Below are 72,089 nucleotides of genomic sequence, written 5' to 3'. Positions count from 1 at the left end.
ATTTTCCCTGTCTTTCTCTCTCGCAAACTCTTTTTCGGTCATTTTCTTTGGTTTGGTGTGTGCTTGTGAGACCTGGTTACCCTGTCATATGGTGTGAGACATATGATATCATATCTTATTATTATCTTATGCATGTCCATTACTTTGGTAGTATGTGAGTTGCATGTTTAACTTATGATTCTCTTATGCTCACTTACTACTCCTTGCATCCTAGCTTATATTTCCCTTATTGTAGATGCAAGTGTTGTCAGTATATAAAATATAGGGGGAGTGTTGACCCTAATGTGTGTACTTTGCATTCCAAAGGCATTCTTAATTAAGTGCACACATCTAGGGGAAGCCCGTCTATATTTTGTAGACTCTGGGGTTTGCTTATTCTCTTATTATATCTCTATGCAAATCCCGTGTTGTCATGAGTCCACCAAAAAGGGGGAGATTGTTAGGGCATATCTGTCTCTAAGTGGTTTTGGTGTTTGATGACAATGCATTTGCGGAGTAATCGTGTGCATTGAGCATTTCAGATATTCATTCATTGGCACGAGATGATTTATTCCCCTCGGAGCTCAAAGTGAAGACGGTGTAGTTCTCCTTCATTTCGGGTTTTGTGGTCTTGAGTCGTAGGAGTTACCATACTATCAAGAGGGGGTCCGTATTGGAACGAGTGGGTGGAATCTACACATAAACATATCTTTTGCTCTCACCCCTCCTCCCCACATCCGTGGAGTATCCGTGTTATCGTGGAAGTTTGATGTCTGCTAGACTACGTCCATATTTCCCCAAAGATGAAGGGATGATGCAGCACATCGACGGTAGGTATTTCCTCAGTTATGAGACCAAGGTTATCGAACCAGTAGGAGAACTAAGCAACACTACGAAAACAAACCTGCACACAAATAAAAATACTTGCAACCCGACATGTTAAAGGGGTTGTCACTCCCTTTCGAGTAACGGCGCGAGAAATTGGCAAACGGATGTGATAAAAATATGATAGATGGGATAAATAGATCTCGAATAAAATAAATTGCAGCAAGGTATATTTTCTATATTTTGTTTAATAGGTCTGAAAATAAAAGCAAAGGAAAATAGATCACAAAGGCAAATATATTAAGGAAGGGACCCGGGGGCCATAATTTTCACTAGTGGCTTCTCTGGAGAAAACAATAGCAAACGGTGGGTGAACAAATTACTGTTGGGCAATTGATAGAACTTCAAATAATCATGACGATATCCAGGGAATGATCATTATATAGGCATGATACGTCTCCAACGTATTTATAATTTTTTATTGTTCCATGCTATTATATTATCTGTTTTGGATGTTTAATGGGCTTTAATATACCTTTTTATATTATTTTTGGGACTAACCTACTAACCAAAGGCCCAGTGCAAATTGCTGTTTTTTTTGCCTATTTCAGTGTTTCACAGAAAAGGAATATCAAACAGAATCCAAACAGAATGAAACCTTCGGGAGAGTTATTTTTGGAACAAACGTGATCCAGGAGACTTGAAGTGGACGTCAAGAAAGAAGCGACGAGGCCACGAGGCAGGAGGGCGCACCCAGGGGGATAGGCGCGCCCCCACCCTCGTGGGCCCCTTGCAGCTCACCCACCTACTTCTACCTCCTATATATATACCCATATACCCTGAAAACATCGAGGAGCCCCATGAAACCCTATTTCCATCACCGGAACCTTCTGTACCCGTGAGATCCCATCTTGGGGCCTTTTCCGGCGCTTCGCCGGAGGGGGAATCGATCACGAAGGGCTTCTACATCAACACCATAGCCTCTTCGATGATGTGTGAGTAGTTTACCGCAGACTTTCGGGTCCATAGTTATTAGATAGATGGCTTCTTCTCTCTCTTTGGATCTCAATACAAAGTTCTCCTCGATTCTCTTGGAGATCTATTCGATGTAATTCTTTTTCGTTGTGTTTGTCGAGATCCGATGAATTGTGGGTTTATGATCAAGATTATCTATGAACAATATTTGATTCTTCTCTGAATTCTTTTATGCATAATTTAATATCTTTGCAAGTCTCTTCGAATTATCAGTTTGGTTTGGCCAACTAGATTGATCTTTCTTGCAATGGGAGAAGTGCTTAGCTTTGGGTTCAATCTTGCTGTGTCCTTTCCCAATGACAGCAGGGGCAGCAAGGCACGTATTGTATTGTTGCCATCGAGGATAAAAAGATGGGGTTTATATCATATTACTGGAGTTTATCCCTCTACATCATGTCATCTTGCCTAATGTGTTACTCTGTTCTTATGAACTTAATACTCTAGATGCATGTTGGATAGCGATCGGTGTGTGGAGTAATGGTAGTAGATGCAGAATCGTTTCGGTCTACTTGTCGCGGACGTGATGCCTATATACATGATCATGCCTAGATATTCTCACTACTATGCGCTTTTCTATCAATTGCTCGACAGTAATTTGTTCACCCACCGTAGAATTTGCTATCTTGAGAGAAGCCACTAGTGAAACCTATTGCCCCCCGGTCTATTCTCCATTATATCATTTTCCTATCAATTTGCTATTTCTATCGTTGTTTATTTTGCAATCTTTATTTTCCAATCTATACAATAAAAATACCAAAAATATTTATCTTATTATCTCTATAAGATCTCACTTTCGTAAGTGACCATGAAGCGATTGACAACCCCTTTATCGCGTTTGCTACGAGGTTCTTGTTTGTTTGTGCAGGTACGAGGGACTTGCGTGTACTATCCTACTAGATTGATACCTTGCTTCTCAAAAACTAAGCGAAATACTTACACTGCTTTGTTGCATCACCCTTTCCATTTCAAGGGAAAACCAACGCATGCTCAAGAGGTACCAAGAATGATTTCTGGCACCGTTGCCAGGGAGATCTACGCACAAGTCAAGACATACCAAGTACCCATCACAAACTCTTATCCCTCCACTACTAGGAAAAGGGCTGTAGATAATATGGACATTAATGGCGCACCACACATGTGGTGCGCCACTACTATATACTAATGGCGCACCATGTGTTGGTGCGCCATTAAACTCTAAATACTAATGGCGCACCACACCCACGGTGCGCCACTACTAACAAATGTTTTTTTTTCAAAACTAGTAGTGGCGCACCAGGGGATAGTGCGCCATTACTAGTTAAACTAGTAATGGCGCACCACACCCTCGGTGCGCCATTACTAATCTTTTTCAAAAAAATCAACCTTTTTAATTTTTTTTTCAAAACTAGTAATGGCGCACCATGGGTGTGGTGCGCCATTACTAGCTAAACTTAAACTAGTAATGGCGCACCACACCCACGGTGCGCCATTACTAAGTTTTTTTAAAAAAAAATTCATTTTTTTTCTCAAAACTAGTAATGGCGCACCGTGGGAGTGGTGCGCCATTACTAGTTACTAGTAATGGCGCACCACTCCCATGGTACGCCACTACTAACTTTGACATAAAATTCCACCGAATGCACCCCCCCCCCCCCCCCGTGGACCGCCTTTTCAGCTTTAAAAAAATAAAAGAAAATGATGGAAATGTCAAAAAAATAAAAAAATAAGTTTCCCATGTGATATGTGGTCTACTTGTTGGGAAAATTTACAAATATGAATTTTGACTTTATTTGCAAAATCTCTCTGGAATTTGTAAAATGGGCATAACTTTTGCATACAAACTCGGATTAAAAAGTTTTTTATATGAAAAATCATCTACTCGAAAAGTTACATCTGATCCCCGTTCAATATCTTCAAAATCCCCAAAAACCAAACAGAATGAAAGATACGGGGCTTTTAAGATCTAGAGGGGGGAAAATGAAAAAAATTCAAACTTACTATTGGCGCACCATTTGCTAGGTGCGCCACTAGTAAGAGAAAAAAATTGGTTTCAAAAAAAATTGGAATTTTTTTAAAATATGATACGTAATATGACCGGGAAGTTTGAAATATTTTTTTCAAAATTTCATCATACTCATGAACATGAACAAAGTCCTAGACATCAACAAGGTTTAATAGGGTTGAGATGATAGATATATCAACAAGTGCCTGTGAAGTGAGCTGGTGCTGGGGTTGGATAGAACTGCGAAGTTAAGCATGCTCGGGCTGGAGTAGTGTGAGGATGGGTGACCTTCCGGGAAGTTTGACCACAGAGTGCGATTTGACATGAGATTAAGCATATTGACCCGAGATTAAGAAAAAACGAAAAAAATTTGAAAAAAAATTACTAAAAAAATATTAAAAAAATTGTTACTAATGGCGCACTACTATGTGGTGCGCCATTAGTAAAAAAATTCTAATGGCGTGGTGCTAGTGGTGCACCTGTAGTGCGCCATTAGTAGCGAAAACAGGTGCGCCACTAGCAGGCCTTTTCCTAGTAGTGCTCGCATTACATTATTTGTCATTTGCCTCTCGTTTTCCTCTCCCCCACTTCTAATTTTTTTTCGAAAACCTTTGCCTTTTGTTCGCCTTCTTCCCGTATATATCTTTGTTTGTGTTTCCATGTGCCTTATATTTTCTTGCATCTTTTCTTGCTAAAAATCTATTGATATGGATTGATGTCTACTACACAACCTTCTTCTTGTAGACATTGTTGGGCCTCCAAGTGCAGAGGTTTTGAAAGTGCAACTATCCCTGGGTGGTTTTGGTAATTCCTAACAACATATAGCTCATTGAGCTAACATTATTCCAAGATTAATATTTCAGGAAAAGCTCAATGAATGGCATGGCATGGATGAGGAAAGTGGATCCCTCAGAATTCAAAGGACAAAAAGTTTGGCTCAAGCTTCAAGATCAAGACTCTACATTTTATATTTCAGTGATCCAACATCACATTGAGTCTATAGGAAAAGCCAATACTATCAAGGAGGTATGAGGTGTTGCTTAATGGCTTGCTTGCTCAAAGTGCTTAGTGATATGCTCCAAAACCCTCAACTACCTCCCCACATCCACATATGACCTAAACCAAAAGTCAAACTCGGCCCCACCGATTCTTTCTATCCGGCGCCACCGAGTTTCAAATGTCATAGCCACAGCCACAAACCCTAGCAATTCGGTTTCATCGATAGGGATCTCGGTCTCACCGAGATGGGATTGAAATCTCTCTGTTTCCCTTCGTAACGTTTTGGTCTTACCGAGATGAGCGATCGGTCCCACCGAGATTGCAATGTAAACTCTCTGTTTCCCTTTTGTAACATTTCGGTCTTACCGTGATGAGCAAATCGGTCCCACCGAGTTTACCTGACCAACTCTCTGGTTAGCTTATTACCAAAATTGGTCCCACCGAGTTTGTGTAATCGGTCACACCGAGATTACGTTATGCCCTAACCCTAACCATATCGGTCCTACCGAGTTGCATCTCAGTCCCACCAAAAATCCTAATGGTCACTAGGTTTGCTGAATCGGTCCGACCGAGTTTAACCATTCGGTCCCACCGAGTTTGGCAAATTGTGTGTAACGGTTAGATTCTGTGTGGAGGCTATATATACCCCTCCACCGACTCTTCATTCGTGGAGAAAGCCATCAGAACATACCTACACTTCCAATACACGTTTTCTGAGAGAGAACCACCTACACTTGTGTTGAGGTCAAGATATTCCATTCCAACCATATGAATCTTGATCTCTAGCCTTCCCCAAGTTGCTTTCCACTCAAATCTTCTTTCCACCAAATCCAAATCCTGTGAGAGAGAGTTGAGTGTTGGGGAGACTATCATTTGAAGCACAAGAGCAAGGAGTTCATCATCAACACACCATTTGTTACTTCTTGGAGAGTGGTGTCTCCTAGATTGGCTAGGTGTCACTTGGGAGCCTCTGACAAGATTGTGGAGTTGAACCAAGGAGTTTGTAAGGGCAAGGAGATCGCCTACTTCATGAAGATCTACCGCTAGTGAGGCAAGTCCTTCATGGGCGACGACCATGATGGAATAGACAAGGTTGCTTCTTCATGGACCCTTCGTGGGTGGAGCCCTCCGTGGAGTCGCGCAACCATTACCCTCCGTGGGTTGAAGTCTTCATCAACGTGGATGTACGATACCACCACCTATCGGAACCACGACAAAAACATCCGTGTCTCCAATTGTGTTTGAATCCTCCAAACCCTTCCCTTTACATTCTTGCAAGTTGCATGCTTTACTTTCCTCTGCTCATATACTCTTTTTGCATGCTTGCTTGAATTGTGTGGAGATTGCTTGACTTGTGCTAAGATAGCTAAAATCTGCCAAGAACTAAAATTGGAAAAGGCTAGATTTTTATTTGGTCAAGTAGTCTAATCACCACCCCTCTGTACATACTTTCGATCCTACAAGTGGTATCAGAGCTTTGGTCTCCATTTGCTTTGATTTCCATAGCTTTTGGTGGTCATAGCCTTGGTTTCACAACCTAGGAGAGTATGGCGTCTAGCGAGGGAAATTATCACCGTAGAGGTCCTTGCTTTGATGGTACTAATTTTGCTAGTTGGAAGCATAAGATGAAAATGCATATTCTTGGACATAACCCCGCCGTTTGGGCTATTGTGTGTGTTGGCTTGCAAGGTGAATTCTTTGATGGGAAAGAACCAAATCGTGAAGCTACCACGGATGAGTTGAAGATGCTACAATACAACGCTCAAGCTTGAGATATCCTCTTCAACCGATTGTGCCCCGAAGAATTCAACAAGATCATCCGTCTTGAGAATGCAAAGGAAATTTGGGATACTTTGATTGATATGCACGAAAGTACCGACTCCGTCAAGGAATCCAAGTTGGATGTGCTTCAAAGTCAACTTGAAAAGTTCAAAATGAAGGATGGTGAAGGTGTCGCTGAAATGTACTCTAGGCTTGCTCTTATCACAAATGAGATTGCCGGCTTAGGGAGTGAATAGATGACCGATAGATTCATCATCAAGAAGATCCTAAGAGCCTTGGATGGAAAATATGATACCGTGTGCACATTGATTCAAATGATGCCCAATTACAAAGATCTCAAGCCAACGGAAGTCATCGGAAGAATTGTTGCTCATGAGATGTCACTCAAGGATAAAGAGGAACTTCACAACAAATCAAGTGGTGCTTACAAAGCCTCATGTGAAGCCCCCACATCATCGAGTGAGAAACAAACCTTCAATTAAGAATTGAGATTAATGGTGAAGAACTTCAACAAGTTCTACAAGAGTAGAAGCAAAGAGAGAAGCTCCAAATCAAGGTCCTACAATGACAAAATATCTTCTAGTCGAGAGCGAAACTGCTACAATTGTGGAAGGCCCGGACACTATTCCAATGAGTGTACGGCCCCCTACAAGAGAAGAGAAGATTCTCCCAAGAGAAGAAGTAGAAGAGAAGAATCACCATCTAGAGAAAGAAGGAATAGAGATGATCGGTATGAACGAAGACCCTCACGGAGAAGCAAGGATTCGGAAAGAAATGACAAGTCATCAAGGAGCTACACAAAACGAAGACATCAAGCTCATGTTGGTGAATGGGTATCCGGCTCCGACTCCGACAACCACTCCGAGAGAAGCTATCACTCCGACTCCAAATATACTCAAGATGAAGGTGTTGCCGTTCTAGCACTTGTGACAACCAACTCCTACGACATATTTGACTCACCAAATGAAGGAGTTGGAACATGCATCATGGCTAAAGGCCCAAAGGTATCACACCCCGAGTATGTTGATTTCAATAGTGATGAAGATGACTTGTTAGGTGATGATGATTTACTTGTTGACAACTCTAGTGATGAATACTATGATGAAACATCAATTAATCATGCTAATCAAGATAAAACGAATGACAATGATAAGGAGAAGATTGAGTCTCTAACTAAAGAACTAAACACTCTTAAGTTAGCTCATGAAACTATCTTAGGAGATCATCGAGAACTTTTAAGGACTCATGAGAAATTGCGCTTTGAAAAGCTCAACCTTGAGCAAGAGCATGAGTTCTTAAAAGCAATCAATGATGATCTTTGAAAGAAAAGTTCTTCTTACTTTGCCAAGCGTTTACTCTTATCCACTTACATGCCTCAAGTCAAGTCTAGTAACAAGAACAAGAAAGATTCTTCCTCTAGTAGTAACAATAATCATGCTAAATCCAATATTGTTGCTTCTAGTAGTTCTCTTGATTCCACTAATGATTCTCTTAGCCAAGTTACACTTGAGCAAGAAAATAGCTTATTGAAGGGAATTATAGAGAAAGGTGTTTACAAGAGCCTTGCCGGAAGTAGAAATTATACGCAAGCAAGGAAGGCACCGGAAGAATCAAGGTGTTGGTTTTGAACGAAAGTTCAATGCTAATGGAGTTGAGTGGGAAGAAGATCAATACCCCAAGACGAAGTTTGTTCCTCAACAAGAGAAGTATGATCCTACTTGTCTCAAAGGGACACAAGCTCAAGATGATATTCCACCACAAGACCACAAGCAAAAAGTCAAGGACAAGCTTCAAGAGGAAATTGATGCATTTGAAGAAGCTCCTAAGGCCTTGGTCAAGTGGGTTCCCAAGACTACTTCAAGTTCCACTTCATCAAGTACAACTACAACACCAAGGATTCCCATCAAGATGGTGTGGATCCCAAAGAAGAAGAACTAGAGAGTTCTTGAGGGTGACTCCGCCAACATACTTCACTCTTATCATCTTGGCAAGAACAAGTGCAATCAACTTCCACATCTTGCACTAGTTCAAGGAGTCACAAACCCTCTTGTTGGTAAGACAAGGGACAAGGTAACCTAAAAGCTTTCATAGACATCATCTTTTGTGTGCATCACTCTATGTCTATGGATATCCTTGTTCGTTCCTTGTGGGACTAACCTGTGTAGGTATTGAAAGTGCAACTCACTCCAATGGATAGCTCCAAATGATCTACATCAACATTGAGCATCCACATCTTCAACATCTACATGAAGTCATCATCGACAAAACCCAAGGTTATTTCATCCCTCTTAGGGGGGATCTCACATCTAAGGGGAGCTTTACTCTAAGAATTGAGCTAAAGCAACTCTAATGGTGTGAACACAACAATGCTTTATGTAAAAGTGGTAACCCCACTTGTGCTTAAACGATGAGTATGACCTATGATCAAATGTTCTCATTTGACTCCTAAGTCAATATACTCATATATAGATGACCTAGTCATCGCAAATTGTTTGATAGATGCTAGAATTGGTTGTGCATGCTTTTCCACATATTTCAATTGCCATTTTATTGTGTGAGCATGTTGATTGCATATTTTACTCATTCGAGGACATCCGCTTGTTGTTTTGATTGATTGGTTTTCTTTTGCCAAGTGGATGGACAAGAATGCCTAAGAACCCTCTCTAGCTATCTATGCTTTTCTCGCCTCAAACTCTATTCATGGTGCATCACAAAATTTGATCAAGTCAGATTTGAACCACTCTGTGTGAGGAGCACTCGGAGTCCCTGATTCGTCATAGACTTAAACTTCCAAAACTTCTTTGTGTGTTTCGGTCTGACCGATTCCTCCATTTCGGTCATACAGAGATAACTAAGTCGATCTAGGTTTTCAATCTCGGTGCAACCGATTTGAACTTTTCGGTCACACCGAGTTGCTGTAACTATCAATAGTTATGCATCTCGGTGCCACCGAGTTGTTCCACTCGGTCACACCGACAGGGTCGGGCTATATATACTCACGGGCAAAATTTTGGAAATTTCTCCAAAACCCCTTCGCCCGCGCATAGCTCGCTCTGCCTCCTAGGTCTCCGGATCGTCCTCCTCGTCGCCAGCGCTTCCTGTCGCTGGTCTCCGCCGCCGTCAACGGAATTCTTCCCCGCCGTTGCTGCCGTAGCGAGTTCATCGCCGAACTAGGGTATGGACTCGATCACAGTGCTATCCCCATCCGATTCCTAGCACATTGTGTTCATTATGATTCTTACCACGATTGAAATGCTTCTATCCAGTCAAAACACTCCGTAGATTAGAGTTGAATCGAAAATTTAGGGTTAGGTTTCCGCCGAAACCATCTCGGACCCACCGGGTTGCCGAACTCGGTTCCACCGATTCGGCCAAGGCCATTGCACATGTGGTTCTTGGTCTGACCGAGAATTGCAAATCGGTGTGACCGAGTTCAGGACTTTGTGAAACCCTAGCAGTCTCGGTGCCACCGAACTGTGACTCGGTCTGACCGAGTCCACTAGTTTAGGTTCCAACAGCTGCTTCGGTATCACCGAGTTTGCAAATTGGTTGATCCGAAATGCTTTCTGTGGAAAACTAATGTTTTTGACTCATTCTTTTGCAAAAACCTCTGCATTTTGTGATGCTCATCCACTCTATCTCATCTATATCTATTCACAGGGTCTACAGTTAGTGTTTGCAACATGTCTGGCCAGAGTGACAACCAGAACAGGTCACAGGAGCAGGTTCGACTAAGTGAGGGCACTAGTCCCTCTAGCAGTTCAGATGATGGTAGCAGGAGCACCCCAAGAAAATTGCCAAAGGCTGCCACTAGAGCAAGCAAGAAGAAAACTTCAGAGTCTGAGGATGAAGACTATGTGGCCACTGAGGATGAGGCCACATCAAAGAAGAAAGTGGTTAAGAAGGAGTACAGATCAGCTCCAGTTAAGCCAGGGATGAAGATCAAAAGGCCAGCAGGAAGACAACCAATGTCTAAGGCCAGAGCATCCTCTCAAGCATCTTTGGAATCTCAACCCAAAGAGCCTACTACAAAAGGAAAGAAAAGGAAGGAAAGGGTCAAGAAGACCATGGCCAGAGTGATTGGAAAGGCTTCCATGATGGAAGAAGAAGAGGAATAAGAGGTTGCTGCACCAGCACCCAAGGCACAGAAGCTTATGGGTGATGCTATCAGGACAAGGGCTGCATCATCAAAGCCCAAAGAAGCACCCAAAGCTGCCTCCAAGCCCACGACTGCACCAAAGAGAAATACCAGAAACATACCAACTGCTGAGAAGAACAAGGCCCCAGTGCCTGAGACTGTTGCTGAAGAAGAAGATGAAGAGCATGTTCTGAGAAAATTGCAGCCAAAAATTCCAGACCACAATGATGCTCATCCTGTGGCTGAGAACATGAAGATCAGGAGAGACTCAGGACTGAGGAAATGGAGAGAGACAGATCCATATGCTACCAGGAGAAGGACTGCTGTTGATTACAGGTTCCACACAAAGGAACAGCGGGATTTCTATGAGACAGTGCTGCTAGACAAGAAGCCTATAGTGTGTGAAATGAGGTGGGTCGACTGGAAGTATATCAAGGAAAATGAGGAACACTGTCCTGGTGTGTTTGACAGCTTCAGTGCTTGTGGAGTTGCAGACTTTGTTGGGCAGAAGCTCACAAAGTGAAATGAGGAGCTCATAATGCAATTCTACTCCACAGCACACTTCTATCCAGATGGCAGGATAGTATGGATGTCTGAAGGTACAAGGTACCACTCAACTATTGAGGAATGGGAAAATCTGATCAATGCTCCTAAGGAAAAAGAAGATGACTTGGATGTCTATGCCAAGAAGAAGATGGATCACAACTCTATGGCAAATATGTACAAGGAGATTCCTGAAGATGATCTTGAGACTCACCAGTTTGGGTCAGTAAAACACTTGCTGTCAGGGTTGCCTACAATCAATTGGATCCTTAGGCACACTCTCTTGCCCAAGTCTGGTGATCACAGAATGATCAGAGGCCATGCAATTAACTTTCTACATATATTTGATGTGCCACAGAAGTTCAAGGTCATGAGCCTTATAGTTGAGACTATCAAGAGGACTGCAGCTGACCAGAAAAGAAGTTGTGGATATGCCCCACAGATCCAGGAGTTGATAAACTCAAAGATGGGCACAGGCACATACTTGTTGGATAAGGAACACTTGCCTATCTATCCTGACTTTGAGGACAACCAAGTTGTGATGAATGAAGATGAACCCTCCTCAGTGCAAGCACAAGCAAAGAAGGAGAAGGCAAAGATGGAGAAGGCTGCCAAGATGCCAACTCAAGAGGAGGCATCTGAGTACTTTTTGAAAAACAAGCAGGACCAGCTTGGTTACTTGATAGCATCATCTCTGAGGATTGAGAAGGGGTTGGCCACCCTAACTCAAAACCAGGAGAGCCTGGAAAGAATCGTGGAACAAAAATTCTATGATGTAGATGTCAAAGTAACTGAGATTCAGTCTGTTGTGGAGCAACTACAGGATGACATGCAGGAGAGGAAGGGCAAGACAACCACTGATGCATTTGCCAGAGTGCCTCGAGCTCAGAGATCTGCTGCAGTGCCTGTACCAGACACTAGAGTCACTTCATCTACACCAGCTACAGCTCCAGCGCAACCAGCTCCAGCACGTACCCCAGCAGCTCCATCTACTTCAACTAAAGCCTTCGTCCTTGGCGTTCTCCGGACACCACCACCTGAAGACCAAGCCTGAGAGACGTTTTAGTGCTATGCATTTTCTATGAACTTTTTGGTAACTTGTTGCCAAAGGGGGAGAAAAATGTATAGATCATAGGCTTCGATAGAGAGCGTTGCTTTTTATTCTCTCTTGCTTTGGTGGTTGAACTTTGTTTATCTTTTGATTGCTTGAGATACTATGCTATTATCTGTGAGACATTGATGATCATGTGGTTGATCATAAGCTACACTTATGCTTGTTAGATGATATTATCTTACTTATCCTTATATGATCATTCACTTTGCTTGGTGATGAGTGCATGTATTTAATTCTTATCATTTTGAGCGATCCACCAAGATGTATGTGACATGGAAGAGTAACCCAAGATCCTAACTCATTGTGCATTTGCAGTCCAAAGCAAATCTTAAGATATGCACAAATTTAGGGGGAGCTCTTGCTTTTCACATGCTTCTCAAAGCGACAATATCTTTCACTCTTAATATCATTTGTCGAAGCTTTGATCTATATGTTGTCATCAATTACCAAAAAGGGGGAGATTGAAAGTGCAACTATCCCTGGGTGGTTTTGGTAATTCCTAACAACTTATAGCTCATTGAGCTAACATTATTCCAAGATTAATATTTTAGGAAAAGCTCAATGAATGGCATGGCATGGATGAGGAAAGTGGATCCCTCAGAATTCTAAGGATAAAAAGTTTGGCTCAAGCTTCAAGATCAAGACTCTACATTTTATATTTTAGTGATCCAAGATCACATTGAGTCTATAGGAAAAGCCAATACTATCAAGGAGGGATGAGGTGTTGCTTAATGGCTTGCTTGCTCAAAGTGCTTAGTGATATGCTCCAAAACCCCCAACTACCTCCCCACATCCACATATGACCTAAACCAAAAGTCAAACTTGGCCCCACCGATTCTTTCTATCCGGCGCCACCGAGTTTCAAATGTCATAGCCACTGCCACAAACCTTGCAATTCGGTTTCACCGATAGGGATCTCGGTCTCACCGAGATGGGATTGAAATCTCTCTGTTTCCCTTCGTAACGTTTCGGTCTTACCGAGATGAGCAATCGGTCCCACCGAGATTGCAATGTAAACTCTCTGTTTCCCTTTTGTAACATTTTGGTCTTACCGAGATGAGCGAATCGGTCCCACCGAGTTTACCTGACCAACTCTCTGGTTAGCTTATTACCAAAATCGGTCCCATCGAGTTTGTGTAATCGGTCACACCGAGATTACGTTATGCCCTAACCCTAACCATATCGGTCCTACCGAGTTGCATCTCAGTCCCACCGAAAATCCTAACGGTCACTAGGTTTGCTGAATCGGTCCGACCGAGTTTAACCATTCGGTCCCACCGAGTTTGGCAAATTGTGTGTGACGGTTAGATTCTGTGTGGAGGCTATATATACCCCTCCACCCACTCTTCATTCGTGGAGAAAGCCATCAGAACATACCTACACTTCCAATACACATTGTCTGAGAGAGAACCACCTACACTTGTGTTGAGGTCAAGATATTCCATTCCAACCATATGAATCTTGATCTCTAGCCTTCCCCAAGTTGCTTTCCACTCAAATCTTCTTTCCACCAAATCCAAATCCTGTGAGAGAGAGTTGAGTGTTGGGGAGACTATCATTTGAAGCACAAGAGCTAGGAGTTCATCATCAACACACCATTTGTTACTTCTTGGAGAGTGGTGTCTCCTAGATTGGCTAGGTGTCACTTGGGAGCCTCCGACAAGATTGTGGAGTTGAACCAAGGAGTTTGTAAGGGCAAGGAGATCGCCTACTTCGTGAAGATCTACCGCTAGTGAGGCAAGTCCTTCGTGGGCGACGGCCATGATGGAATAGACAAGGTTGCTTCTTCGTGGACCCTTCATGGGTGGAGCCCTCCATGGACTCGCGCATCTGTTACCCTCCGTGGGTTGAAGTCTCCATCAACGTGGATGTACGATAGCACCACCTATCGGAACCACGACAAAAACATCCGTGTCTCCAATTGCGTTTGAATCCTCCAAACCCTTCCCTTTACATTTCTTGCAAGTTGCATGCTTTACTTTCCGCTGCTCATATACTCTTTTTGCATGCTTGCTTGAATTGTGTGGAGATTGCTTGACTTGTGCTAAGATAGCTAAAATCTGCCAAGAACTAAAATTGGAAAAGGCTAGATATTTATTTGGTCAAGTAGTCCAATCACCCCCCCCCCCCCCCGTCTAGACATACTTTCGATCCTACAGGTTTGTAGGACACTAACAAATTTCCCTCAAGTGGATGACCTAAGGTTTATCAATCCGTAGGAGGCGTAGGATGAAGATGGTCTCTCTCAAGCAACCCTGCAACCAAATAACAAAGAGTCTCTTGTGTCCCGAACACACCCAATACAATGGTAAATTGTATAGGTGCACTAGTTCGGCGAAGAGATGGTGATACAAGTGGTATATGGATAGTAGATAAAGGTATTTGTAATCTAAAATTATAAAAACAGCAAGGTAACTAATGATAAAAGTGAGCGTAAATGGTATTGCAATGCGTTGATACAAGGCCTAGGGTTCATACATTCGCTAGTGCAAGTTCCCTCAACAATAATAACATAATTGGATCACATAACTATCCCTCAACATGCAACAAAGAGTCACTCGAAAGTCACTAATAGTGGAGAACAAACGAAGAGATTATGGTAGGGTACGAAACCAACTCAAAGTTATTCTTTCCAATCAATCCATTGGGCTATTCCTATAAGTGTCACAAACAGCCCTAGAGTTCGTACTAGAATAACACCTTAAGACACAAATCAACCAAAACCCTAATGTCACCTAGATACTCCAATATCACCTCAAGTATCCATGGGTATGATTATACGATATGCATCACACAATCTCAGATTCATCTATTCAACCAACACAAAGGACCTCAAAGAGTTCCCCCAAAGTTCTACCGGAGAATCACAATAAAAACGTGTGCCAACCCCTATGCATAGGTTCATGGGCGGAACCCGCAAGTTGATCACCAAAACATACATCAAGTGAATCACGTGATATCCCATTGTCACCATAGATACACACGGCAAGACATACATCAAGTGTTAAATCTTTAAAGACTCAATCTGATAAGATTACTTCAAAGGGGAAACTCAATTCATTACAAGAGAGAAGAGGGGGAGGAGAAACATAAGATCCAACTATAATAGCAAAGCTCGCGATACATCAAGATCGTGCCAAATCAAGAACACGAGAGAGAGAGAGAGAGATCAAACACATAGCTACTGGTACATACCCTCAGCCCCGAGGGAGAACTACTCCCTCCTCGTCATGAAGAGCACCGGGATGATGAAGATGGCCACCGGAGAGGGATTGCCCCCTCCAGCAGGGTGCCGGAACGGATCTAGATTGGCTTTCTGTGGCTACGGAGGCTTCTGGCGACGGAACTCCTGATCTATCGTGCCCTCGGATGTTTTTAGGGTATATGGAGATATATAGGCGGAAGAAGTACATCAAGGGGGCCACGAGGGGCCCACGAGGGTGGAGGGCGCGCCCAGGGGGTGGGCGCACCCCCCTGCCTCGTGGCCTCCTCGTAGGTCCCCCGACGTGCACTCCAAGTCTTCTGGGCTTCTTTCCTACCAAAAATGGGTTCCGTGAAGTTTCACGTCAATTGGACTCCGTTTTATTTTCCTTTTCTTTGAAACCCTAAAACAGGGTAAAAACAGAAACTGGCACTGGGCTCTGGGTTAATAGGTTAGTCCCAAAAATGATATAAAAGTGTATAATAAAGCCCATAAACATTCAAAACAGTAGATAATATAGCATGGAGCAATCAAAAATTATAGATACGTTGGAGACGTATCAGCATCCCCAAGCTTAATTCCTGCTCGTCCTCGAGTAGGTAAATGATAAAAAGAGAATTTTTGATGCGGAGTGCTACTTGGCATAATTTCAACGCAAATCTTCTTAATTGTGGTATGAATATTCAGATTAGGAAGATTCAAGACAACAGTTCATATTGACATAGAGAATAATAATACTTCAAGCAAACCAACAAAGCAATTATGTTTTCTTAAAGTAACATGGCCAAAGAAATTTCATCCCTACAAAATCATATAGTTTAGTCATGCTCCATTTTCGTGACACAAGAATGCTCTCATCATGCACAACCCCGATGACAAGCCAAGCAATTGTTTCATACCTTAATAATTTCAAACTCATAAACTTTCACGCAATACATGAGCGTGAGCCATGGATATAGCACTATGGGTGGAATAGAATATAATGATGGAGGTTATGCGGAGAAGACAAAAAGGATAAAGTATCACATCAACGAGGCTAATCAATGGGCTATGGAGATGCCCATCGATTGATGTTAATGCAAGGAGTAGGGATTGCCATGCAACGGATGCACTAGAGCTATAAATGTATGAAAGCTCAACAAAAGAAACTAAGTGGGTGTGCATCCAACTTGCTTGCTCACGAAGACCTAGGGCACTTGAGGAGGCCCATTGTTGGAATATACAAGCCAAGTTCTATAATGAAAATTCCCACTAGTATATGAAAGTGATAACTCAAGAGACTCTCTATATGAAGAACATGGTGCTACTTTGAAGCACAAGTGTGGAAAAAAGGATAGTAGCATTGCCCTTTTTTATTTATTTTGTTTTTTTGGCCGTCTTTTCTTCTTTGGCCTTTCTCTTTTTTTGGGACAATGCTCTATTGAATGATGATCATCACACTTCTATTTATTTACAACTCAATGATTACAACTCGATACTAGAACAAAGTATGACTCTATATGGATGCCTCCGGCGGTGTACCGGGATATGCAATGAATCAAGAGTGTAAAGTAGGAAACATTATGAATGGTGGCTTTGCCACAAATACTATGTCAACTACATGATCATGCTAAGCAATATGACAATGATGAATGTGTCATGATAAACTGGATGGTGGAAAGTTGCATGGCAATATATCTCGGAATGGCTATGGAAATGCCATAATAGGTAGGTATGGTGGCTGTTTTGAGGAAGATATAAGGAGGTTTATGTGTGAAAGAGCGTATCATATCACGGGGTTTGGATGCACCGGCGAACTTTGCACCAACTCTCGATGTGAGAAAGGGCAATGCACGGTACCGAAGAGGCTAGCAAGGATGGAAGGGTGAGAGTGCGTATAATCCATGGACTCAACATTAGTCATAAAGAACTCACATACTTATTGCAAAAATCTACAAGTCATCAAAAACCTCGGCACTACACGCATGCTCCTAGGGGGATAGATTGGTAGGAAAAGACTATCTCTCATCCCCGACCGCCACTCACAAGGAAGACAATCAAATAACACCTCATGTTTCAAATTTTTTGCATAACGTTTACCATACGTGCATGCTACGGGACTTGCAAACTTTAACTCAAGAACTTCTCAAATTCACAATTACTCTACTAGCATGACTATGATATTACTATCTCCATATCTCAAAACAATTATCAAGCATCCAACTTTTCTTAGTATTCAACACACTCATAAGAGAATTTTATTAATCTTGTATACCTAGCATATTAGGATTTTAAGCAAATTATCATGCTATTTAAGACTCTAAAAATAATCTAAGTGAAGCATGAGAGTTCATCTATTTCTTCAAAATAAAACTACCACCATGCTCTAAAAGATATAGGTGAAGCACTAGAGCAAATGACAAACTATTCCGAAAGATATAAGTGAAGATGAATAAGTAGTTGAATAAGTATGCAACTATATGAAGACTCTCTAACATTTAAGAATTTCATATCTTGAAATTTTATTCAAGCAGAAAGAAAAACTAAATAAAATAAAATGACTCTCCAAGCAAAACACATATCATGTGGCGAATAAAAATATAGCTCCAAGTAAAGTTACCGATGAACGAAGACGAAAGAGGGGATGCCTTCCGGGGCATCCCCAAGCTTAGGCTCTTGGATATCCTTGAATATTACCTTGGCGTGCCTTGGGAATCCCCAAGCTTAGGCTCTTGCCACTCCTTATTCCATAGTCCATCGAATCCTTACCCAAAACTTGAAAACTTCAAAACACAAAACTTAAAGTAGAAAACTCGTGAGCTCCGTTAGTATAAGAAAATAAATCACCACTTCAAGGTACTGTAATTAACTCATTCCTTATTTATATTGGTGTTAAACCTACTGTATTCCAACTTATCTATGGTTCATACCCTCCGATACTACTCATAGATTCATCAAAATAAGCAAACAACACATAGAAAACAGAATCTGTCAAAAACAGAACAATCTGTAGTAATCTGGATCAAATGTATACTTCTGGAACCCCAAAAATTCTAAAATAAATTGCTGGACCTGAGGGATTTATCTATTAATCATATTCAAAAATAATTAACTAAATAGCACTCTACAAATAAAAATGGCAGCAATTCTCGTGAGCGCTAAAGTTTCTGTTTTTTACAGCATGATCAACAAGACTTCTCCCAAGTCTTCCCAAAGGTTCTACTTGGCACAAACACTAATTAAAAGCATAAAACCACATCTAAAAAGAGGCTAGATGAATTATTTATTACTAAACAGGAACAAAAAGCAAGGAACTAAAATAAAATTGGGTTGCCTCCCAACAAGCGCTATCGTTTAACGCCCCTAGCTAGGCACGATGATTTCAATGATGCTCACATAAAAGATAAGAATTGAAACATAAAGAGAGCATCATGAAGAATATGACTAGCACATTTAAGTCTAACATACTTCCTATGCATAGGGATTTTGTGAGCAAACAACTTGTGGGAACAAGAATCAACTTGCATAGGAAGGTAAAACAAGCATAACTTCAAAACTTTAAGCACATAGAGAGGAAACTTGATATTATTGCAATTCCTACAAGCATATATAACTCCCTCATAATAATTTTCAGTAGCATCATGAATGAATTCAACAATATAACTAGCACCTAAAGCATTCTTTTCATGATCTATAAGCATAGAAATTTTATTACTCTCCACACAAGCAAAATTCTTCTCATTAATAGTAGTGGGAGCAAACTCAACAGAGTAACTATCATGGGAATGAAAATTGAAATCAAGATGACAAGTTTCATTGTTATTATTATTCTTTAAAGCATACGTGTCATCACAATAATCGTCATAGATAGGAGGCATGCTTTCATCATAATAAATTTTCTCATCAAAACTCGGGGGACAAAAAATAGCATCTTCATTAAGCGTAGCATCCCCAAGCTTGTGGCTTTGCATATCATTAGCATCATGGATATTCAAGGAATTCATACTAACAACATTTCAATCATGCTCATCATTCAAATATTTAGTGCCAAATATTTTAATGCATTCTTCTTCTAGCACTTGAGCCCAATTTTCCTTTCCATCATACTCACGAAAGATATTAAAAAGATGAAGCGTATGAGATAAACTCAATTCCATTTTTTATAGTTTTCTTTTATAAACTAAACTAGTGATAAAACAAGAAACTAAAAGACTCGATTGCAAGATCTAAATATATACCTTCAAGCGCTAACCTCCCCGGCAACGACTCCAGAAAAGAGCTTGATGTCTACTACACAACCTTCTTCTTGTAGACGTTGTTGGGCCTCCAAGTGCAAAGGTTTGTAGGACAGTAGCAAATTTCCCTCAAGTGGAGGACCTAAGGTTTATCAATCCGTAGGAGGCGTAGGATGAAGATGGTCTCTCTCAAGCAACCTTGCAACCAAATAACAAAGAGTCTCTTGTGTCCCCAACACACCCAATACAATGGTAAATTGTATAGGTGCACTAGTTGGGCGAAGAGATGGTGATACAAGTAGTATATGGATAGTAGATAAAGTTATTTGCAATCTGAAATTATAAAAACAGCAAGGTAACTAATGATAAAAGTGAGCGTAAACGGTATTGCAATGCATTGAAACAAGGCCTAGGGTTCATACTTTCGCTAGTGCAAGTTCCCTCAACAATAATAACATAATTGGATCACATAACTATCCCTCAACTTGCAACAAAGAGTCACTCCAAAGTCAATGCGTTGAAACAAGGCCTAGGGTTCATACATTCGCTAGTGCAAGTTCCCTCAACAATAATAACATAATTGGATCACATAACTATCCCTCAACATGCAACAAAGAGTCACTCCAAAGTCACTAATAGCGGAGAACAAACGAAGAGATTATGGTAGGGTACGAAACCACCTCAAAGTTATTCTTTCCAATCAATCCGTTGGGCTATTGCTATAAGTGTCACAAACAGCCCTAGAGTTCGTACTAGAATAACACCTTAAGACACAAATCAATCAAAAACCTAATGTCACCTAGATACTCCAATGTCACCTCAAGTATCTGTGGGTATGATTATACGATATGCATCACACAATCTCAGATTCATCTATTCAACCAACACAAAGGACCTCAAAGAGTGCCCCAAAGTTCTACCGGAGAATCACGACGAAAACGTGTGCCAACCCCTATGCATAGGTTCATGGGCAGAACTCGCAAGTTGATCACCAAAACATACATCAAGCGAATCACGTGATATCCCATTGTCACCACAGATACGCACGGCAAGACATACATCAAGTGTTCGCAAATCTTTAAAGACTCAATCCGATAAGATTACTTCAAAGGGGAAACTCAATTCATTACAAGAGAGAAGAGGGGGAGGAGAAACATAAGATCCAACTATAATAGCAAAGCTCGCGATACATCAAGATCGTGCCAAATCAAGAACACGAGAGAGAGAGAGAGAGAGATCAAACACATAGCTACTGGTACATACCCTCAGCCCCGAGGGAGAACTACTCCCTCCTCGTCATGGAGAGCACCGGGATGATGAAGATGGCCACCGGAGAGGGATTGCCCCCTCCGGCAGGGTGCCGGAACGGGTCTAGATTGGTTTTCGGTGGCTACGGAGGCTTCTGGCGGCGGAACTCCTGATCTATCATGCTCTCGGATGTTTTTAGGGTATATGGAGATATATAGGCAGAAGAAGTACGTCAGGGGGGCCACGAGGGGCCCATGAGGGTGGAGGGCGCGCCCAAGGGTGGGCGCGCCCCCCTGCCTCGTGGCCTCCTCGCAGGTCCCCCGACGTGCACTCCAAGTCTCCTGGGCTTCTTTCCTTCCAAAAATGGGTTCCGTGAAGTTTTAGGTCAATTGGACTCCGTTTTATTTTCCTTTTCTTCGAAACCCTAAAACAGGGTGAAAACAGAAACTGGCACTGGGCTCTGGGTTAATAGGTTAGTCCCAAAAATGATATAAAAGTGTATAATAAAGCCCATAAACATTCAAAACAGTAGATAATATAGCATGGAGCAATCAAAAATTATAGATACGTTGGGGACGTATCATGGATCCACTTAAAGTGTTCTACTTGGATCACCTTCAATCCTTATGTGCTCGTGCTGAAACCCCAACTAGCCTAGTTGATGGGGAATCTTTAGGGGAGACTCTTATGGGGTCAAATAAATAGATTGCTGTGTTATGCTTGGAATGTTTGTGAAATTTATGATTTTACTTGTTGCTCTAAGAACCCTAAAACATCTCCCCTACCTATGTGAGTTTAACGATAATGAAATCTTATCTTCTTATGCAAAGGGTGTTTATAGTTACTATGATATCGAACAAATTGAAGAATTTGTTGCTTTTAAGGGTTCTTATGAAGTTGCTTCTTTGATTGACAAATATGATATTACTCTCTACGAATCTAATTTTTTTTGACATACTTAAATATTGCTATGAAAACTATGCACATAATGTCTATGTCAAAGAATTTATTGAAAGAATGACCGATATGCATGAATCTATAGATAATTATGATTCCGATGATTTGATTGAAATATCCCTTGATGAACATGATGCTTACTATTCTTGTGGCCATAATGCCAATATTTATGAAGATGAATTTTCTATAGTTCCTTATGTTAAACATGAGATCGTTGCTATTGCACCCATACTTGATAGTTCCTTCGATGAAAAGCATGATTGCAATGATGTTATTATAAATTTTCTTAATGTCAATTGTGTTAATGATATGCAAAACCTCAAGCTTGGGGATGCTAGTTTTGCTATGACTACTATTTGTTGCAATGATCATGATTGGGGTGATTCTTCTTATGATCTTGAAAATTTATTTAAGACCCATGATGAATATAAGATTGATAATAGTGTTTGCAATATTATCGAAAGTGGGTTTGGAAGAGTGTCAACTTTAGATCCCACATATTTGGAGAATGTTAAATCTTTTGAAATTTTTGATAAAAGTGGGTTTGGAGAGGTCATGACTTTAGTTAATGTTAATCCCACTATTTTGGAAGAGTGCCAACTTTGCATGCATGTGGATCGTGTTGAAAATATTTTATGTGATAGCTATTTTGTTGAGTTTTCTTATGATCCCACATGTAATTATTATGAGATAGGAAAATATGATTGTAGAAATTTTGATGTTACCAAATTACCTCTGGTTATGTTGAGATTGCTATTGTTTCTTTCCGCTTCCTTGCATATGCTAGTTTTTGCTTGCTATGATAATTTGTTTCCCTATAAGATGACTATGCATTGGAAGTATGTTAGACTTAGATGTGTTTGTCACGTGTTTTATTATGCTCTCTTTTGTGCTTCAATTCTTGTCTTTCATGTGAGCATCATTGAAATTATCAATGCCTAGCTAGGGGCGTTAAACGATAGCGCTTGTTGGGAGGCAACCCAATTTTATTTTTTTTCTTGCTTTTTGTTCCTGTTTAGTAATAAATAATTCATATAGATTCTGTTTAGATGTGGTTTTATGTTTTTAATTAGTGTTTGTGCCAAGTAGAACCTTTGGGAAGACTTGGGGGAAGTCTCTGCGATCTTGTTGTAAAAAACAGAAACTTTAGCGCTCACGAGATTAGCTGCTATTTTTTACTAGGAGTGCGATTAGGTTGATTCTTTTTGCAGATGATTAATAGAAAACTTCCTCACGTCCACCAATTTATTTAAGAATTTTCGGGGTTACATAAGTATTCTAAACCTACAGATTACTACAGACTGTTCTGTTTTTGACAGATTCTGTTTTTCGTGTGTTGTTTGCTTATTTTGATGAATCTATGCCTAGTATCAGGGAGGGGGGTATGAACCATAGAGAAGTTGAAATATAGTAGGTTTAACACCAATATAAATAAAGAATGAGTTCATTACAGTACCTTGAAGTGGTGGTTTGTTTTCTTATATTAACGGAGCTCATGAGATTTTCTATTGAGTTTTGTGTTGTGAAGTTTTCAAGTTTTGGGTAAAGATTTGATGGATTTTGGAATAAGGAGTGGTAATAGCCTAAGCTTGGGGATGCCCATGGCACCCAAAGGTAAAATTCAAGGACAACCAAAAGCCTAAGCTTGGGAATGCCCCGGAAGACATCCCCTCTTTCGTCTTCGTCCATCGGTAACTTTACTTGAGGCTATATTTTTATTCACCACATGATATGTGTGTTGATTGGAGCGTCTTGTATGATTTGAGTATTTGCTTTTTAGTTTACCACAATCATCCTTGCTATACACACATTTTGGAGAGACACACGTGAATCGGAATTTATTAGAATACTCAATGTGCTTCACTTATATCTTTTGAGCTAGATAATTTTGCTCTAGTGCTTCACTTATATATTTAACAGCATGGTGGTGGTTTTATTTTATAGAAATTATTGATCTCTCATGCTTCACTTATATTATTTTGAGAGTCTTTTAGGACAACATGGTAATTTGCTTTGGCTATAAAGTTAGTCCTAATATGATAGGCATCCAAGATGGGTATAACAAAAACTTTCATAAAAAGTGCATTGAATACTATGAGAAGTTTGATACTTGATTATTGTTTTGGGATATGAAGATGGTGATATTAGAGTCATGCTAGTTGAGTAGTTGTGAATTGGAGAAATACTTGTTCTAAAGTTTGTGATTCCCGTAGCATGCACATATGGTGAACCATTATGTCATGAAGTTGGACCATGCTTTATTTATTGATTGTCTTCCTTATGAGTGGCGGTCGGGGACGAGCGATGGTCTTTTCCTACCAATATATCCCCCTAGGAGCATGCGTGTAGTACTTTGTTTCGATAACTAATAGATTTTTGCAAGTATGTGAGTTCTTTATGACTAATGTTGAGTCCATGGATTATACGCACTCTCACCCTTCCACCATTGCTAGCCTCTCTAGTAACGCATAACTTTCGCTGGTACCATACACCCACCATATACCTTCCTCAAAATAGCCACCATACCTACCTATTATGGCATTTCCATAGCCATTCCGAGATATATTTCCATGCAACTTACCACCGTTCCGTTTGTTATGACACGTTTCATCATTGTCATACTGATTTGCATGATCATGTAGTTGACATTGTATTTGTGGCAAAGCCACCGTTATAATTCTTTCATACATGTCACTCTTGATTCATTGCATATGCTGGTACACCGCCGGAGGCATTCACATAGAGTTATATGTTACTCTAGTATCGAGTTGTAATTTTTGAGTTGTAAGTAAATAAAAGTGTGATGATCATCATTATTAGAGCATTGTCTCAAGTGAGGAAAGGATGATGGAGACTATGATCCCCCCACAAGTCGGGATGAGACTCCGGACGAAAAGAAAAAAAAAGAGAAAAAAAGAGGCCAAAAAAAGAGGAAAAGGCCCAAATAAAAAAATGAGAGAAAAAGAGAGAAGGGACAATGTTACTATCCTTTTACCACACTTGTGCTTCAAAGTAGCACCATGATCTTCATGATAGAGAGTCTCCTATGTAGTCACTTTCATATACTAGTGGGAATTTTACATTATAGAACTTGGCTTGTACTCACTCCGTCCCAAAATTCTTGTCTTAGATTTGTCTAGATACGAATGTATCTAATACTAAAACGTGACTTGATACATCCGTATCTAGAAAAATCCGAGACAAGAATTTTGGGACAGAGGGAGTATATTCCAATGATGGGCTTCCTCAAAATGCCCTAGGTCTTCGTGAGCAAGCAAGTTGGATGCACACCCACTTAGTTTCTTTTGTTGAGCTTTCATACATTTATATCTCTAGTGCATCCATTGCATGGCAATCCCTACTCACTCACATTGATATCTATTGATGGGCATCTCCATAGCCCGTTGATAGGCCTAGTTGATGTAAGACTATCTTCTTCCTTTTTGTCTTCTCCACAACCACCATTCTATTCCACCTATAGTGCTATATCCATGGCCCACGCTCATGTATCGTGTGAAGATTGAAAAAGTTTGAGAACATCAAAAGTATGAAACAATTGCTTGGCTTGTCATCGGGGTTGTGCATGATTAAATACTTTGTGTGATGAAGATAGAGCATAGCCAGACTATATGATTTTGCAGGGATAACTTTCTTTGGCCATGTTATTTTGAGAAGACATGATTGCTTTGTTAGTATGCTTGAAGTATTATTATTTTTATGTCAATATTAAACTTTTATCTTGAATCTTTCGGATCTGAACATTCATGCCACAAAAAAGAAAATTACATTCAAAATTATGCTAGGTAGCATTCCACATCAAAAATTCTGTTTTATCATTTACCTACTCGAGGACGAGCAGGAATTAAACTTGGGGATGCTTGATACGTCTCCAATGTATCTATATTTTTTTATTGTTCCATGCTATTATAGTATCTGTTTTGGATGTTTAATGGGCTTTCATATACCTTTTTATATTATTTTTTGGACTAACCTACTAACCAAAGGCCCATTGCAAATTGCTGTTTTTCCCCTATTTCAGTGTTTCACAGAAAAGTAATATCAAACGCAGTCCAAATGGAATGAAACCTTCGGGAGAGTTATTTTTGGAACAAACATGATCCAGGAGACTTGGAGTGGATGTCAAGAAAGAAGCAAGGAGGCCACGAGGCAGGAGGGCGTGCCCAGGGGGTAGGCGCACCCTCCACCCTTGTGGGCCCCTCGCAGCTCCACCAACCTACTTCTTCCTCCTATATATACCCATATACCCTGAAAATATCGAGGAGCACCACGAAACCCTATTTCCACCGCCGCAACCTTCTGTACCCGTGAGATCCCATCTTGGGGCCTTTTCCGGCGCTCCGCCGGAGGTGGAATCGATCATGGAGGGCTTCTACATCAACACCATAGCCTCTCCGATGATGTGTGAGTAGTTTACCGCAGACCTTCGGGTCCATAGTTATTAGCTAGATGGCTTCTTCTCTCTCTTCGGATCTCAATACAAAGTTTTCCTCGATTCTCTTGGAGATCTATTCGATGTAATTCTTTTTGCGATGTGTTTGTCGAGATCCGATGAATTGTGGGTTTATGATCAAGATTATTTATGAGAAATATTTGATTCTTCTCTGAATTATTTTATCCATGATTTAATATCTTTGCAAGTCTCTTCAAATTATCAGTTTGGTTTGGCCTACTAGATTGATCTTTCTTGCAATGGGAGAAGTGCTTAGCTTTAGGTTCAATCTTGCCGTGTCCTTTCCCAGCGACAACAGGGGCAACTAGGCACATAATGTATTGTTTCCATCGAGGATAAAAAGATGGGGTTTATATCATACTGCTTGAGTTTATCCCTCTACATCATGTCATCTTGCCTAATGTGTTACTCTATTCTTATGAACTTAATACTCTAGATGCATGCTGGATAGCGGTCGATGTGTGGCATAATAGTAGTAGATGCAGAATCGTTTCGTTCTACTTGTCGCGAATGTGATGCCTATATACATGATCATGCCTAGATATTCTCATAACTATGCGCTTTTCTATCAATTGCTCGACAGTAATTTGTTCACCCACCATAGAATTTGCTATCTTCAGAGAAGCCACTAGTGAAACCTATGGCCCCCGAGTCTATTCTCCATTATATTATTTTCCTATGAATTTGCTATTTCTATCGTTGTTTATTTTGCAATCTTTATTTTCCAATCTATACAATAAAAATACCAAAAATATTTATCTTATTATCTCTATCAGATCTCACTTTCGTAAGTGGCCATGAAGGGATTGATAAACCCTTTAACGCGTTGGTTGCGAGGTTCTTGTTTGTTTGTGTAGGTACAAGGGACTTGCGTGTAATCTTCTACTGGATTGATACCTTGGTTCTCAAAAACTGAGGGAAATACTGACGCTACTTTGCTGCATCACCCTTTACTCTTAAAGAGAAAACCAACACATGCTCAAGAGGTAGCAAGGCATCACGTCCAAGATTAGTACACCGTCTCCTGCCTGCATCTATTACTATTACTCCACACATCGACCGCTATCTAGCATGCATCTAGTGTATTAAGTTCATGGGGAAACGGAGTAATGCAATAAGAATGATGACATGATGTAGACAAGATCTATTTATGTAGAAATAGACCCCATCTTGTTATCCTTAATGGCAATGATACATACGTGTCAGTTCCCCTTCTGTCAGTGGGATCAAGCACCGTAAGATCGAACCCATCACAAAGCACCTCTTCCCATTGCAAGATAAATAGATCAAGTTGGCCAAACAAAACCCAAACATTGGAGAAGAAATACTAGGCTATAAGCAATCATGCATATAAGAGATCAAAGATGACTCAGATAACTTTCATGGATAAAAAGAGATAGATCCGATCATAAACTCAAAGTTCATCGGATCCCAACAAACACACCTCAAAAGAATTACATCATATGGATCTCCAAGAGACCATTGTATTGAGAATTAAAAGAGAGAGGGAGGAAGCCATATAGCTACTAACTACGGACCCAAAGGTCTACAAAATACTACTCACGCATCATCGGAGAGGCACCAATGGACATGATGAACCCCTCCGTGATGGTGTCTAGGTTGGGTCTGGTGTTTCTGGAACTTGAGGCAGCTGGAATTGATTTTCGTCGACTCCCCTAGGGTTTCTGGAATATTGGGGTATTTATAGAGTAAAGAGGCGGTCCGGGGGGCACCCGAGGTGGGCACAACCTACTAGGGTGCGCCTGGGCCTCCAGGCGCGCCCTCGTGGGTTGTGCTGTGCTTCTCCGACCCATTGGATGTCTTCTGGTCCAAAAAACCTACAAAAAGTTTCGCTGTGTTTGGACTCCGCTTGGAATCGATTTTCTGTGATGTAAAAACATGCAAAAAATAGCAACTGGCACTTGGCACTATGTCAATAGGTTAGTACCAAAAAATGATATAAAATGACTATAAAATGATTATAAAACATCCAAGAATGATAATATAACAACATGGAACAATCAAAAATTATAGATACCTTGGAGACGTATAAAACTGGTAGAGAAAAAGTGCGAGCGCTAGTACCTTGGCCCGGAGCAGCAGTACCACCTAGCGCCATAACAGGTAGTACCGCTGTTTCAGCGTGGTAGTACCGCCTATGACCTTAGGCAGCAGTACCGCTCTAGTTCCATGCTAGTACCGCCTCGACTCGAGTTCGGCATTTCTCGTGTCAGGTTCACCGGCAATAGAAGCGGCAGTAGGGGTGGTAGTACTGCACCTACTACCGCTAGTAGTGTCACTCAGTGGCCCTCTCCTCTGTCCCTTCTCCCTTAGGCACTATGCACGGTCCTAGCGGTAGTACCGCTAGGACGAGCAGTAGTACCGCTCGCTGCGGGCTGAATAAGGGGATAACAGTTGAATTGCCCCCCCCCCACTATATAAGGGGGTCTCCTTCCCCAAGAAGGCCCACCTTTTTCCCCAAGCTGCATTGTTGCTCCGAAGCTCATTTTCTCCCGATCTCACTCCCTAGCCAATCAAACTTGTTGATTTTCTAAGGATTGGTTGAGAAGGCCCCGATCTACACTTCCACCAAGAGAAATTTGACCCCCCCCCCACTAATCCCTTGCGGATCTTGTTACTCTTGGATGTTTGAGCACCCTAGACGGTTGAGGTCACCCTGGAGCCACATTCCATTGTGGTGAAGCTCCGTGGTTCATTGGGAGCCTCCAATTCAGTTGTGGAGAGAGCCCCAACCTTGTTTGTAAAGGTCCGGTTGCCACCTGCAAGGGCACCACTAGTGGAATCACGGCATCTCGCATTGTGTGAGGGCGTGAGGAGAATAGGGTGGCCCTAGTGTCTTCTTGGGGAGCATTGTGCCTCCACACCGCTCCAACGGAGACGTACTTCCTCTCAAAGGGAAGGAACATCGGTAACACATCCTCGTCTCCACCGACTCCACTTGTGGTTATCTCTTACCTTTACTTTGTGAAGCTTTTGTTGTGTTGTATCCTTTGCTTACACTTGTTGTTGTTGTTGTTGTTAGCATCATATAGGTTGCTCACATAGTTGCACATCTAGACAACATTTGTTGCTAATCCTAATTTGTTAAGAAAATTTAAAATTTGGTAGTTGCCTATTCACCCCCTCCCTCTAGTCAACCATATCGATCCTTTCACCATTGTACCTTCATCCTCCTAGCCTCAAGCCATCCTTGAAGGAACTTCTTCTACTGCTGCTGACGATGAAGATGTCCTAGCCACTTCCGAATCAGAAACATTTTCGTGCAGTTCTTCGGGCGACGCCTCAGAGTGAATAAAGTTCACCTCATTTGCACTCATGTTTTTGTCACCTTTTTTACACTAGTTGACAAAAATGGGGAGAATTACATCGAGATTTTCCATAGATTTTCTCTGTTGGATTTGGTCTTTGTGTTTATTTGCTCTGGTTTATGAGACTTTTGGGCCATATGCCTTAAAGACTATTTGTGCTCTGATGTAAAACTTCTGATATGTGATGTAATATTAATAACCCTGCCTGCTGCACTATTTCTCTCGAAGCATTTGTTTTGTAGGTGGAATTATTATCAGAAGCTGTGAATGATTGCACTATATACTCGATGGATTACATATCATCAGTGTGAATCATTACCTTGAATGATTGAAAAATCCTCCGAATACTTCAATCAATTGTAGTGAATTGCATTTCATATTACTAACCCTGCATACATCAAGGGGGAGAATGTTTCATCATCGAGTGAAGTAACGCAAGTTCACTCTTGTTTGATTTACATTTCACTTATCTATCTTCACTTGATGATTATCTGTTTCATCAACAACCATCCAAAAAGGGGGAGATTGTAGGTGCAATGATAGGCCCTTATGTTTTGGAGTTTATTGACATAAACAGTATGGGACTTATGTGTTTGCTAGGGCACACAGAGTAATAGGTCCCTGAGATGTTGAGGATTTGATACAAATGATGAAGATAATCTTCCAGTGATGTAGCGATGGTTATCACCGAAGATGATGCTAAAAAGAGTGACCCCTAAAAATTGTTGAAGTTCAAGAAATTGGTTCGGTGTCTGTTCGAACAAAATGACTGAGTTCGAGGAAGAAGGAAGACGAAGTGAAGACGTAGCATTTGTTTCGTTGTTCTTATTCTTTCATTGAGTCATAGGACCACTCTACTATTAAGAGGGGTGTAGCGTTCAAAACTTTGATTCTCTGATGCTAAACCCAAATCCTATGAAAGTTGTGAGAGAAATCTCTTTGTCCTCCGAGCAAATACTTGCGAGCAAGAGAGTGTGAACTTCTTCGCTGTGAGAGATTTGTCTCGTACTGAGCAGTTGGCATTACTTGTTCCTCAAGTAATGTTACCATTTCTCCAAATCTGATAGTTGTGAACGTGTCGGTTGGTCATTGGCTGGACCCTGTGTCCAAAATGGTCATTTCCCATCTGGCAAGGCTACGGCTATAAATAGCTACCCCGTGCCAGCTTTTTCCTGTGGATGCTCCATTTGATTCTAAGAAGATTGTTGAGCAACCCACTCTCTAAGCGATTTGACTTTAAAATCCACCGAGAGAAAACCCCTAGAGCCGAAGAACTAGATAGTGGTTAGCATCACGCGAATCTTAGTCCAGTACGCTCCGCCTATTACTCTTGAGAGCTGCAAACTCTCTAGACAGTTAGGTGTCAATTTCTTCAGAGACCAAGAGTGATTCTGGTTCTCAAAGAAGAAGTTTGTAAATGTTCGGAGATTTCCTTCAAGTATCTACCATGAGTGATCAGCATCGGTTGACGAATCGATTGTCGAGGAGAATAGGGTGAAGAGAGTTTATCTTCCATGTTAAGTCACAACCCCTCCAACCAGACGTAGTCCTTATGCAGCAGGACGAACTGGTCGAACAAATTCCTTGTCACCATCGAGCACCACTGGTTAGCTATATTACCCATGTTCTCATTCAATATGTTCTCCATCATGTGATTTGTCTCGATGCATGTCTAGTTTACTTTTGGTACTTAGTTTTACCTCGCAGTAGTTCTGTTTTTCATTTGTTTCCGCTACTAGGTTCTCAGAATTTTGAGTTTTCCAAAGAAAATGTAAAACTCCCATTCACCCCCTCTAGTAGACATACTTCGTTCCTACACGGTTGCTGCCCCCGCGCCCGTCCCAACTCCCATCCTCGCGCCCAAGCTAGCGACCATCCTCGTAGCATTGACAGGTTAATCGCCGACTACTCTCGCAACGCTGGAAGCCACAGGCGTCAGCAAGGTCCACGTGGACCCATGAGAGTTCGTGTACATGCCAGCGCCCGTGCCCGTTCCCATGCGTGCCCCTGCACCCACCGCGGCGCCAGTCCCCGTGCGTTTTCCTGCACCCGCCGCGCATGTGCCCGTGCATGCGCCCCCCTCAGCGTCATGTGAAGTCATCTTCAACCGCTACCTCACAGCGCCGCGAGTTGCCATCCTCCCACGCCACCCCCCTCCCCCCTCTCGTCGATCGCGCGATGACATGGTGTTTGATTTCCATGTGAAGAACATTATGTGCTGCCTCGAAGACTTCAACAACGGTGTCCCGAAGGATGACAACACCAACACCAACACCGGCACGACACACCACCTCCACCACTGCCGGAATTAATTTTTTGGGTTTAATATTGTATCTCGATCGTATGAATATAAAGTCATAGTGTTACTGAATGAAACCTATGGTTTGAACAAACTTGTGTTTTTCTCTCTGAATGTACAGGCTTATCAAATGATTTAAAAAAACTTCAATGGTTTTTAAATTTAAAACACTCATCACAAACGTTTTAGATAGAACACACGTATGCAAACCGATTGCTTCCCCAGTAAGCCAAGGGAAAATATGTCGCACAGGATCTGTGCAGCTGTTCATCGCAAATGTTTTAGATAGAACACCCGTATGCAAAGGGAGAGCTATGGTCCTACCGCGCAGGATTTGTGCATCTCTTCATCACAAACAGTTCAGATTGAAGACGATATGCAAAGCGAGAGCTATGGCTCCTTCGGCACAAGCTAAGAGAAAATCTGGCACGCAGGATATGTACATCCCTTCAACGCAAACGATTTTTTTGGATGACCAGTGTGCAACCACGTATAGACAATTTGGTAAGATTTGCATCTGTGGGTATATTGCCATTTGTTAAACTGGAAAAATTGGCATTTGTCGATCTAGTAAAATTGCCCTTTGTCAACCTTGTAACATTGACATTTTTCAAAATTTGCAGCTAAAAATCACTAGCACTATCTAATTTTTGCAACTAAAATTCAGTAAGCATAGATTTCGTGCATAGATTAAGTAGTCGTTCTTTATACAAATAGTTCGACTCAATAGCTAAACCGACCAAACATTTCCCCAATTATTGCCAACCGTGTACTGAAATAGCTAGTTCAACTATATATACTAGCTAACTTTAAGTACGTTGTACACTTGAACCATATCTATAATGAGATGAATTGAAAAAAATAGCCCCTAAATACTACTACTACGGAGGGGCTTTGTACTACTTCCAGCAGCTTCTCCTCTGCTAAGGGCACTCAGTAAGAGGCAGAGGAGGAGGAGGAGCCTCCCGAGGAGCTAGACAACTAGAATCCGGTGCTTGCCATTGCTCCACCTTTAGCGACGCTCACCTCAAACGCCCTCTGCCGCTCCAGAGAACCCCTCTCGAAGCGGCAGGACTCCTCGTAGATCTCATCATTCCGCACCTCTACGGCAGCGTGTGTTGCGGCCACGGCGGCGGTAAGATTCTTTGCATGCTCGATCAGGAGCTCCTCCTCCTGTAGGAACTCGATGTAGCGTGCAAGGTCGATGACGCGGCGGGGCTCCACCTCCACCTGCCACCTTCGGGCGACGATGGCGGAGCGGGTGATGACCCCCAGCGGTCGACTGTGGGCTGGCGGCCACAACCGCCACCTCCCGCCTTCGGGCTGCGGTGGCAGGGCGGGTGATGGCCATGGTGGGCGACAGTGGGGTGGCGTCCACGACGGCCACCTCCCGCCTTCGAGCCACGTTGGCGGAGCGAGCGATGACCCTGGCTTTCAACGGTGGTGTGGCAGCCACGGTAGCAGACGGGGGGGTGGCAACGGCGGCCTGCAGCAGCTGCCGGGCAGCGGCAGCGGAGCATGTGGTGGGTGTTGCGCGCACACACAACAGGGACGCCACAGGCACTACACTGTGTGGGGGACTGCACCGCCACCATGTTGTAGCCTCCCAGCTGGAGCTGTCCTCTGATGACGGAGGAGTGGCTGAGCAGCGAGGACAGACCGGTGCCATTGGCGAATGTGGGAGAAGCAGATGAGATAAGCTATAGGGAGGGAGGAGAAATGAGGCACATGACTCATCGGCCGTGAGGGTTCATATAGCAGGTTGGTAAGCATTAGGATTTCGGGGGATTTCGACGAGTTGGGCGAGAAGCTTGTGCAGCTATGCGCGGGAACCTGGGTGGTTGCGCGGGAACTGGCTCACTAACGATTGATTGGCGCCACTTCGAGCCACCGTTTGGCTAAAAGAACGCCTACACGCTGCTCCAGCTTGCGCTCGAAGCCGTCTGCGGTAGCGGGATGACAAGACGTGCGAGAGGAGGATGAAATGACATGTACACATACATTTATTAAAAAAATGTTTGTGATTTAATTACATACTACCTCCGTCCTAGTTTATAAGTCCTCTTTGTATTTTTGTGCCAAATTTGGACTAGAGATTTAACTAATAAAATACAAATGCATCTCGCCAAAGATTATATCATTGGATTTGTATTTGAACATAGTTTCCAATTATATTATTTTTATAACATGCATTAACATTTTGTTAGTTAAATTAGCGTCAAAATATGGCACGGAATATAAAGGGGACTAATAGACCAAGACGGAGGTAGTGGCACACGGCCGCTCTCTACGTAGCGTCGTGAATGATTGTTCGACCACCGTGTGATGTGGAACGTGACATTGTTTCAAATTATGCGCCGGCTCGCAACTGTCGGCCGGCTTGTAGACGACCATTCCCTATGTGTTCAACTGCTCTATGCACGTGGTTGCTCGCGGGTGAGGCGGCCGCAACATGCTTTCTCGCGTCCCGCTGCGCGTGCTCTGCATGCTCTCGCTTCCCTCCACACACTCTGCCCGTATCCCTCCCCGTGCGCTGATATTTTTTGGGGCAGGCGCATGAGCACGTACATTCGTGGTGCCATTATGCATGCGCTTGCGTCGGGCGCGGCGCCACGCTGCAGTTACCTGCTACAAAAACTATTATGTGGACGTGTCGAGAATCCAGGCCGCCCGGCCCCCATTTATTCCCGTGGCCATTTACCTTCATCTCTCGCGCCACACGACACAATAAGAACATCGACGACAACACATACAGAGAGGATATCCAGTGGTTCCAATGGCGCTCCCAGCGGCTAACGACAATAACGGGGGTAGTTCACCACGCATCACGTAGTGGACACCCACATGAGAGGGAAGGACCTCTCGGTGGTGTACACGAACAAGCCGGTCTCAGTGGAGAGCTCCATCCACACTATGGCGTGGTTGCTTGCTGAGGACAAGTGCCAAGTGGTCGGCTTCGACCTCGAGTTCACCGTCGGTCATGTTGGGCATGATTAGAAGGTTTTCATCGCCTAGTTGTGCGTGCGCCATGATTTCCTCGTCTACCACTACCACCTGGCCACAAGGCCTTGCGAGAGTTTCACCATGTTTATCAACAGCCTCAACTATAGTTTCGCTGCGGTGGACACCACCAACGATCTAAAAGCACTCGAGGTTTCAGGCTTGCCCCTCCGGAATCTTGTCAACATCTGTGACCACTACAAGGTCAAGGGCAGCACCAAGAACAATACGAACTCCCTGGTTGACCTCGCCTTGGCCATCCTCGACCCCTACTACATTAAGATGAAGGGTGAGTGCAAGAAGGACAGTATGGCCTGGCACAATGCCTGGGAGCAGAGACTAGATGAAGAACACGTTAAGTACGCGGCCATGGATGCATACACAAGCTACAAGATGTACAGGCGGATCGTTGACATGAGGAAGTGCCTTCGTCCTACCCTAGACGAGGGATTGACCCACGAAGTAGTGGTGGCAGTGTCACAAGAAGTAGATGATTAGGTGATCGTTTGTCCTAGTTTAGAATGCATGTAATTTTTTAGTGAGGCGTGTGCGAATGATTTGTATAGTCACTTATGTAATCGGATGTTTATTTTGGTTATATATGTTGTTCTTCTATAGACAGAGCAAGTCACATCACAGATCGAGTAAACTAGGGAACCTGTCGGTGATGAATTCATCAATCGCTGACAATTGTATACTGATACATCTCCAACGTATCTATAATTTTTGATTGTTCCATGCTATTATATTATCTGTTTTGGATGTTTTATATGCATTAACATGCTATTTTATATTACCTTTCGGACTAACCTATTAACCTAGAGCCAAGTGTCGGTTTTTGCTGCTTCCTTGTTTTTGAGTTTTATAGAAAAGGAATATCAAATGGAGTCCAAATGAATAAAACTTACGCAATGATTTTTCTTCGACCAGAAGGCGCCCAGCAGAATTGGGGAGGAGGCCAGAAGAGTCCCGAGGGCACCACAAGCCCTCAGGGAGCGCCCTAGGGGCGCGCCACCTGGCTTGTGGGCCCCTCGGGAGTCCACCGACCTCAATATCAGCTCTATAAATCCTAAAATATTCCCATACCACCAGAAGCGTCCACCAAAATACTTTTCCGCTGCCGCAGGCCTCTGTTCCCATGAGATCCCATCTTGGGGCCTTTTCCGGCACCCTGCTGGAGGGGGATTCGATCACAGAGGGCATCTATATCAACTCTATTGCCCTTTCGATGAAGCGTGACTAGTTTACCACAGACCTACGGGTCCATAGCTAGTAGCTAGATGGCTTCTTCTCTCTCTATGATCTTCACTACCATGTTCTCCTTGATGTTCTTGGAGTTCTATCCGATGTAATATTCTTTTGCGGTGTATTTGTCGAGATTCAATGAATTGTGGATTTATGATTAGATTATCTATGAATAATATTTGAGTCTTTTTCTGAATTCTTATATACATGATCAAATATCTTTGTATTTCTCTTGGAATTATCGGTTTGGTTTGGCCAACTAGATTGGTTCTTCTTGCAATGGGAGAGGTGCTTAGTTTTTGATTCAATCTTGCGGTGTCCTCACCTAGTGACATAGTAGGGGTAGCGAGGCACATACTGTATTGTTTCTATCAAGGGTAAAAAGATGGGGGTTTCATCATATTGCTTGAGTTTATCCCTCTACATCATGTCATCTTACTTAAGCCGCTACTCCGTTCTTATGAACTTAATACTCTAGATGCATGCTGGATAACGGTTGATGTGTGGAGTAATAGTAGTAGATGCAGGTAGGAGTTAGCCTACTTGACACGAACGTGATGCCTATATTCATGATCATTGCCTTGGATATTGTCATAACTTTGCGCTTTTATATCGATTGCTCGACAGTAATTTATTCACCTGCTGTATTATTTTCTTTCAAGAGAGAAGCCTATAGTCAAACCTATGGCCCCTGGGTCTATTTTCCATTATATGTTTTCAGATCTATAAACTAGAAAACCCAAAAATACTTGGATGCAATTTATTTGTTTTTACTTTATTTTACGTGTTAGTAATCTTTTATATCTATCTCTATCAGATCTCATCCTTGCAAGTGACCGTGAAGGGATTGACGGCCCCTTTATCATGTTGGGTGCAAGTGTTTGATTGTTTGTGCAGGTGCATAGGCTGGAGACTTGCATGTACCTCCTACTGGATTGATAAATTGGTTCTCAAACTGAGGTAAATACTTATCTCTACTTTGTTGCATCACTCTTTCCTATTCAAGGGAAAAACCAACGCAAGCTTAAGAAGTAGCAGGAAGAATTTCTAGCACCGTTGCCGGGGAGGTTCTACATCAAGCCTACCAAGTACCTATCATAAAATCCCATCTCTTGCATGACATTATTTTCCATTTGCCTCTCGCTTTCCTCTCCCCCACTTCTAAAATGTTTTTAGAAAAATACATAAAGATTTGCCTTTTTATTCGCCCTTCTTTCGTTCATCTTCAAGTTTGCTTTTTGTTTGCTTGTGTGCTAGATTGCTTGCTTTGTCACGATGTCTCAAGAAAACACCAAGTTGTGTGACTTTTTCAATACTAATAATAATGATTTAATTAGTACTCCAATTGCTCCCGCCACTAGTGCGGAATCTTATGAAATTAATGCCGATTTGTTGAATCTTGTTATGAAAGATCGATTTTCTAGCCTTCCTAGTGAAGACGTCGTGTCCCATCTAAATACTTTCGTTGAGTTGTGCAATATTCAAAATAAGAAAGATGTGGATAATGATATTGTCAAATTGAAGGTATTTCCGTTCTCACTACGAGATCGTGCTAGAACTTGGTTTTTATCTTCGCCTAAAAATAATATTGATTCATGGAACAAGCGTAAAGATACTTTTATTTCCAAGTACTTTCCTCCTGCTAAGATCTCTCCCTTAGGAACGATATAATGAATTTTAAGCAACTTGATCATGAACATGTTGCACAGTCTTGTGAGAGAATGAAATTGATGATAAGAAATTGCCCTACTCATGGTTTAACTTTATGGATGATCATACAAAAAAAATTATGCCAGATTGAATTTTGCATCTAGAAATCTTTTAGATTCCACCGCGGGAGGTACTTCTATGGACATCACATTACGATAAGCTACTAAAATCCTAGATAATATTATGCCTAATTACTCTCAATGGCATAACGAAAGATCTTCTACTAGTAAAAAAGTGCATGCGATTGAAGAAATTAATACTTTGAGTGGAAAGATAGATGAACTTATGAAATTGTTTGCTAGCAAGAGGTATCCTATTGATCCTAATGATATGACTTTGTCCACTTTCATTGGGAATAATAATGAATCTATGGATGTGAATTTTGTTCGTTGGAACAATTTTGGTAATAACTCGTATAGAGGTAATTTCAACCCTAGGCCGTTTCCTAGTAATTCCTCTAATAATTATGGTAATTCCTAAAAAATATTATGGAAATTATAATAAAATACCCTCTGATATTGAGAACAATATTAAACATTTCATTAGTTCTCAAAAGAATTTCAATGCTATGGTTGAAGAAAAATTACTCAAGGTTGATGATTTGGCTAGGAACATTGATAGAATTTCTCTTGAGATTGATTCTTTAAAGATTAGGTCTACTCCACCCAAGCATGATATTAATTAATCTCTAAAGGCTATGAAAATTTCAATTGATGAATGTAAAGAAAGAACCACTAGGACGTAGTGTAGGACACTTGGTGGGTTCTCACACTCTTTTCTTATATCACTTTTGGTGGCAAATAGAACTAAGTTCTTCTTTTCGCTCATCATGGAGGCACTCATGTTGGGCTTGTGGCGCTCACTCTCTTTTTGGTGATTCGCTCTCTCACTATTATCTCCACGATGGGTAGTTCGCTTGTCGGCGATCACTTGGCTTGGAGACATAGGGCAAAGTACGTACTCCTTTCCTTCCATCCTGAAGATGTAGTGGTTCGTTCGGCCGTTGTGAATGACGCCTCTATCAAATTGCCATGGTCATCCGAGAAGAAGGAGGCAAATGGTCATTGGAACGACATCACACTCCAAAGTGTCTTAGTAAGCTCTGATTTTGAAGGAGACTTGCACTCTATACTCGACTTGGATAGTGCCGGAGTCGCTTACCATTGAACTTTGTAGGGATGTGGGTGCTTCGTCTTGGGCAATTGGAGCTTGGAGCAAAGTTCTTCACTTGCTAAGTTATGACAATGCCCTCCATCGATGATGACCTTGAAGGACCTTCCATTGATGCCGACCTTGGTATGGATGCGGCATCTTTGGTCTTCTTCTTGGTGATGTTGAAGGGTCAAGACCTTGGAGACAACAAGAGCGGGACTTGAATCTTTGTCAAAAGACTTGTTCCTCTACATCGTTCACTTGCCGGTGCATGGCAACTTGCTCAAGTGCTTCCATTTCTCCTTCACTCGTGGAGTCGTATGTACCATCATCGTTGAGGATCATGGTTCGCTTGTTGCTACACTCAAAGGACTTGTGGCCTCGGCCTCCGCATGTGAAGCATTTGAAGGAACTTGTCTTGACGGTCTCATCGGTTGGGGTAGGTGATGATGAAGCTCTCGTCTTGGAGTTGCTCGTTGTAGGAGGATGACTTGAGGTTGCCGAAGCTTTCTTGTAACTTGACTTGTCGTTGTTTCTTATAGAAGGATTGGTTGATGTAGAAGGTGTTGGAGTCGTTGAAGCTTGAGTGTTGGAGAAGCTGTATGACTTGGATGAGAACTTGGCATACTTGAAGTCATCTTGCACTTGACGTTCCTCTTTGGTAGCTTGATGCACTAGCTCGATGAGGTTCGAGTATGGTTGGACGTCGGCGATCTTCTTGATAGGGTGATTTAGTCCATTCAAGAAACATGCCATAGTTTGCTCATCATCTTCCGTGACATTGGCTCATATCATTGCAATCTCCATTTCCTTGTAGTACTCTTCAACGCTCTTAGTTCCTTTCTTGAGGAGTTGGAGTTTCTTGAAAAGGTCATGGTTGTACTAGGTAGGCATAAAGCGTGCTCTCATGACATCCTTCATTTGCGCCCAAGTTCTGATTGGTGGTTCACCTTTTGCCTCTCGACGCTCAATGACTTATTCCCACCAAATGAGGACATAGTCTTGGAACTCAAGGGATGCCATCGCGATCTTCTTCTCTTCTTCATAGTTGTGCAAGTGGAAGATTTTGTCGACCTTCAATGCCCATGAAAGGTACTTTTTGGGATCATTGCTTCCATTGAACATGGGCATGGTGAACTTTAGCTTGCCGTAGCATTGCTCTTCATTGTGTTCGGGTCGGGGATGATGATGTCCTTGATGGGGAGGATCGTCTCTCACAACTTGCTCTTGCCGTGGAGGATTTCCATTGTCTTCTTTCTCTTGTTGAACTTGATGTTCTTGGAGATCTTGTGGAGGAACTTGTCGAGCTTGACGATGCAGTCGAGCTTGGTATATTCGTTCATGAACTTCTTCGCGAAGTGCTTCTTGATGTTCACGATCTTGTCGGCCTCGGTTGGCTACGGCTCGACAGGATTCTTGGAGGGCTTGTTGTGCCTCAAGTGCTTGAGCTTCTTGCAATTGTTGTTCTTGACATTGCACGTTGGCATCTTGTGCTTCTTGGTGTAGTAACCCTTGCTCTTCCTCTTCGTGTTGGCGTTGGCGTTGCCATTCTCGTGCTTGCGCAAAGGTAGCTTGGTTTTGACGTTGTCGTTGTTCTTGAGAGTTGTTGTCGTGTAGAGGGTTGCGGTTGCCTTAACGATCTTGGCATGCGGCACGTCGAATAGTATTGGATGTCAGTGTACTTGAGCCGGAGATGATGTAGTCGGAGTGTCGACTTGAGAGGCTCCGTCTTGATGAGGACGAAGTGGAAGAAGAGCAGTTGAGCAAAAAAGCATGAATCTCGTCCATTCTTGCGTCATTCTCTTGCTTGTGGTCGTCGAACTTGTGGTCAAAGTAGTCTCTTGTATGTTGCTCAGATAGTCGCAAGTCGGTGGCGAGGTTGTCGATGCGTTCACTCATTGCTTGTTGCTCTTGATGCGAAGCACGTTGTGTACCAAAGAGGTGGCTCTTTGTGACGTAGGAGTTCATGTTGTCGTCTTGCCCGATGAAAAGAATGGGTTGTTAGAAGTACTTGGTGTATCCATCATTCCAAGGGAAATATGTGAGTGGTAGAAAGAGAAGAACGTATACCAAATGTACCTTGACCGATGTTGAAGATGGATCAAAGATCACTCCAATTTGGAACAAGGAAATAGCACAATTGGTAACAATTCTTGTCGGTTTCTCACACCTACACAAGTAAAAGCTTATGGTGGAGCTCGGTTAGGATGGTGGCACAAAATTTGATGCAATTGTTAGTGAGCTTCAATAATGTTGGAAAAGATTCGCAAGTTTGCAATGCAACAAGTAGACCAAGCAAAATATGGTACACGGAAACACACACACAAAGAGATGAAAGGGGTTGTGCAACCAAGGATGATCCAAAATGTGGAATCCATGAAAATGCTCTTGTTGCACAACACTAGAGAGACGCTAGCACGATTGGACAATAGGCGGATATGAAGACTTGTGCACAACCTACTAAGCAAAAATGCAACGACTTCTATCCCAAGTATGCCCTATGTATGGTATTCGGATGGTATGATCCAAGATGATCTAGTATGACAATCTTAATGTTGTATGATGCTATGGTTCTTGCTTAAAGTCTCTTTGATTATCTTTCCCTTTTTGCTTAAAAGCTTGTTTGGCTCTTTGTGCCTAAGCTCTTTTCTCATGTAATGCTTCACGAACCAAAATAGCAATTGTGTATGCAATGAAAACTTTGTGACACAAGAGATGATATGCACCAATGATATGTATGTATCCTATGGGAAGTATGATCACTAATGTTCACAAGTCACGTTGCCGGCAATACTCAAAGGCTAGTCTCGATGGGTAAGCGACACAAAAGGTAAGGCTATGATGGTTATCAATGTAATGGCAAGAATGATGTATCATGATACCAAAGATGAGGTTACCGTTCTTGCTTACGATATGGTGTCAAAATGGTGGAGAGGTTGTCGTTGATGATGCGTCCGTGGAGAAGATGAGCGGTGGTGATGTTTATGTCGAACCATACCTAAATAGCCGAAACACAATAGGACACAGAACCGCAACTCAAATTCTCAAAGCACAATGTGGCAAAAACGCATCGGAGTGTGAAACAAGTAAGCAAAGGTGGTTAAGGAAAGTGGTGGAGGTATGGGGATGTGTATGCGGAAGTGGGGGCGATTGCTGAAATTTCGGGGGGGGATTCAATTTCGTTAGGGTTTTACGGACGTCCGGTGGTTACGGTCGTCCGATCGTTGGATGTCCGGTAGCTGACGGATGTCCGGTGCCCGGGCGAATATCGGCCACGGGAAGAACAACTAGGGTTCATGGAGGAGAGATCAAAATTCGTTGAATCTGGGCGATTTAGTGGATGGAAAAGGTGGAGATGAAGGGGAAAGCTAGATCCACTCAAGGCAAAGCAAATCAAATGGATCAAATCCAACAAAATTTCATCACACCAACAACTCACAAAAAAATTGGGGGCTATTTTTGTGGGGAATTTTTGAATTAGGGACAAAATCAACAAAACAAGGCTAGAAAACACAATGGGGAGGCTCCGAAATCATGATCAACGTGGCTCTAGATACCACAAAGATGTAGGGTGGATCCCTAGATGGACGATCTTTCATGAAAGGAGCGGATCCCGCGAGGAACACGAAGAACACGAGGGAAAAAACGAGGGGAAATCACAGAAGGGAACACAAGAGAAACACTCAAACCAACAAGTATGATCACACATGTGCTAGATTCTCGAACACAAAAGAGTTCACATGATCCACGATCAACAAGGGACGATACATGGTAACCGGTTCTTCTCCAAAGGAGGTCTTGATGGGGCCACCCAAAAGGGGGTCTTGAATCTAAGGGGATCTTCTCCGTAGAGGGGCCGCGGTCTCTCTTAAGGAGTAGATCCGATGTGGATGAGCGAGGCTCTATCTCTGATATGAGCTATCACAACGCTAACCCTAGCTAGGAGGAGGAGGAGGTCTATTTATAGTCTTAGTGCAAAAGGAGATGAAGTGAGGGGGTACATGGGCCTCGGGCCCGAATCCTGTGCGCAGACAGGTACCGGACGTCCGATGGGTAGCGGTCGTCTGGTGGCTCATGGGCGTCCGGACGTCCGGTGGCTTCCGGACTTTCGCTGGTTCTGGCTCGTTTGAGTGGGCACCGGATTTCCGGACTTTGCTGATCGTTCGGTCGCCGGTCGTTTGGTGGCGTCGGTCTTCCGCTGATTTGGCTCGGGTGCGGGGACACCGGTCATCCGGTCCGAGCCGGACGTCCGCTCGCTGGGGCTCGGCTGGGGCTTCAGGCTCCGGACGTCCGGTCCCGACCGGTCGTCCGGGGGCTGTAGCTTCGTTGGCCTTCCTTCTTCATGACCTTGGCGCTTGGTGTCCTCGTCGCCTTGTCCAATGGGTGTAGCTGCTCCGTGGCTCTCCTCCAAGTACATGATCACACATAGTGTTTCCGCTTGAAGTAGTAGCCATGTCTCATGTATAGAAAGTGGTAGTTTGGAGAGGATCAAGTTCACCTTGTCTTCGATAGCCTTTGCTCGTGCCCTTGTCACTGGTCCAAGTGGTGTCGTGGGAGACGTAGATAGGTCCATGGGGATGATCTTGGGATGCTCCACATCATTGGATCTTCTCCAAGGAGGCATGATCTCCGAGGAGAAGGTAACCAAGTGGATGAGCAAAGCTCTCACAAAAATATGAGCTAATCCTTTTCTAACCCTAGAAAGATGGAGGAGGAGTATATATAGTCTAGGTGGTCGAAAGGGTACATGGGTCTCGGCCCTAAACTGTGCACAAACAGGGGAGGCCGGATGTCCGGGCGTTCGCGGAGGGCCGGATGTCCGGGATGGAGGGGCCGGATGTCCGGGCTGGCGGGGCCGGTCTTGTTTCTTTCGGGATTGGGGATGTCCGGATTTCCTGGATGGAGGCCGGATGTTCGGGCTGGTCGCCGGATGTCCGGGCCTTGTAGACTTAGCCGCTAGTCCGTTGCTACAGGGGACACCTCCAGGGGCCAGATGTCCGGGGTCCTGGGAGCTCTTCTTGGCTCCTTCCATTGTATCTCTTCATCCGTGGTCTTGGAGACTTGTCCATCTTCACGTGCATCTTTGGGAGGGTCCTCTTGGTACCTGATCATGCGCAACATTCTAGACATAGGTAGTAGCCATGTCTCGAGAGGATCATATGTGATATCATTAAGGAAGGAAGTCACCTCGGTCTCGAGAGCTCTAGCTCGTGTCATAGGACCTCTTGGCACTTCGTGGGATGGTGGTAGGTCCATGGGGATGACCGTAGGATGCTCCGCATCATCTCCCCTCCCTTGGGGAAGATCCGACCTCGGATCGAAATCTTCATCACCATGGTAGGGAGAGAGATCTTTGACGCTGAATATGTCGTTCATGGTGTACTTGTCGCGTGGAATGTCGATTGTGTAGGCGTTGTTATTGTAGCGTTCAAGCACCTTGAAGGGTCCATCCGCTCATGGTCGAAGTTTGGACATGCGTTCGTGGGGGAAGCGGTTCTTGCGAAGGTGTAGCCACACTAGATCTCCAATGTTGAACACCATGGGATGCTTGTTGATGTTGAGCTTGGTCGCGAGTCATTGTACTTGGCGCTCAATGGTGTGCCTTGTATCTTCATGCATCTTCTTGAGATAGTTGACTCGGGCACTCGCGTCCATATTTGTGCGCTCTTGTAGTGGTAGAGGGAGAATGTCCAATGGGGACAATGAGTTGAAACCGTACACGACCTCAAAGGAGGACTTGCCAGTAGTCGAGTGTCTTGCTCGGTTGTAGGCGTACTCGATGATAGGTAGACACTCCTCCCACTCCTTGATGTTCTTCTTGATTAGCATGCGAAGTAGAGCGGAGAGTGTGCGGTTGGTCATCTCCGTTTGGCCATCGGTTTGTGGATGGTAAGCCATGGAGAAGAGTAGCTTGATTTCGAGCTTGGCGCATAAGGTTTTCCAAAAGTAGCTTAGGAACTTGACGTTGCGGTCTGAGACTATCGTCTTTGGTACTCCATGGAGGCGCAATATTTCCCTACAAAAGAGATGGGCAATATGTGAAGCATCCTCTATCTTGTTGCAAGGAATGAGATGAGCCATCTTAGAGAATTGGTCCACAACAACAAACGCAGAATCCTTTCCATTTCTAGTTTGAGGCAAACCAAGCACAAAATCCATGCTAATATCTTCCCATGGTTGATACGGAATTGGAAGAGGCGTATAGAGACAATGGGATTGAGCTTTAGACTTAGCTTTGCGACATGTAGCGCATCGGTTGGTGAAGCAGTTGACTTCGCGGAACATCTTGGGCCAATAATAGTTCTTGGAGAGCATAGCGAATGTCTTGTCACGTCCGAAATGTCCCATTAGTCCTCCTCCATGAGATTCTTGCAAAAGCAAAAAACAAAGAGAAGACTCGGGGATGCATAGTTTGTTAGCTCTCGTAAGATAACCATCATTGATGTAATAGCGTTCCCAAGATGTATGCGTCAAACATTTGGCATAAGGCATTGCAAAAGTAGGGTCATGCGCATACAAGTCTTTTATGTGCTCAAAGCCAATGACATCCAATTCAAGTTTAGTAACAAGAATGCATATGAGGAAAAGTGCATCGGCCACAATATTTTCCTTACCTTTAATGTACTTGATGACATAAGGAAAAGACTCAATGAACTCACTCCATTTAGCATGATGCTTGTTCAACTTAGTTTGACCCTTAAGGTATTTAAGTGTTTCATGGTCGGTATGGATGATAAATTCATGAGGGCGAAGATAATCTTCCCATTCATGCAAAACTCGCACTAAAGCATATAGCTCTTTGTCATAGATGGGGTAATTGAGTTGTGCTCCGGGAAGTTTATCACTAAAGTAAGGTATGGGGCGCTTCTCTTGCGTTATCACACCTCCCATGCCGTTACCACTAGCAGCGCAATGAATCTCAAAGGGTTCATCAAAGTTGGGTAATGCAAGCTCGGGAGCATGAGTAAGCAAATTCTTAAGCTCATTGAATGCGCTGTCTTGGGATGGTCCCCAAACAAAGGGTACATTCTTGTTACTCAAAGCATGCAAAGGTGAAGCAATGGTGCTAAAGTCCTTCACAAATCTACGATAGAAACCGGCTAAACCAAGGAAGTTACACACTTGTTGCAAGTTGGTTGGTTGTGGCCAAGTTTTAGTAGCATTAATCTTAGATTCATCAACATGAACACCCTTAGAAGAAACTACGAAACCCAAGAAAATAAGATTGTCAACACTGAAAAGGCATTTTTCCTTATTAGCAAAAAGTTTCTCTTTCCTAAGAGTTTGAAGCACGGTCCTAAGGTGTGTGACATGATCTTTGAGATATTTTCTAATCACAAGAATATCATCAAAGTAGACCACAACAAATACACCAATACAAGGTCGAAAAACAAAATGCATGAGTCGCATTAAAGTGTCAGGTGCTTCGGATAAACCCATTGGCATAACAAGCCATTCATATAAGCCAAACTTGGTCTTAAATGCGGTTTTCCATTCATCACCTTCTTGGATGCGTATTTCATAGTAGCCACTCTTAAGATCAATCTTGGAGAAAATTGTGGCTCCACTAAGCTCATCAAGCATATAATCTAGGTGTGGAATAGGGTAACGATAATGCACGGTAATAGAATTGATAGGATGGCAATCAGAACATGCGAAATGTACCATCTTTCTTGGGAACAAGGATTACCTGTACGTCACAAGGGCTCAAACTTTCTCGTACATGGCCGTGGTTGATGAGTTGTTGTACTTGCCGTTGGATCTCCTTAGCTTCCTCTGGATTGACGCGGTAGAGAGCCTTGTTAGGAAGAGGAGCTCCGGGGATGAGGTCGATTCGGTGCTCGATGCCTCATAGAGGAGGTAGACCCAAAGGTAGCTCGTCGGGGAAAACATCTTGTAATTCCCGCAAAAGATAAGACAACACTAAAGGTAGAGTGTGGGAGGTGTTAGCTTTTGGTGCCTCGTCCTTGCACAAAAGGACATTGTGCATGACACTAGATGGGTTCTCACACACTTCTCTTATCTCACTTTTGGTGGAAAATAGAACTAAGTTCTTCTTGTCACTCATCGTGGAGGCACTCATTTTGAGCTTTTGGTGCTCACTCTCTTTTTGCTGGTTCGCTCTCTAACTATTCTCTCCACGATGGGTGGTTTGCTTGTCGGCGATCACTTGGCTTGGAGACATAGGGCGAGGTACATACTCCTTTCCTTTCATCTTGAAGATATAGTGACTCGTTCGGCCGTTGTGGATGCCACCTTTATCAAATTGCCATGTTCGCCTGAGAAGAAGGTGGAAAACGGTCATTGGAACGACATCACACTCCAAAGTGTCTTCGTAAGCTCCGATTTTGAAGGATACTTGCACTCTATGCTCGACGTGGATGGTGCCGGAGTCGCTAAGCCATTGAACTTTGTAGGGATGTGGGTGCTTCATCTTGACCAATTGGAGCTTGGAGCATAGTTCTTCACTTGCTAAGTTATGGCAACTCCCTCCAGCGATGATGACCTTGACGGACCTTCCATTGATGCCGGCCTTGGTATGAAAGATATGGCATCTTTGGTTTTATTATTGTTGATGTTGAAGAGTCAAGACCTTGGAGACAACAAGAGCGGGACTTGAATCTTCATCATAAAAGACTTGCTCTTCTTCGTCTTTGTTCAGTTGTCGGTGCATTACCACTTGCTCAAGGGCTTCCACTTCTCCTTCACTCATGGAGTCATATGTACCATCATCGTTGAGGATCATGGTCCGCTTGTTGGTACACTTAAAGAACTTGTGGCCTCAGCCTCCGCATGTGAAGCATTTGAAGAACTTGTCTTGACGGTCTCATCGATTGGGGTAGATGATGATGAAGCTCTCGGCTTGAAGTTGCTTGTTGTAGGAGGATGACTTGAGGTTGCCAAAGGTTTCTTGTAACTCAACTTGTCATTGTTTCTTGTAGATGGCTTTTTTGAGGTAGAAGGTGTTGGAGTCATTGGAGCTTGGTTGTTGGAGAAGACATAGGACTTGGATGAGAACTTGTCATACTTGAAGTCATCTTGCACTTGGTGTTCCGCTTTGGTAGCTTGATGCACTAGCTCGATGTGGTTCGAGTATGGTTGGAAGTCGGGGATCTTCTTGATGGGACGATTGAGTCCATTCAACAAACATGCCATAGTTTGCGCATCATCTTCCGTGACATTGGCTCGTATCATTGCAATCTCCATTTACTTGTAGTATTCTTCAACGCTCATGGTTCCTTGCTTGAGGAGTTGGAGTTTCTTGAAGAGGTCGCAGTTGTAGTAGGTTGGCACGAAGTGTGCTCTCATGACATCCTTCATTTGTGCCCAAGTAGTGATGGGTGGTTCACCTCTTGCCTCTCGACACTCAATGACTTGTTCCCACCAAATGAGCATGTAGTCTTGGAACTCAATGGATGCCATCACGATCTTCTTCTCTTCTTCATAGTTGTGCAAGCGGAAGATTTTGTCGACCTTCAATGCCCATGAAAGGTACTCTTCGGAATCATTGCTTCCATTGAACTTGGGCATGGTTAACTTTAGCTTTCCATAGGTTGCTCTTCATTGTGTTGGGGTCGGGGATGATGACGTCGTTGTCGAGGAGGATCGTCTCTCACAACTTGTTCTTGTCTTGGAGGATTTATAATGTCTTCTTGCTTTTTTTGAACTTCAGGTTCTTGGCGAGGTTGTGGACGAGCTTGAGGAACTTGACGATGCACCCGTGATTGGTAAATCCGTTCTTGAACTTCTTCGCGAAGTGCATCTTCTTGTTCGTGCCTATGGCGGTTGCGTTGGGCAACAGCGTGATCCGTGTCGTAGAGTGCACGTTGCGCCTCAAGTGCTCTTGCTTCTCACAATTGTTGTTCTTGGCGTTGTGCCTTGGCATCTTGTGCATCTTGGTGTAGACGCGCTCGCTCTTCCTCTTCTCGTTGGCGTTGTCGTTGTCGTTCTTGTGCTTGATTTTGAGTAGCTTGGTTTTGACGATGTCGATGTTCTTGTGCACGAGCTTGCTCTTGAGAGTCAATGTCGTGTAGAGGGTTGCGATTTGCATGACGATCTTGACGCGCAACCCGACATAGAGTGTTCGATGTCGGTGTACTTGAGCCAGAGATGGTGTAGTCAGAGTGTCAACTTGAGCAGCTCCGTCTTGATGAGGACGAAGTGGATGAAGAGTGGTTGAGCAACACAACATGAATCTCGTCCATTCTTGCGTCATTCTCTTGCTTGTGGTCGTCGAGCTTGTTGTCGAAATAGTCTCATGTGCGTTGCTCGGAGAGTCGCAAGTCGGTGGCAAGGTTGTCGATGTGTTCACTCATTTCTTGTTGCTCTTGATGCAAAGCACGTTGTGCACCAAAGAGGGGGAACTTTGTGATGTAGGAAGACATGTCGTCATCTTGCTCGATGAAGAGTGGGTTGGTAGAAGTACTTGGCCTATCCATCATTCCAAACAATTTTGTGAGTGGTAGAAGGAGAAGAACAATACCAAATGTACCTTGACCGAAGTTGAAGACGGATCAATGATCACTCCAATGTGGAACAAGGAAATAGCACAATTGGTACCAATTCTTGTCGGTTTCTCACACCTGCACAAGTAAAAGCTTATGGTGGAGCTCAGTTAGGATGGTGGCACAAAATTTGATGTAATTGTTAGTGAGCTTCAATAATCTTGGAAAAGATTCACAAATTTGCAATGCAACAAGTAGACCAATAGCAAAATATGTTACACGGAAACACACACACAAAGAGATAAATGGGGTCGTGCAACCAAGGAGAGCCAAAATGTGGAATCCACGAAAATTCTCTTGTTGCACAACACTAGAGAGACGCTAGCACAATTGCACAATAGACGGATACGAAGACTTGTGCACAACCTACTAAGCAAAAATGCAATGACTTCTATCCCAAGTATGCTCTATGTATGGTATTCCGATGATATGATCCAAGATGGCCTAGTATGACAATCTTAATGTTGTATGATGCTATGGTTCCTGATTAAAAGCTCTTTGCTTATCTTTCCCTTTTGCTTAAAAGCTAGTTTGGCTCTTTCTCTTTTGAGCTCTTTTCTTATGCAATGTTTCACGATCCAAGATAGCAATTGTGTATGCGATGACAACCTTGTGACACAAAAGATGATACCAAGATATGGACCAATGATGTTATATATATGCAATGGGAAGTATGATCACTAATGTGCACAAGTGACGTTGCCGGCAATACTCAACGGCTAGTCTCGATGGGTAAGATACGCAAAATTGGGCTATGATGGCTATCAACGTAATGGCAAGAATGATGTATCACGATACCAAGAAGAAGTTATCGTTTGATGTTGGTTGTTTGTAAGCAAGAAACGGTTAACGGTGTCAGAAATGGTGAAGTGGTCGTTGTCGATGACGTGTCCATGGTGAAGATGAGCAGTGGTGATGTTGATGTCGAACCGTACCTAAATAGCCGTAACACAATAGGACATGGAACCGCAACTCAAATTCTCAAAAGAAAACATGACGAAATTGTCGGAGTTGATAGTGGTAAGCGATGGTGGTATATGTGGGAAATGGTGGTGCTATGCAGAAGTGGTGGTGGTATGCGGAAGTGTATGTGGGCACCGAAACAAAATTTGTCGAAATTTGGACGGAAAACGGGGCGGTGGATGGAAGTGATGCTGCCAGGGGCCGGATGTCTGGGCTTGATGGCCGGATGTCCGGGCTTTGGATCCATGGACGAACTCTGCGTGGAAAGTGGCAAATCGGGGCAAATTCGGGGGATTTTGTGGATGGAAACTTGGGAAAAGATGGGGGGAAAGCTAGATCTACCTGCAACACATGAAATCCGCGGATCAAATACAACAAAACTTCATCTCACCAACAAATCACAAAAAATGGGGTCTATTTTTGTGGGGAATTTTTGAATTAGGGACAAAATCAACAAAACAAGGCTTGAAACACAACGGGGAGGCTCTAAAATCATGATCAACGTGGCTCTAGATACCAAGATGATGTAGGGTGGAACCCTATATGGCCGATCTTTCACGAAAGGTGTGGATCCCGCGATGAACACGAAGAACACGAGAGGAAACACGAGAGAATCACTCCAACCAACAAGGACGATCACACATATGCTAGATCCTTAAACACATAAGAGATACATGATCCACGGTCAACTAAGGACGATACAAGTAGCACGATCTTCTCTGCGAGGAGGTCTTGAGGTTCTTCCCATGAGGTTCCTCTCCGAGGAGGCGTGATCTCCGAGGAGAAGGTAACCAAGTGCATGAGCAATGCTCTCACACAAATATGAGCTAATCCTTTGCTATCCCTAGAAAGATGGAGGAGGAGGAGTATATATAGTCTAGGTGGTCGAAGGGGTACATGGGCCTCGGCCCTACACTGTGCGCAGATAGAGGAGGCCGGATGTCCGGGCTACAGGCTGGATGTCCGGGGGTTCGCGAAGGGCCAGATGTCCGGGCTGGAGGGGACGGATGTTCGGGCTGGCGGGGTCGGTCTTGTTGCTTTCGGTATCGGGGGTGTCCGGATTTCCGTGCTGGAGGCCGGATTTCCGGGTCGGGGCCGGATGTCCGGGCTGGTCGCCGGATGTCCAGGCCGTGCAGACTTGGCCACTGGTCCGTTGCTGTAGGTGACACCTCCACGGGCCGGATGTCCGGGTCCTGAGAGCTGTTCTTGGCTCCTTCCGTTGGATCTCTTCATTTGTGGACTTGGGGACTTGTCCATCTTCACATGCATCTTCGGGAGGGTCCTCTTAGTACCTGATCATGCACAACATTCCGGACTTAGGTAGTAGCCATGTTTCGAGAGGATCATATGTGATATCACTAAGGAAGGAAGTCACCTCGGTATCGAGAGCTCTAGCTCTAGCTTGTGTAATAGGTCCTCTTGGCACTTCGTGGGACGATGGTATGTCCATGGGGACGACCGTAGGATGCTCCACATCAGAAGAAGCCATCTATCTACTAGCTATGGACCCGTAGGTCTGTGGTAAACTACTCACGCTTCATCGGAAGGGCAATAGTGTTGATGTAGAAGCCCTCTGTGATCGAATCCCCCTCACAGGTACAGAAGGTTGCGGCAGTGGAGAAGTGTTTTCGTGGCTCCCTCTATTGGTTTTGGGATATATGAGAAGATATAGGCGAAGAAACTAGGTCGGTGGAGTCACGAGGGGCCCACTAGGGTGGGGGGCACGCCCTACTCCCCTGGGCGCGCCCTCCGTCCTTGTGTCCGCCTCATGTCTTCTCTGACTTGCACTCCAAGTCCTCTCGATGTCTTCTGGTCCAAGAAAAATCAGCGCGAAAGTTTTATTCCGTTTGGACTCCGTTTGGTATTCCTTTTCTACGAAACTCTAAAGCAAGGAAAAAACAGGAACTGGCGCTGGGCTCTAGGTCAGTAGGTTAGTCCCAAAAATAATATAAAATTGCATATTAATGCATATAAAACATCCAAAATAGATAATATAATAGCATGGAACAATAAAAATTTATAGATACATTGGAGACGTATCAGAGCACGAGATGGTTAACTCCTACAAACCTCTCCCCTAGAAGGATGTGTCTAATACTTTGTTTTGGTGACTTATAAATTTTTGCAATAAGTATGTGAGTTGTTTATGACTAATGTTGAGTCCAGGGATTATACGCACTCTGACCCTTCCACCATTGCTAGCCTCTCTAGTACCGCACAACTTTCGCCGGTGCATTAAACCCACCATAGAGCCTTCCTCACAACAGCTACCATACCTACCTATTATGGCATTTCCATAGCCATTCCGAGATATATTGCCATGCAACTTCCACCGTTCCATTTTATTATGACACGCACCATCATTGTCATATTGCTTTGCATGATCGTAAGATAGCTAGCGCGATGTTTTCGTTGCTTGTCCATTTTTTGATGTCATTTGCTATGCTAGATCATTGCACATCCCGGTACACCGCTGGAGGCTTTCATATAGATTCATATTTTTATTCTAGTATGGAGTTGTAATTCTTGAGTTGTAAGTAAATAAAAGTGTGATGATCATCATTATTAGAGCATTGTCGCATGTGAGGAAAGGATGATGGAAGCTATGATTCCCTCACAAGTTGGTAGTCTCCAGACTTTATAAAAAATAAAAGAGGCCAAAGAATCCCAAATAAGAGAAAAGAGGCCAAAGGAGCCCACCAAATAAAAGAGGCCAGAGAAGGGACAATGTTACTATCCTTTTTCCACACTTGTGCTTCAAAGTAGCACCATGTTCTTCATGATAGAGAGTCTTCTATTTTGTCACTCTCATATACTAGTGGGAATTTTTCGTTATATAACTTGGCTTGTATATTCCAATGATGGGCTTCCTCAAATTGCGCTAGGTCTTCGTGAGCAAGCGAGTTGGATGCACACTGACTTAGTTTCTTTATGAGCTTTCATAAACTAATAGCTCTAGTGCATCCATTGCATGGCAATCCCTACTCACTCACATTGATATCTATTGATGGGCATCTCCATAGCCCGTTGATATGCCTAGTTGATGTGAGACTATCTTCTCATTTTTTGTCTTCTCCACAACCACCATTCTATTCCACCATAGTTGATGTGAGACTTTCTCCTTCTTTTTATCGTCTCCATAACCACCATATTCTATTCCACCTATAGTGATATATCCATGGCTCACACTCATGTATTGCGTGAAAGTTGAAAAAGTTTGAGAATACTAAAGTGTGAAAATTTTGCTTGGCTAAAACTAGGGCTGTGCATGATGAAATACTTTGTGTGATGAAGATGGAGCATAGTCAGACTATATGATTTTGTAGGGATAACTTTCTTTGGCCATGTTATTTTGAGAAGACATGATTGCTTTATTAGTATGCTTGAAGTATTATTGTTTTTATGTCAATATTAAACATTTGTTTTGAATCTTATGGATATGAATATTCATGCCACAATAAAGAAGATTACATGGATAAATATGTTAGGTAGCATTCCACATCAAATTCTGTTTTTATCATTTACCTACTCGAGGACGAGTAGGAATTAAGCTTGGGAATGCTTGACACGTCTCCAACATATCTATAATTTTTGATTGTTTCCATGCTATTATATCTATTTTGCCTATTTTATATGCACTAATATGCTATTTTATATTATTTTTGGGACTAACCTATTAACCTAGAGCCCAGTGCCAGTTTCTGTTTTTTCCTTGCTTTTGAGTTTACAGAAAAGGAATATCAAACGGAGTCCAAATAGAATAAAACTTCCGCGATGATTTTTCTTGGACCAGAAGACACCCAGCAAACTTGGGGAGGAGGCCAGAAGAGTCCCGAGGGCACCACAAGCCCTCAGGGCGCGGGGCTGCGCCCCCTGGCTTGTGGGCCCCTCGGGAGTCCACCGACCTCAATCTCAGCTCTATAAATCCTAAAATATTCCCAAACCACCAGAAGTGTCCACCAAAATACTTTTTCGCCGTCGCAAGCCTCTATTCCCATGAGATCCCATCTTGGGGCCTTTCCAGCACCCTACTGGAGGGGGGGTTCGATCATGGAGGGTATCTATATCAACTCGATTGCCCTTTTGATGTAGCATGAGTAGTTTACCATCGACCTATGGGTCCATAGCTAGTAGCTAGATGGCTTCTTCCCTCTCTATGATCTTTAATATCATGTTCTCCTTTATGTTCTTGGAGTTCTATCTGATGTAATATTCTTTTGTGGTGTGTTTGTTGAGATCCGATGAATTGTGGATTTATCATCAGATTATCTATGAATATTATTTGAGTCTTTTCTGAATTCTTATATGCATGATCAAATATCTTTGTATTTCTCTTTGAATTACCGGTTTGGTTTGGCCAACTAGATTGGTTCTTCTTGCAATGGGAGAGGTGCTTAGTTTTGGGTTCAATCTTGCGGTGTCCTCACCCAGTGACATAGTAGGGGTAGCGAGGCACGTATTGTATTGTTGCCATCAAGGATAAAAGTACAGTTTTCATCGTATTGCTTGAGTTTATCCCTCTACATCATGTCATCTTACTTAAGATGTTACTCCGTTCTTATGAACTTAATACTCAAGATGCATGCTAGATAGCGGTTGATGTGTGGAGTAATAGTATTAGATGCAGGTAGGAGTCGATCTACTTGACACTGACGTGATGCCTATATTCATGATCATTGCCTTGGATATCGTCATAACTTTGAGCTTTTCTTTCAATTGCTGGACAGTAATTTTTTCAACCACCGTATTATTTTCATTCAGGAAAGAAGCCTCTAGTGAAACCTATGGCCCCGGGTCTATTTTCAATCATATATTTTCTGATCTATAAACTAAAAAACCCCAAAAATGCTTTGATGCAATTTATTTGTTTTTACTTTGTTTTACGTTTTAGTAATCTTTTATAGCTATCCCTATCAGATCTCATCCTTGCAAGTGACTGTGAAGGGATGGACAATGCCTTTATCACGTTGGGTGCAAGTGTTTGATTGTTTGTGCAGGTGCATAGATTGGAGACTTGCGTGTACCTCTTACTGGATTGATACCTTGGTTCTCAAACTGGGGGAAATACTTATCTCTACTTTGTTGCATCACCCTTTCCTCTTCAAGGGAAAAACCATCGCAAGCTCAAGAAGTAGTATATACCAGCAAGCGTTTGTCCGCAACACACACGGCTTATTAGCAGCAATCGTCTATGTTATGATCGGTCTTCACACACATTTCTGATTACGGACCTGTTTGCCGCGTATCACAAACATCTTGTTCTTTTGAACTGTTTTTGTTGTCTTGGATCATCGCAAACAGTTCACCAAAGTGAACTGTATGCCCCTTATCGCACACATACCTTGATCTGGCTAACCGTTTCTATTGTGTTTCCTAATCACAAACAGTTCATCCAAGTAAACTGTATGCTGTATATCGCACACACCGTCATCTGGCTAACCATTTCTATTGTTATGCTCATCGCAAACAGTTCTTATGGACCAATCGTATGCCACATATCGCACATGCAACTCTGATATGAATCGTGTTTGATGTCTGCGCCATCGCAAATAGTTTGTATCATTTTTGATTATTTTCTTACACCACGTCTACCAATATTACCAATTCTTTGACATTCATCACAAGATAAAACAAACTTGTGAGCATCCTTGAAAAGAGTAGGCCAATAAGAACCAGATTGTAACACCTTATGTGCAGTTCTATCTCCCGCATGGTGCCCTCCATAAGCTTCGGAGTGACATTTCCGTAGGATTTGTTCATGTTCATGCTCGGGGTATACAATGCCTAATAATACCATATACTCATTCTTTATAAATATGTGGGTCATCCCAAAAGTAATGTCTTAAATCAAAGAAGAAATTTTCTTTTGTTGGTATGTGAAACTAGGTGGTGCAAATTTAGCAAGAATACAATTAGCATAGTTGATAACCCACAAGTATAGGGGATCAATTGTAGCCTTTCTCAATAAGTAAGAGTGTCGAACCCAATGAGGAGCTAAAGGTGGAACAAATATTCCCTCAAGTTCTATCGACCATCGATACAACTCTACGCACACTTGATATTCGCTTTACCTAGAACAAGTATGAAACTAGAAGTACTTTGTAGGTGCAAATGAATAGGATTGCAAGATAATAAAGAACATGTAAATAAAATCTAGGGGCTGTTTAGATAAAGAAACAATTAAGTTATGTTTAGTAGAGAGGTTTTTGTCACAAGAAAGTTATTTGCCCTTGGGCAATCGATAACTAGACCAGTAATCATTATTGCAATTTTATATGAGGGAGAGGCATAAGCTAAATACATTCTCTACTTGGATCATATGCACTTATGATTGGAACTCTAGCAAGCATCCGCAACTACCAAAGATCATTAAGGTAAAACCCAACCATAGCATTAAAGTATCAAGTCCTCTTTACTCCCATACGCAAACAACCTACTTACTCGGGTCTATGCTTCTATGACCCACGCCACCCACCATAAGTGAATCATGAACATATTGCAAACCCTACAGAGGGGATCCCTCATGCTTGCGCGACACAGAGAGCACCATAGGACAACAACAATAATAAAACATACAACACAAACCAATCACGACTATCAATCACCCCATAGGACAAAACGGATCTACTCAAACATCATAGGATAGCCACATATCATTGGATAATAATATATAGTGTTGAGAACCATGTTTAAGTAGAGATTACAGCGGGGAGAAGAGGTGTTACATCGCTGCATAGAGGGGGAGAGAGTTCGTGATGATGGTCGTGAAGTTGTTGGTGTAGATCGACATCACAATGATGGCCCCGGCGGCGTTTCGGCGCCACCGGGAGAGAGGGGGAGAGAGACCCCCTCCCTCTTCTTCTTCCTTGGCCTCCCCTTAGATGGGAGGAGTGTTTCCCCTCTGGTCCTTGGCCTCCATGGCGGCGGAGGGCTGGGAGCCCCTCCGAGATTGGATCTCTCCCTCCCTCTCTGTTTCCTTCTGTTTCTGCGCTCCTGTTTGTGGCCTTTCACCATTTCTTAAATTTCCAGAGATCCGTAACTCCGATTGGCATGAAATTTTAACACGACTTTTATCGGGATATTAGATTTCTTGCGGCCGAAGAAGGGTAACAACCACCTTACGGGGTGGCTACAAGCCTCCTAGGCACGCCAAGGGTAGGGGGCGTGCCCCTAGGGCTTGTGGGCCCCTCGGCCATCGTCTCGCGTTGATTCTTTTTCCTAAAAATCACATATACTCCAAAAAATCTCCGTAAGTTTTTATCGCGTTTGGACTCCGTTTGATATGGATATTCTACAAAACAAAAAAATATGCAACAAACAGGAACTAGCACTAGGCACTGGATCAATATGGTAGTCCCAAAAATAATATAAAAAATTGCCAAAAGTATATGAAATTTGTAGAATATTGGCATGAAACAATAAAAAACTATAGATATGACAAAGATGTATCAATAGTCTGCATACCAAGGAGTATTATGAGAAGCATTTATGACAGATAGTTGCTCATCGGGGAAGCTATCATCAATAGGTAGTGGGTCATCAAGGATATTTTCTAACCTAGACAAGTTATCAGCTATGGGATTCTCGGCACCCTTCCTATTAGTAATATGCAAATCAAATTCTTGAAGCAAAATAACCCACCTAATGTTTCTAGGTTAAGCATCTTTCTTTTCCATAAGGTATTTAATAGCAGCATGATCAGTGTGAACAATTACTTTAGGATTAACAATGTAGGATCTGAATTTATCACAAGCAAACACAACTGCTAAAAATTCATTATCAATAGTAGCATAATTTTTTGAGCACTATCTAGAGTCTTACTAGCATAATGAATAACATTCAATTTCTTATCAACTCTTTGTCCTAGAACAGCACCAACGGCATAATCACTAGCATCACACATAATTTCAGAAGGTAAGTTCCAATCAGGTGGTTGAAAGATATGTGCATAAGTTAAGGCTTTCTTAAGTGTCCTAGAAATTTTGCAAGATATTAGTAAGAGGCCTAGAAATTTTAGAGAAGTCGGTAATAAATCTCCTATAGAAACAAGCAAGACCAAGAAAACTTCTTATACCTTTTGTCGGTTCTATATCTGGCATATCTCGTACTAGGGGTCCTAAGCTAGGCATCCTAGAGTGATGGTAACACGGACATAGGATTTTTCCCAGGTTCGGGCTCTCTCGAAGATTGTATTCATATGGGGTGTAGTACATAGTACATATATCTACCACAAGATTGTTTTAATGAATATGAGTTCATCTATTGACTAGCCCGGCCTCGGTTTATATAATACACCGGAGGCCTAGGGTTTGGAAGAGTTTTCGTCTTGGGCGCCAAGTCTTGTGGAATCTCCCTTGTATGAGGCATGGGCTGCTCGAAGTGGCCCATTAGTGAACCGTCATGGGGGTCCTCGGCCCGATCCACCTGGTCAGGAGAAGGCGTGGTGAGTAACCTCTAGTCTAGGACACCGTCACCTTTAATATCTTTGGGACATGGCATTTTCTCAATTCCATCAACCTTAGCTTTATCCACCTCAATACCTCGTTCGCAAATTTTATGCCCCGATACAATACCTTCATTCACCATAAAATGGCACTTCTCCGAGTTTCAGACAAGATTAGTTTGTTCACATCTCTACAATACTCGATCAAGGTTGCTTAAGCAATCATCAAAAGAAGTTCCGTAAATGGAAAAATCATCCATGAAAACCTCAACAATCTTTTCACAAAAGTCACGGAATATAGCAGGCATACATCTTTGAAAGGTAGCAGGTGCATTGCATAAACCAAAAGGCATATGTCTATAAGCATAAGTTCCAAAAGGACAAGTAAAGGTGGTTTTATGTTTGTCCGGTTGCGACACAGGAATATGAGAGAAACCAGAATATCCATCAAGAAAGCAAAAGTGTGTGTGCTTAGATAATCTTCTAACATTTGATCAATAAAAGGTAAAGGGTAATGATCTTTTCTAGTGGCCTTGTTTAATTTTGTGAAATCAATTACCATTCTATAGCCAGTCACAATTCTTTGTGGGATAAGTTCATTTTTATCATTAAGAACAACAGTAATGCCTCCTTTTTAGGGACACAATGAATGGGACTTACCCATCTACTATCAGCTATGGGATAGATTATACCTACTTCCAGAAGCTTTAGTATTTCGGTTCTTACCACTTCTTTTATCTTAGGATTTAATCATCGTTGATGATCAACAACTGGTTTAGCATCGGGTCCCATATTAATCTTGTGCTGACAGAGAGTGGGACTGATGCCCTTAAGATCATCAAGAGTATATCCAATAGCAGCTCATTGCTTCCTCGACATTTTTAATAATCTCGTTTCTTCATGCTCTGTAAGGTTAGCACCATTAATAACAGGATATCTTATTTTCATCAAGATAAGCATATTTCAAAGTATCAGGCAGTTGTTTTAATTCAAACATAGGATCACCTTTAGGTGGAGGAGGGCCTCCTAGAGTTTTAACACGCAGATTACGTTTAAGAATAGGTTGTTGCTCAAAGAATATTTTATCTATTTCATTTCTTTCATGCAAGTGCATATCATTTTCATGGTCTAGCAAATATTTTTCAAACAGATTAGTAGGTGGTACGGCAATGGAAGCAAGACCAATTATTTCATCCTTACTAGGTAATTATTTATCATGAAGTTGCCTACAGAACTTAGAGAAATTAAACTCATGAGACACATCACCCAAATTGACACTAACAATTTCTTTCTTGCAATCTATCTTAGCTTTAACAATGTTCAAGAAAGGTCTACCAAATATTATGGGACAAAAATCATCTTGTGGAGAACCAAGAACTAGAAAATCAATAGGGTATTTTATTTTCCCACACAAGACTTCAACATCTCCAACAATCCCAAGTGGTGTAATGGTGTCTCTATTTGCAAGTTTAATAGTGACATCAAGATCTTCTATTTCAGCGGGTGCAATATCATTCATATTTCTTGGTGTAGAGTAAAAGGGATAGCACTAACACTAGCACCCAAATAACATAAGCCATGATAACAACGATCTCCTATTTTAACTGAGACAACAGGCATGCCTACAATGGGTTTATTCTTATCCTTGGTATCTGGTTTGGCAATTCTAGGAGCTTCATCACAGAAATAAATAAACATGCCCATCAATATTATCAACCAAAAGATCTTTAAGCATAGCAATACTAGGTTCTACTTTAATTTGTTCAGGGGTTCTAGGTGCTCTAATATTACTTTTGTTAACCACAGTTGAAACTTTAGCATGTTCTTTTATCCTAACAGGGAAAGGTGGTTTTTCAATATAAGCGATAGGCACAACTGGGTCAACATTATAAATGATAGTTTCATCTTTAAGTATAACTCGCTCCTCAATCTTTTCTTTAATAGGGGGATGATACGTCCATTTTACATCATGATTTTATATTGATATTTATTGCATTATGGACTATTATTACATATTTTGGTACAATACTTATGCCTTTTCTCTCTTATTTTATAAGGTTTACATGAAGAGGGAGAATGCCGGCAGCTGGAATTCTGGACTGGAAAAGGAGCAAATATGAGAGACCTATTCTGCACAACTCCAAAAGTCATAAAAATTTACAGAGAATTATTTTGGAATATATAAAAAATATTGGGCGAAGAAAGCACCTGAGAGGACCCACCAGGCAGCCACAAGGTTGGGGGCACGCCCGACCCCCCTGGGCACGCCCCCTGCCTTGTGTGCCACCTGGCAGGCCCCCGGTGCCCATCCTCTGCTATATGAAGGGTTTTGTCCTAGAAAAAATCAGGAGGAAGCTTTCGGGACGAAGCGCCGCCGTCTCGAGGAGGAACTTGGGTAGAACCAATGTAGGGCCCCAATGGAGCTGTTCGGCCAAGGAAACTTCCCTCCCGGAGGGGGAAATCATCGTCATCGTCACCGTCAGCACCAACAATCCTCTCATTAAGAGGGGGTCAATCTCCACCAACATCTTCACTAGCACCATCTCCTCTCAAACCCTAGTTCATCTCTTGTATCCGATCTTTGTCTCAAAACCTCATATTGGTACCTGTGGGTTGCTAGTACTATTGATTACTCCTTGTAGTTGATGCTAGTTGGTTTATTTAGTGAAATATCAGATGTTCAGATCCTTAATGATAATTAATACTCCTCTGATTATGAACATGAATATGCTTTGTGAGTAGTTATGTTTGTTCCCGAGGGCATGGGAGAAGTCTTGTTATAAGTAATCATGTGAATTTGGTATTCGTTCAATATTCTGATGAGATGTATGTTTGATAACCCACGACTATAGGGGGATCGCAACAATTTTCGAGGGTAGAGTATTCAACCCAAAATTATAGATTCGGCACAAGGGGAGCCAAAGAATATTTGCAAGTATTAGCAGTTGAGTTGTCAATTCAACCACACCTAGAGTTAATTATCTGCAGCAAAGTGATCAGTAGCACAGTAATATGATAGCTTTGATAGTAGTGGTAGCAGCAACAGTAACGGTAACAGTGATAGTAATAGTTTTGTAGCAGTGACAATAGTAATAGCAACAGTAGTAACTTTGCAAGATCAATATGTAGGAAAATCGTAGGCATTGGATCAGCGATTTGTTGGATTATATTCATCATATAATAGTCATAACCTAGGGCGATACGGCACTAGCTCCAGTTCATAAATATAATGTAGGCTTGTATTCCGTAAATAGTCATACAAGCTTATGGAAAGAACTTGCATGACATCTTTTGTCATACCCTCCCGTGGCAGCGGGGTCCTATTGGAAACTAAGGGATATTAAGGCCTCCTTTTAATAGAGAACCGGAACAAAGCATTAACACACAGTGAATACATGAACTCCTCAAACTACGGTCATCACCGGGAAGTGTCCCGACTATTGTCACTCCGGGGTTGCCTGATGATGAGGACATGACTACGACAGTTACACCCATACCCCTACTGTTTTACATCTTGGAACAATTTCTAGAGCTCGCATACGCCAATTAAATTATCAGGTACTTTCATTTCTTGGTAATATTTCTAGTGTTCATGAGAATATGATGTTGCCTAACTTAGATACATTTATGTTGCTTGCAATTGAAGGGCCTAGCACAGACAAGAAGGATGAACATTGGAGCATCGTCAAGCACGGAGATGAAGGTGCGTGCGAAGAGAACAAGAACGGAGGTTCAAGTGGAGATTTCCGTACTTTGAAGCCACCATGATGACATACAAGAAGATGGACGAAACATACAAGATGGCCTTTCATAAATTTCGGCATAGATTATTGTTGGTGTTGCGCCAACTTATTTTGGTCCAGGCCCATGTAATTTATTTTTAGAGTCCATATTATAGGGGAAATGACTTAGGAGGTGTTTTAGTCCCACCTTGCCTAGGGTGGACGAAATCCCCTCTCTTTTCCCTATAAATATAGCCCTCAAGGCATCGTTTACACTTGGGTTTTATTTAGTTAAAAGTTAGCCATCGCTGCAACTTCGTGTACTTCGTTTGTGTCCAACGACCAGACCAAGACCGCTTATGAAACCCCACTTTCATCAATACTTCATCCATATTCGCAATATTCAGATTGCTTAATCATATTCTTGCTTATTCTTTGATTGCTTGCAGGAATAGACCTTCGTGGTCAGGTTGATCGTGCTCCGGCGTGGTCAATAACCTCTCGGAGTTAGTTTAGCGATTGCTAAGGCGCAACGTAATGCACGTTTGTAGTCGGATCGTCAAAGTCGTCTCCACCAAATCGATAGTTATCATCTCATTGTAAGATCAGGACACCCTTGCCTCTATCACCGGATCATAACACATAGTAGGTGACTATAACTTGCAACATAGGATGTAGAACATAGATATAATGGTGATAACATAAACGGTTCATATCTGAAATCATGGCAGCCAGGCCCAAAGTGACAAGCATTAAGCATGGCAAAGTCATAGCAACATCAATCTCATAACATAGTGGATACTAGGGATCAAGCCCTAACAAAACTAACTCGATTACATGATGAATCTCATCCAACTCCTCACAGACCAGCAAGCCTACGAAGGAATTACTCAGTCCCGGTGGAGAGCCTCATGGAATTGGTGATGGAGGAGGTTCGGTGATGATGAAGACCGAAGATTCCCCTCTCCGGAGCCCCAAACGGACTCCAGATCTGGCTTCCCGATGAAGAACAGGAGGTGACGGCGGCTCCATATCGCGAAATGAGATAATTCTTCCTCCCTGACTTTTTCTGGAAAAATGTGATTTTATAGCGTCGGTTTCAGGGTCTACGGGGCCACCAGGTGGGGACAACCCACCTAGGCGAGCATAGAGGGGAGCCCCTGGTGGGTTCTGCCCACCCAGGTGCCCCCCTCCGGTGGTTCTTGGCTCCAGAAATTATCTTTATTGAATAAAAATCCTCGCAAAGTTTCAATCCAATCCAAGAACTTTTATTCCTGCACAAAAACAACACCATGGTAGTTCTGCTGAAAATAGCGTCAGTCTGGGTTAGTTTCATTCAAATCATGCAAATTAGAGTCCAAAACAAGAGGAAAAGCGTTAGGAAAAGTAGATACGACGGAGACGTATCAACTCCCTCAAGCTTAAACCTTTTCTTGTCCTCAAGCAATTCAGTTGATAAACTGAAAGTGAAAAGAAAAACTTTTACGAACTCTTTTGCTCTTATTTGCATAAATAAGCTTAAACAGCACCCAGGTTTTCAGCCAAGATTATAACTAACCATGTCGACAATAACTCTTAAAAATTATATTAACTCATATCAATGACATAATCAGTAAGCGAGCAATAATCAGATATCTCAACACATTGTCAAAACAACCGTGATATAATATGACAATAGTGGTATCTCGCTATCCCTTTCTGAGACCGCAAAACATAAATGCAGAGCACCTCCAAAGTTCAAGCAGCGACTAAACATTGTAATTCATGGTAGAAAAGATCCAGTCATGATGGACCCAACATTAGCTACACACCATGCATGAGCATGACAACAGTACTCTCAAGTTCTCGCGCTTATTTGAGAAGGTGATGACATAACATAAAAGTAAATAGATAGTCCCTTCGCAGAGGGAAGCAGTGATTTGTAGAGGTGCCAGAGCTCATGTTTTTTAAAACAGAGGTAAATGAAATTTTGAGAGATTCACCCTTCTTGTTTACTTCGCAACCATTAGTTATCGGTATCTTCCATGCTAAACACATTAGTGGCGGTTCCTAGGCGATAAAGTAAAGGTTATGACTCCATAGGAGTTTTTGTTTGATTATTTGTAAGCTCTTTTCTTTTTGCAGCTTGGGACTGGGAATCCCTAATACCGCCCCTCTCGTGGAAGGACAAGTGAAAAAACACTCATCATGAGATTAACCCGCTTAGCATGGAAGATACTGACTACCTCCTGTTGCCCTATGAACAATCCAAGCACACAAAAAGGATATTTATTTAAAGTTTTTAGAGGTGGCATATGCAAATTTACTTAGGACGACAGGGTAATACCGCATATAGGTATGTATGGTACACTCATCTAGAATAACTTGGGTTTAAGGTTTACGATGCACAAGTAGAATTCTTGATTAGTACAGGTGAAGGCTAGCAAATAAGTTGATAAGCAGCCAGCAAGAGAGCAACAACGATCATGAACATGCATTATGCATAAGTGTGGCTGACAGAGGCGAAGGTGTCCCGATGTTTCGATGAGATAGCAATTTTTTTCTATGGGAGTCTACTTTGACGATCCGACTATGAACGTGCGAAGACGTCGCGCCTTAGCAATCGCTAAACCAACTTCCGAGGGGTTATTGACCACGCCGGAGCACGATCAACCTAACCACAAGGGTCTATTTCCTGAGAGCAAATGAAGAACAAGCAAGAAACTAAGATTGCAATATGGATATTGCGAATAAAAGAGGAAAGATTTATTAATGAAGGTGGGGTTGTGTGACGTCTTGGTCTAGTTGTTGAACACAAACGAAGTACGCGAAGTTGCAGCTATGGTGAACTTTTAATCTAAACAAAGCCCAAAGTCTAAACGATGCCCTAAGGGTTGTATATAAGGAGGAAGAGGGGGTGAATTTCGTGTCCCCTTGTAGGAGGGGTCCGAAACCAACCCTAACTCTATTTTTCCCACATATACATACTCTAAAAATAGCCTATACTTCTATATTACGAAATTACATGGGCCTGGCCCAATAATAAGGTGACACAACACCTATAATAGCCTCTAGACGAAATTTGTGAAGTGGCATCTTGTATATTTCGTCCAAGCCTTCATGCACTCATTACGGTGGCTCCAAAGTCCTAAAATCATCACTTGGAAGTCTGTTCTTGTTTCCCTTGCGCATGCCATCATCTCCATGCTTGTTCTTGCTCCTATGTTCATCCTTCTCCAAGCTAGGCCCTTCATTTGTAAGCAAAACAAATGTATCCAATTTAGGCAGCATAATATTCTCATGAACATTAGAATCATTACCAAGAAACGAGAGTATCTGGTAATTTAATTGGCATGTGCGAGCTCTAGTAATTGGTCCAGTATGTATAGTAGCAGGGGCTGCGGGTGTAACAATGGTATTGATGTCCTCCTCTGGATTGGTACGGTATGGTGCACGGTTGGGTACCGATGCACCGGGAATTAAGTCAATCTGATGCTCAATCCCTCGAATAGGTGGTAGTCCCGATGGCACGTCTTGTGGAAAGACGTCAGCGAACTCTTGCAAAATGTTAGTAACAGCAGCAGGCAAAGAGGAAGGCACATCCTCGAATGAAAATAATGTCTCTTTACACACAAAAGCATAGCAAATAGATTTGCTAAAATATAGCTCCTCAATATCAGATTTGGTGGCAAGTAAACATGCACTTTTCAATTTAATTTTAGAAGCAACACTAGATGGTTTATTATCAAGCTTCATTTGTTGCTCAAAGTCTTTTGCCACAATCTGATTTTCACTTATTTTTCTCCTGTATTGCTTTATTAGCTAAATATCATCTTTCAAAATGGAATCAGGAGACATAGGAAGCAAAGTAATATGTTTATCCTTATGAACAAGAGTATACTGATTGTTTCTACCATGGTGTACAGAATTTTTATCAAATTGCCATGGTCTACCAAGTAATAAGGAACATGCTTGCATAGGTACCACATCACAATCAACATAATCAGCATATGTAGAGATATTAAAATGCACACGAACAGGACGTGTTACCTTAACCTTGCTACTGTTGTTAAACCATTGGATGTAGTAAGGATGTGGATGTGGTCGTGTGGTGAGAGATAGCATCTCCACCATCTCCATGCTAGCCAAGTTGTTGCAGCTCCCTCCATCTATGATGACGCGAACAGAACGTTCCTTCACTACTCCCTTTGTATGGAACAAATTATGACTCTAATTTTGCTCAGCTTGTGTGACCTGCACACTCAAAACACGTAGAGCAACTAAACATTCATACCTGTTAGCATGTTCAAGAGCCATGTATTGCGTCTCATGATCAGAATCATCTCCACCGTGTTCTTCACGTGTAATAAGAGCCAAAGTCTCCTCATCATAGTCACTACCGGACTCATACCCACCATCCTTAGTAGCAATCATCACATGCTGAGATTTGCATTCTCTCTCATAATGACCTCGTCCCTTGCAACAACGACAAATAATATCACTTGTGTGCCCTATTGATGCCATGGAAGAAGAAGAACTCTGTGCAGGCCCAGCAGGTGTGCTCTTGGCAGATAGTGGTGGTTGCGCCTGCTTTCTTGTATCACGGCTGGAAGTGGCACCTAATGGAGGTGCTGGTGCAGTGGTAATAGAGGATGCACGTGGTGTCCATGATGAAGGTCGACCTGCAGAAAAGTTAGTCTGCGCCAATGCCTGTCGATCCTGCACTTCACGTTCAGCTTTACAAGAAAGATGGAATAAACGAGTGATATTATTATACTCCTTATACTCTAGAATGGTCTGAATCTCTCTATTTAATCCATCCATAAAACGTGCAAGCATAGCTTCATTCTCCTCAACAATACCACATATAATCATGCCAGTTTGAAATTCCTGATAATATTCTTCTACATAATTTTTTCCTTGTCTTAAGCGCTGCAATTTTTGAAGTAATTCATGTTGATAATAAGGTGGAACCCAACGAGTACGCACAGCAATTTTCAAAGCAACCCAAGTAGCTAGAATGGTATATAATCTACAATGTTTAGACCAACAAACACATGCAAAACTAGTGAAAGCACAAACAGCGGCAGGAACACGTCTCTCCTCAGGATACTGTAAACATGTAAACCGTTGTTCAGTTTCTAACTCCCAAGTAAGATATATATCAGGAACATATCGACCCTCAAATGGTGGAATATTCAATTTTAGTTTAGGAAGATGGTCATGATCTCGTACCTCAGGTGGTGGTGCAGCCCTACCGTTGCGATGATATGCATGAGGACGACCTGGTGGTGGTGGTGTTGGTGGTTGCGCGTAGTTCTGATTTTCATCAACCTCATCCTCGTAATGGTCCTCCACCTCTGCAGTAGCAGCAGGAGCTACATAAGCATCAACAGTAGGTACACCGGCACCAGAAGTTTGACCAGGCTCAAGGGGAACGCAATGTGCTCGTCCCACTTGATTTGGAAGGCGATGTTGTTGTTGTTGTTGTTGTAGAGGTGCGACAGGTGCAGCTGGTGGTGGTTGTGGAAGACGCATGAGCAATTCATTAAAATTGTTATCGAGCTTTGTTTAAAATGCCTTCTCAATGCCATCTATCTTCTCCATGGCCTCTTCAAATCTGTTTAGCACATCTAGCACCTGTCCACTCATCATTTGCTGAAACTTATCATGAAGCTCCTTGTTCGTCAAGTTCTCCCAATCAATCTCATCGTCTTGTGATCCTGCCATGGTTAGCAGCAATAGAAACACACAAGAATATGATCCTACAGACTACTAAGAAGTGGTGGTGGTGGGTGTCACTAATCCGTCAAGCAAATCTCAAATTCTTACAAGTTCTTACCCAACAGCAGGCGGTGATCGGCAACCGTTTTAGTCAAAACTCTCAAAGCTTGGATAGAGCGATTACCAAGGAGAGTCAAACGCACGACGTAGATGTATGTGGAGCTGGGAAGGCTTATACTATAGTAGCAAAAAGGGTCAGCAATAATCATTCAGAGATGCAAAGTTGAATAAACGCTCAACGACGGTACTGTGTTGGTCCTAGGCTAGACCGTGCTAGAGACACGAGCCTAGAACACTAACAAAATCATGGCGCTGCACGTAAACAAGGTAGGAGCACGTTATGATTTTTTTTTCCTTTTTTCACCTTTTTCCTCCTTTTTTGCTCCGCAACATTTTTTTCTTCAAAAAAGTCTACAAATGGTCTAAAGACTGCCTAGCCAAAATTTTCCAGACTTAGTTTTTTTAAACTGGAACTATTTTTCTTGTATGGGTGGCACTATTGTTGGGAAGTCCTACTCTGTCATGACTCGGAGTATGGCGTGATCTGGAAATCCAAAACAGAGTAACAAAATACTAGACTCGGACTAGGACTGGTGGCGGAGATGAATCTGGTGGAACTCGGACTGGTGGCGGAGATGAATCTGGTGGAACTCGGACTGGTGGCGGATATATGTTGCAGGTGGACTCAAATTGGCGTGATGGCGGAGGATATGTGGTGGCGTATATGGACTCAGATTGGCGGTGAATATGTGGTGGTGGTATATGGCAGCGGCGATGAAGTTGGTGTGGTGGTGGTATATGGCAGCAGTGATGATGATGATGCGGTGGTGATATATGGCAGCGACGACGTGACAATCTGTGAACATAACTCGAAACTCTAAAGGACTAGACACTAAGACCAGCAACTTGACACGACGATGCAACCACAAATTCAACAAAGCAAATAAAGAGAAGATTATGCAAAGGCTCAGATTGGTTCAGATAGGAAGAACTAACCCTAAATTATTATTTTTTGGCTTTTTTGTGGACTATAGGTATGAAGAACATACTCGATCTAAACTACGAAAAACTGTAAAATCTCACCGAGCAACCTGGAAATCTGATACCACTTGATAGAGACGAAGGTGTCCCGATGTTTCTATGAGATAGCAATCATTTTCTATGGGAATCAACTTTGATGATCCGACTACGAACTTGCGAAGACGTCGCGCCTTAGCAATCGCTAAACCAACTTCCGAGGGGTTATTTACCATGCCGGAGCAAGATCAACCTGACCACGAGGGTCTATTTCCTGCAAGCAAATGAGTAACAAGCAAGAAACTAAGATTATAATCTAGATATTGCGAATAAAAGAGGAAAGCTTTATTAATGAATGTGGGGTTCTGTGACGTCTTGGTATGGTCGTTGAATACAAATGAAGTACGCGAAGTTGCAGCTATGGCGAACTTTTAATCTAAACAAAACCCGAAGTCTAAACGATGCCCTAAGGGCTGTATATAAGGAGGAAGAGGGGTGAATTTCGTGGCCCCTTGTAGGAGGGGTCCGAAACCAACACTAACTCTATTTTTCCCACATATACGGACTCTAAAAATAGCCTGTACTTCTATATTTGGAAATTACATGGGCCTGGCCCAATAATAAGGTGATGCAGCACCTATAATAGCCTCTAGATGAAATTTGTGAAGTGGCATCTTGTATATTTCGTCCAAGCCTTCATGCACTCATTACGGTGGCTCCAAAGTCCTGAAATCAGCACTTGAAAGTCCGTTCTTGTTTCCCTTGAACATGCCATCATCTCCATGCTTGTTCTTGCTCCTATGTTCATCCTTCTCCAAGCTAGGCCATTCATTTGTAAGCAAAACAAATGTATCCAATTTAGGCAGCATCATATTCTCACGAACATTAGAATCATTACCAAGAAACGGGAGTACCTGGTAATTTAATTGGCATGCGTGAGCTCTAGTAATTGGTCCAGTATGTATAGTAGTAGTGGGCTGCGGGTGTAACAATGGTATTGATGTCTTCATCACTGGCACCTAGGCTCAGATAAACCGGAACGCCCTGTATTCCAGCCCAGAGATCAAGGTGAAGTCTTCTGGAATACGGCACTGCTTAGCATAGAATAAACCAGCTCTCTATTACAACACAAATACGAATACAAGGTCTCTGATATTACAATGAATAACATCGGCACAGCGACACTACACCAACCACAGTTTCTCTATGCAAGCAGTAGAACAACACGAGGCAGCGGAACCTCTACTAGCAGTGGAACAACGAACGACGATGATGGACTCCAATCTACAAGGACTCTGCTTGGAACGTTTATCTTAGTTCGCGAACACATGTACCACACCAAACAAGCAAGCAATCCAGGCACGACCTGCAATCTGGCATGACACGCCATGTCAGTACATTGAATGTACTTGCAAGCTCACAATAAACCAAAAGCAGTCAAGACAAACAACAACATGGCATTAGCAGGTTAAAGCAATCATGAACATGTTACATGGCATACACAAACTGAGCATGATATGGCAAGAATCACTTTAGCATGGCATGAGCATATGAAGATGATGATAGTACATGCAACAGGTAAACCATATCATGCACCAGCTTACTCTTATTCGGCAGTTACCTAGTAACCATCACATGCATAAGCTTACCATCACGGACATCACACGATCATCTCAGGATTCAATCAAGCATGGTATTACAATACCATAGTAATCAGTACATGATCACAAGGAGCTTGACCTTTACCCATGATTCTCGCATAACACCACAAATATCACAACTCGATATCCTCGATACCATGGTGATCCTCTCATGATAACAACCAATCTCTTTCTCATCCTCAAACTAGCGTTGTTATTAAGCACATTATTATTATTACTATTGACCCATAGTGTGACCGACCATGGGGACAAGGTACCATAACAACAACAACGGGCACAGAAGGTTCATGTCTGCCTACCTAATCAGGGTAGCGCACGCCATAACCTTCTCTCTTTCGAGGCACCGGCGAGAGGCGTGACAATAGAGCGCATGAGGGCCTTCCCATAAAAGGCAAATGTGGTTGCACTAGTCAACTCAATTTGGTGGCACCATGACTCCGCCAACAGTTGTTCAAGTTCATTATTATCCGGTTAAACTTGAATGCAATGAGATGAACCATAAGAAAATATGATGCAACTATAATGCATGAGCATGATATCAACAAAAGCATGGAGATATAACATAATCATTAAGCATAATAACAATGCAGCATATATTCAAATGAACATGGCATGCTGACGAGCATGATGATAACACTACACAGGAGCATAGCATGACCACTAGCATCATAAAGAAATACCATGCAAGAATATGACAAGGATACTACCAAGCAAACATATAACCAACTGGATGCAACGGAACATGCATCGCAACGGTACCGGATAACAGACGGTAACAACACATCAGACTGA

Source organism: Triticum urartu, chromosome 1A (genome assembly GCF_056163025.1).
Source record: "Triticum urartu cultivar PI428250 chromosome 1A, HENAU_Tu73, whole genome shotgun sequence".
NCBI lineage: Eukaryota > Viridiplantae > Streptophyta > Magnoliopsida > Poales > Poaceae > Triticum > Triticum urartu.
The sequence above is the reverse complement of the archived record's forward strand: the minus strand, read 5'-3'. Positions refer to the sequence as shown.